Raw genomic sequence first — 72,089 nt, forward strand, 5'->3', positions numbered from 1 at the left:
TGCGGCCATAAAATGAATAAAGAAATTAAATAAATAAATGTATTTGATTTCATGTACTTGTACCTTTTCACATGCTATTAATCTGAACTCTTTGAGATTAAAGTCAAGACTCCAGTCAAAACAAACATAAATTTAAAAAATGTAGAATTTCAGCTGTTCAAAAGGAATAGATCTAGAGACATGTTGTACAACAATGTGAACATTCTGAACAGCCTGAATATACTTGAAATTGGTGAAAATGTTAAATTGCATGTAGTGTGTGTGTGAATTTTTACCACAATTAAACTTTTTTCAATATTTTTTAAAAGGAACTTACTGAATAAATTATTATTGTGATATCCAATAGAGGAGCCAGCTTCTTGGATTCTAGGGATTCACTGACTTTCCACTTTTAGAGTTTCTCTCTTATTCTCTCTCTCTCTCTTGCTCTTTTCTTCTCCCTTTCTTTCCTCCCTCTTTAGCTGTGGATTGTGTTTATCTCTGTACAATGGTCTTATTTTCTTCTTTTGCATGTGGAATTTTTTTTATGTATGGTGTGGAAAGAGAATAGAGGCTGCAGATAACTCAAGTTTAAATCATTCCAGGAGAGCTACCTGGTAGAAGAGGAAAAGTTTTTTTCCCCTAATATCTGCATTAAAACACAGTGGAAGGATCATAATTGGTGTTTTAGCTCCATGCCAAGTTTCTCATGTGCCAGGTTTGAACACATGCATACCTTGGCAGGGGCCAGGATTATTTAGTTGACAGCCTTTAGAAAACTACATGATTTTGAGGAGGAACATTTCCTAAATAAGGGAGGTGGGAGATAAGTGATTCAAGAAGGCAAAAATTGTCCCACTTTTTTCTTACTGAAACAGAAATTAATATCCTTTGATGAAGTATTCTTCCTCCCCATCCTCGTAGGTGGAATATTAGTTTTTCATATTGATTTATCAGTCCTACATATATGTTAAAGTTATTCCTTTATTATAATATTTGTGTTCAAAATATATCTCCCAATTTTTACTTTCTTTTTGATTTATCATATTCTGCAACATTAAAGTTGTACTTTTGTGATATTGTCTACATAGAGCTTTTAAATTTTAACTTCATAGTTATATTCTTAAGTTCTTTCCCATTCCCATATCTAATGAATAGTCATATGTATTTCTAAAATACATTATCCACCTATGAATTATTTTGTAGCATTGTTAAAATGGGAATATTACACAAAACAATTTGTGTATTTAATGTGATCCCTATCAAATTACCCATGACATTTTTCACAGAACTAGAACAAATAATCCTAAAATTTATATGGAATCATAAAAGACCCAGAATTGTCAAAGCTATCCTGGGGGGAGGGGAGAACAAAGCAGGAGGCATAACTCTGCCAGACTTCAAATGATAGTATAAAGCTACAGTAACCGAAACAGTGTGGTACTGGTGCAAAAACAGACATACTGATCAGTCAAATAGAATGGAGAGTAGAGAAGTAAACCACACACCAACAGTCAATTTGTCTTTGACAAAGGAGGGAAGGATACAAAGTAGGTAAAAGAGAATCTCTTTAGCAGTCATTATGAGAAAACTGGACAGCTTCATGTAAGTCAATAAAATTAGAACACAGCCTCACACCATGTACAAAAATAAACACAAAATAGCTTAAAGATTTAAACATAAGACGTGACACCATAAAATTCCTAGAAGAGACATTGGCAAAACATTCTCTAACACAAATTGTACAAATGTTCTATTAGGTCAGTCTCTCAATGCAATAGAATTAAAAACAAAAAATTTTAAAAAATGAAACCTAATCAATTTACAAACTTTTACATAGCAAAGGAAACCATAAACAAAAGGAAAAGATAGCCTACAGGATGGGAGAAAATGTTTACAAATGAGGTAACTGAGGGATTAATCTCCAAAATATACAAACAACTCATACAATTCAACAACAAAAACAACAAATCAAAAATTGGCAGAAGACTTAGACTTTCCTCCAAAGAAGCCATATGGATGGGGAGTAGACCCATGAAAAAAATACTCAACATCAGAAATTGTCAAAGAAATCCAAATCAAAACTACAATGAGGTACCACCTCACAACAGTCAGAATGGCCATGATCAAAAATTCCACAAATAATGAATACTAGAGAGGGTATGGATAAATTAGAAGCCTCCTATTTGTTTTGAGAATGTAAATGGTAAAACCACTATGAAAAACAGTATGGAGTTTCCTCAGAAAACTAAAAATGAAATTACCACATTATCCAACAATCCCACTCCTGGGCATATATCTGAAAAAAACTATAATTCAAAAAGATACGTGCAGGAGTTCCCATCGTGGCTCAGTTGAAATGAATCTGACTAGTATCCTTGAAGACCCAGGTTTGATCCCTGGTCTCCTTCAGCAGATTAAGGATCCACATTGCTCTAAGCTCTGGTGTAGGTTGCAGATGTGGCTCAGATCATACATTACTGTGGTTGTGGTGTAGGCTGGCAGCTGTAGCTCTGATTTGACCCCTAGCCTGGGAACTTCCATATGCCATGGGTGCAGCCCTAAAAAGACAAAAATAAAAATAAAATAAAAAACAAAAAAGATACCTGCAATGTTATGTTCATTGTGGCACTATTCACAATAGCTAAGACATGGAAATAACCTGTGTCCATCAACAGATGAGTGGATTAAGATATAAAAAGAAAAAGTAAGGCCAAAAAAAAAAGAAAACTATAAGTCAATATCATTGATGAATATAGACAAAAAAATTCTCAACAGAATTTTAGCCAATCAAATCTAAGAACATGGAAATCCTGTGAAATCAGATTGTTATGATCATTACACAACTACAAATGTGATAAAAAAAATTCCAAGAACATATAAAAAAGATCATACACCATGACCAAGTGGGAATCACAGTAACATGGGATCTGAGCTGCATCTGTGATGTACACCACAGCTATGGCCAGATCCTTAACCCACTGAGCAAGGCCAGGTATTGAACCTGCAATCTCATGGTTCCTAATTGGATTTGTTTCTGTTGCACCATGATGGGAACTCCCAAATTATTACATTTAGAAATGGAAAAACAATGTCCTTCTATATGGCACAGAGAACTATATCCAATCTCCTGGGGTAGACCATGATAGATAAGAATATTAAAAAGAATAAGATATATTTTAAAAAAATATATGTATATTTATAACTGAGTCACTTTTTAGCAGAAATTGGCATAACATTGTAAATCAACTATACTTAAATTTTAAATTTTTAATTACTTTGCTGCAAATAGTACAAGATCTAAATTTTTTAAATTTTCTTGTAAATTACTTTAGCAACATTTAGTGAATAATCATTTCCCTTATGATTTGTACCAATTTTATACTACATTATATAATATAGCCTTTGTCTCTTCTGAAATCTAGACCCATATGTAATATATCTTCTGTCATCTCCTCGAATGCCTCAGATTTCCTTTAAATAGATTCAGTGATGCTCACTGAAAACAGTGCACTCCTCCCCTATCATCCATCCAGTCACAAAAATAAGATACCCAAGAGTGATTCACTCCCTCTCTCTCTCTCTCTCTCTGTCATCTTCCACTTCCCCTCCCCTGAATTTTTCATTCATTCAGTAAATATTGACTGTCTACTAAGTACCAAGCATAATTATAGACTTTTGGAGTATGTCAATATTTAAAATATTTTAATATCCAGACAAAATTTTCCTTGAAAAATACACATGCACCCATATGTTCTTGCATCACTGTTAACAATAGCCAAGATGTGAAAACTACCTAAATGCCCATCAACAGATGAATGGATTAAGAAGATGTGGTACATATGGAATACTACTCAGCCATCAAAAAGAACAAAATAATGCCATTTGTAGCCATGGATGGGACTAGAAATTCTCACACTGAGCAAAGTCAGAAAGAAAGAGTCAAATACTATATGATGTCACTTTTATCTGGAACCTAATGTATGGCACAAATGAACCTTTCCACAGAAAAGAAAATCATGGACATGGAGAACAGACTTTTAGTTGCCAAGGAAGAAGGGGAGGGAGTGGAAAGGATTGGGAGTCTGGGGTTAATAAATGGAAACTATTGTATTTGGAGTGGATAAGCAATGAAACCCTGCTGTATAGCTCTGAGAACTATATCTAGTCACTTATGATGGGGCATGATAATGTGAGAAAAAGAATGTGTCAACCTTGCTGTACAATAGAAAATTGACAGAACACTGTAAACCAGCTATGATGGAAAAAAATCATCTAAAAATATTTTTAAGAATATTTTAAAAAATATTTTGTACTATTGTGAATCTTACATTTTAGTGGAGCTATTTAGATAATAAATAATGGGTAAAATAAATAGTGCCAGGGTCCAGCCCCAGCAGCCAGGAGAAGACGAACAGGAGGAGGGGCTACAAACAGGCGCAGAAAGAATTGGAGCCAATTCCCTCAGCAAGTGCTGCAGATGACCTGTTTATTGAAAGGAGAGCATCAGCTTTTATACATTTTACTCTTATGCATGATTATACAAACAACAATATATGTTAATTTATTATTCCAAACTATTCTTTTAGTTTTAGATTTTAAATAAAGATTACATACAAACTGTACTTTTATTCTTAAAAAATAAGTAAATAGCAAGCAGAATAATAGGTATCTAATTTTCACTTTAACAATGATTTGGCATAAGATGATAGATATTCTTGCCTAAGCTACCTATTGTGCTCCTCTAGCAGGCATGAACAGCCATTGATGGGGAGTGGGGTATTCACACGTGGCTTGCTTTCGAGGTCAAGCTGACCTCAGACCATTAGCAGGTTGTGCAAAGATAAACTGTCTTAAATAAACCTTATCTATTATAAAAATCTTTATTAATTATAAAATCTATATATCAAAAAAATCTTGCCAATTATAATAATAATTTCCACCTGCTGGGTTCCAACAGGTAGCATTTATTGTAGAAAAAAAAATATCTTGCCTTATAATATTCACAATTGTTAGGCCAATGGGCAATACCCAAACCACCCCCTAATCTGTCTCCATGGGGACAGACCAAAGTCCAACAAAGATCTCCAGGCTTAGGTGGCAATTCTGCATAATATTTACTATTACTCCTCTGAAGGGAAACTTCCCATTCTTAGGAAAGTTCTTTATGCATGGTTCAATTGTTTTCAACCTATTTAACAAGGGTTTAGGTTTATAAGTAGATAATGGCCCATACTTGGGTGGAAGCTCAGGAATTTGAGAAGGTTCCCATATTATGAGCCAAGAATGACTCGCAACACACATAAGCGTCAGACAGAAAAGAAGCACAAGAATAGAAGAGGAAATCATATTTCAGGAATTTTTACTAAACAGGATCAGCTGGGGGATTCTTCGAAACTGCTTTGCAGCTTCAGTTTCTTCAGCCTCTGCTGTAGCTTTGCTTACAGTTAGGCCTCACACAGGATTATTCTTCTTAGCTACTTTGTGGCTCCCAGCAAAATAGCAGTTTTCCAGGTGGATTGATATTCCAGAATGGGCAGAGTGGGTGGGATTTCTAATTAGGGTAGGTAGGGTAGGTATCATTGGGATGGTGTTGCTAAGCAAAGGTGTAGTATAGCTTCCTGATTTGTAATGTAGCTATGAGAAGATAAGGTCCTCCCAGACAGAGGCTACAGCCAGCACAAAGGCCTGGTGTGTTCAAGAAACATCCAGAAGACCAGTGTGACTTTGTCAGGATAAAAAAGTGGGAGACTGGTAGAGGAAAATACAGTGAAGTAAAAGGAAGCCAAATCATGTGGGATTCTATAAACAATTGTAAATCGGTCTTTTACTTTGAAGAATGGGGGGGCATTGGACAGTTCAGCAAAGAGAGGTTACATGATATAATTTTTCTTTAAACTGATTTTTATCTCTGGTTGTCCCTCTAAGAATAGTCTGGGGAAGGGTGATAAAGTGATCTCTGCAATGATAAGTTAGTAGTCTATTGCAGAAATCAAGGGAAGAGAGAGATGGTGCCTTGGGTAGCAATGTACATGGTTTAAGATGTCAGTGGTAAGATTTTGAAGGGTTAACTAATAGAATTCTCCAACAGAGGGGATGCTGAATGTGAGAGAAGTGAGTCCAAGTTTTTTCACTTAAGCAAGTGGAAGAGGAATTTCTCATCACTTAAGGTGGAGGAACAGGTAACAGCAGGACACATTTAAAACACAGCACATCTAGAAGCTCATAGAATGCACAAGTGTAAAATATAAACAACTGTTCTCTTACCATGTCTCACAGTGTGTGAGTCTGTATTCTGCCTTTCAGCTTTATCTCTCCCTGCTGCAGGTCACCATGAGGGTTGTGGGGTACCCATGGGAACCATGTTTCATCATTCCTACCCATTTTTAGGTGGACTATCTCTGGGCAGTAGCTATTGAGTCAGCCCCTAGCTCTTCTTCAGCAGTAATTGCTCTATATGTAGGTATAGACTCAGTGTGCCTATGGGAAGAGATGAGGTCACGGTATTCCAATGCTGCCACCTTGCCCTTCCCTCAGTCAGAGAATGCCTTTAGTTGTACTTGTCCTTTGGAATGAGAGATGGCCTATGATATAGATCTTGTTCATTTTTGGACAAGGCTAATTTTTTATTGGTTTAAGACCCAAGAAAGAACGAGGGTATAAATTTCTTGAGGTGGAGTCTAGGGAAAGAGACATGGATGGATTTTTCAAAGAGGGCACAGAGAATGCCCATGTAAAAGACTATTAGAGATTGTTCACTATGAAGGGACAAGATGACTTACTTCTGTGATGGAAATCAGCCTCTTCCCAGCTATCCTCATATTGCTTCATTAGTATCATGTACTAAGTCGTTCTTAATCGGTACTAAACAGTGACCATAGCAGCATAAGTAGAGTCTCGGCATAGACTTCACCACACAAGTCTATGCTCACTATGGGTGACCAGGCTATCATCATGGCTAAATGCAAAAACTGCCGATGCAAAAGTAAAGCCTCAGGACATTCTGCAGTTTCACACCTCACCATGCTCTTAGTAGACTCACTGTCCACTTTTTTGGAAGAATTAGAGAGTTGTCTTCATAGTAATGTAAATCTATGCTGAGTACTAATTTTCATTTCCCAATCATGTGGCTTCTGCTGACACTACTACATATGGACTTATAGAGTACCGTTTCTGCTTTATCAGCTCCTATGGTCTCCAATGAAATATCAGCTCTTGATACATTTTTACAGAAGATGAAGTATGACCACCAGACTCACACCCAAAGAATTTACTTTATTTACTCATGCTCCATAACCAAGAAACAACTCACCAGTGTGGTGATGGGATGGCCTGGTGAATACTCAGCTTTTATATCAATTGGAAAGTGAATACTTTGCATGTTTACAATGTTGTTTATCTAATTCACTACATGACTTGAACCAGTAGCTAATATATATTGCCTCCTGTCCTATAGCCAGCATGTATGAACCCAACATGTAAACAGTCACTCTAAAAATAGGACCAAATCTTACTATGGAAATTTATGCTTCCTATTCCTGTATACCTTGGTTTAATGGGTTCAGAGGTCCTAGTGCCCTATGGAAGAATATTCCATAGAGAACACAGCTAAGACTGGCCTCTGACAACTTGTAGCTCCTCGTATAAGTGAAATTGTACATGGAAAAGAGCTTTCCTTTGACAATTGCTGGAACTAGGTTAACAGTAAAAATGGAAATCCATAAACCATATATTGAAATATTTGACAGTTTTAAATCACAGTAACAAAATCTTGAGTACAGTGTATTCTATCCTTCTATGTTAATAAACATGTTTGCTCTTTGTCTCTAGTGTCTAATTATGAGTCTTTAGGACTTTGTTCTGGTCAAACCAAATAGGTCCCTAGGGGGTAAAGTCCCTTGATACATGAACTCCTTCTAAACTCCAGTCTTTGCAGTATCACTTGGTCACTGTCCTCCAGAGCTGTTAATTAGCATTATTTCCACAATGGCAAGATTTTATGGCACTTTGTGTTAGGGAACTCAAGAAAATCTAAGACTCTATGAGGAGGATTTTTCCATTGTCCAGGTAAAATAGGAGAATGGGGATCAATTTAGTAATAAATAGAGTACCTCTAGGGTCAGACATGAACTGCTATGGACATGAGTCATATCTTCAAATACATTAGTGTTATCCTTAAGCAGGGTAGCTAGCATCTGAGGTAACAAGTAGACTAGTAGTGGAGAATAAATGTGAAAGGGGTATTGAACATGTTGGAGAAGGTAAAGTCACTTTGACTTTTAACTGGAATCACAGTGTTAAGGTAATGCAAAATATATTAGGAAAAGACAAATGGTTTTATAAGGTTTGGGGTTTAATGTTCTGTTGCCAGGATGATGGTACAAACGATTCTCACCCTCTGTGTTTTGATTAAAAAGGTAAGAAAAGTAGGTGACACAAGAAAGTAAGAAAGTAAGAACTCTTGTAATCTCCATTAGTTTTTCAAAGAGATGGAGTATAAATCAGTTTTCTTCTCTGACAAGGAAAGTGAATTTATTAGGTACTTTCAAAATTTTCAAGATGAAAAAAGTCTGAATGGAAGATACCTGAATAGAAAAGATATGCAAAAGCCCACAGCTGATTAAATTGTTTCCAAAGTAAATGTCATCTCAAAATAGTATGTGGAAAGTATACAGTAAAGTGAAAACTACCAGATCAGTTGGTCCTTCTGCTTTCTTAAGTGCTTTACAACTTTAGAATTTTATTTGTTAATTTTGTCTCTAAACTCTAAGTAGCATACAGATACTTTAGAGAAAGTTGATAATTGTGATTTTTTTTTGCAAGGTGGGATGTAGATGAGAAGGTTAGCCTAAGAGAAAACATGAAAGGAATTGAGTTTTTGAGTGCTGAAAAACAGAAAGCTAAGGGGTGATATAGTTTGTTGAGTTTGTGTACATAAAACCTTAACTGAAAAAAACGTTGAAAATTATTTCTGTTGCATGTGGTTATAACAAGTTAAAGAAGTGGTCTTAAATTAGGAGAAGCAGTTGTGAAGAAGAATTTATGACAATTTTTAAAATAAAATGCAGGACATTTTATCTGAGGGAAGTTATAGCCTCTCAATATTTTTAGATTGAGAGGGAAATTTATATGAATTATGGTTTAGATTTTTAAGGCCAAGAGATGTCTATAGGACTCTTTTCAGCCTGATAATTCTATTATTTGGAACCCCAGCTACCAATATTTTTCTCATCTATGAATATAAAATATCTGGGAATCTGTTTCTGGAAAATTGATTGATTCTATGTGGGTCAAGAGAAAGGTTTAGTCAAAATAAAAAGTGAAGAGCTAGTTCTTTTATTTTACATCATAAATAATTTGTTAACATAAATGGTTATCATTAATGCATTTGAGAAAAATAATCTAACAACTTTCTCTATAAGAGGATACGGTTTCAGAATATCATCTCTCAGTAGGTTGATTATAGGTATTTGGTGACTTCCGGGTGAACTGGGGGTCATATACTGGTGGGTCCATCTAGAATCTACAAATTTACACGTCAAAATCTGATTTTTTCTATATTCTGATATTCATATATTTCCTCTTCCTTTTAGTATATCTGTGGAAAATTTATCTTTGACTTCTTCTAACCTTTTTTTTCCCCCCAGTACTCATTCCAATGTAACTAAAGAACTGTCGATATTGTTCTGCTAGGTTCCATATTTATATTTCCTTCCCCTGTAAACTCATTTTCTTCAAAATTTTCCATGTATTAGTGGAAGGTATTGGAGATCCAAAGAGAAAATTAATTTACAACTTGTAGTTGTTAACATGACATGTTTAACTGGTAAAAGTTTATGAAGAAAGGCTTCCAAGAGACTAAGGACTTAAAAGATAGCTCAGACATAGTACTAAAACTTGTTCATGATTATAGAGTTTCTGAAGTGTAGGAAGTAATGACAATCTTATTCCATAAACTGTCTCTCAGTTTAAATAGGCCTTTTCTTTCTTCTTTGCCCTTATATACATATGGTCCTTAATTCTTCTTCATTTTTAGTTTTCATTTTGGCATAGTTTCTTTTTCCTTAATTCTTCTCCATTTTTATAATCTAGTCTCTATTTTTTTTTGGATCTTCAGAACTCTTCTCAGCTTTTTATGCATCCCACCAGTTATAAATCAGGCATATTTTAATGTCTTAAGCATCCAATTATATCCTCTTCTAAATGTCTTGTTATATTATAAATACACAATATGCTATATATGTTGAAATATGAATTGCAATCAGATTTTCCCATGTTGAAGGCTACCTTCATTGTGTTAAGATCAGAGTTTTTGTATCACTGATATCTTTAACCAACTTTCACAGAGGCAATATTTTTAGTGTCTCCCTCCCTCCCTCTTTATTGTATGTGTGTGTTAGCAGTTGATGTTACAAAAAAAGGATAAACACAATTCTTCTTGTCAATGCATTTGCTTGTAAACTAACCATAAATTTATGTGATCAGTGATGCTTTGGAGCATGAATAAAGTGCTATGAATAGGAAAATAAACAAAGAAAATATGAATCTGCTTAGACTGTGAAGAGGTGGTAGGAAAGGCAGTCTAACCATTATTGCATGTGTTTACTTTGAGGTGTGGGTTGTACTTCTCTTCCAAAGAAAAGAGAAGGGCAGCTGGTGGAGATTGTGGAATGGTGGAAGGGGAATTAGGAAAGAAGAACAGGCATGCAGTGTGTGTCATTGTCAGATAATAATCAAGGGATGTCAGGTCATAGAGTACAAGAAAGGAAGTAGGAAAAATGAAAGAGGAAAGGGGATTTAAAAGAACCAGATACCAAAGGGCTTTGATTGCTCTTTTAGTACTTTGAAGGTTATCTGGAAGCAAGAAAAGGACCCATTAACACTATGACTGGGTCTGTTTTGAAAACTGCTGTATTTTGTTAGAACAGCAAAAAGTCTTGAAAGAGAGGATCATAATAGATTTTGTGGTAGATCTAGTAAAAACTGATGAAAATAAGGGCAGTGAGAAGAGAAAGGGATAGATACATGACAGATGCACTAAATCAAAAAAGAAATTGGGGAATTCTTGTCATGGCTCAGAGGTTGACAAAACCTGACTAGTATCTATGAGGATGCGGGTTTGATCCCTGGCCTCGCTAAGTGGGTTAAGGATACAGCGTTGCCACGAACTGTGATGTAGGTCACAGACACGGCTCAGATCCCATGTTGCTGTGTCTGTGGCAGAGGCCGGCAACTGTAGCTCTGATTGGACCCCGATCTTGGGAACCTCCATATGCTGTGGGTGCTATCCTAAAAAGACAAAAGCCGAAAAAAAAAAAGAAAGAAAGAAAAAGAAATTGGGACATATTTCACTAATTTAAAAGGTATTCAAGTGCGCTCCCATAGTGGCTTAGCAGGTTAAGACCCTAACTCATATCCATGAGGATGTGGGTTTGATCCCTGGCCTTGCTTAGTGGGTTAAGGCTCTTCATTGCTGTGGCTGTGGTGCAGGCCAACAGCTGTAGCTAGGATTCAACCCCCAGCCTAGAAACTTCTCTATGCCACAGGTGCAGCTCTAAAAAGAAAAATAAAAAAGTATTCCACATTAAGTGATTGGCAGTGTTCAGTATTTAAAAATGTACATTGGTTCATTTTTATCAGATTTTTTGGTAATTAAATCATTGCAAATAAGATTAAATTAACTCATCCTATAAGATTCCTTTTACCCTCCCCAGAGAAAATCACTATACTAAAGTTGTTGGACAGCCTTCTTCTTTAAATGTTTATAGTTGTTTATTTGCATACTTGTTTGTTTAATAGTTTTTGTTTTTAATTCAAAAATTATATCACTTAACATGAATTATTTTGTAATTTGATACTTTAAATCATTATATTTTAATTTTTTTCATAATGATAGATGTAAATCTGGTTTATTCAGTTTCCTTTACAAATAATTCATTATGCTTTGTTAATTTACAATAATTTACTAACATATGACCTCACTGAAGAGATTTATGTTATTTCCATTATCAAGGGCATCAAAGAGGAAGACTTAATTGTATTTGATGATAAATATTATCTCACATTCTCAGTTCTATAAGATATCAATTTTCTCTATTTTATAAATGGGAAAAGGGCTCAGAGATGAAATATATGTTGCCCAAATCACCAAATGATTAGGTAGAAGAATATGAAATATGCTTTTTCAGATACTGAAGCCTATACTCATTTTTTTTAATTGCATGCAGCTTCTTTAAAAAATAATAAAAATAACTGTTATGAGATACTATAAGAGCTAAAATAGAGACAAATTCAAAGAAGGATGAAATCATACACAGGGTCTGTCTTTAATATGAAGTCCCAGTTGAAGCCTAGGGTTCCTGTATCCACCTTGAGATTGGTGATCTACCTCAATACACTTTGACTAGAATGAGCTTTTCACTGAAGACCTGTTATGTCCTCTAGCACTCTTCTAGGCACTGTGCTGTTTATAAATAAATATGATGGGTGGAGTTGTCTCATGGTCCATGTGGGGTGTTAAAGTGAAACACTAGAAACAGGAAATTACTCAGCTTGGAGGAATCAAGAGTGATTTCATGAAGAAAGTAGAACTTAAAATCAGGAAACTTTATGGACACTTCTAAGTAATTAGTTCATGCTGATCCCCTTCTGGTGTCTGAGGTCCCTCTGGAGAGAGCTTGCGTACAACAAGGTAAACTGGCATTTTGTATCATGAGTTCATCCAAAAAGCCTTCTGTTCCAAATAACAGTACTTGTCCAAATAAGCAGAGTAAGAGCAAACGTTTTAGCAGACTACTAAGTTGCCCAGGACACTGAGGTACCTTAATTAGTGATAGAAATTTGTCAAGGGTGACTAATCATGGCACCCAGGGCAGCAGTAACCAGTATAACAATAAATGGTAATCAGCAGCTATAATAGGGGCTTATCTTTCCCCAACAATTTCTACTGTCACTCTGCCTTGTGTGTGTGTGTGTGTGTGTGTGTGTGTGTTTTCAGGTTGTGTCCTCAGGAAGTCATGAATAAAGGAAAAAATAAAGCAGGAAATCAGAGTTTGAATATATGTTCTAAGATGAGCTCTAACACTAAGTCCATTTATGGTTTTGGTCAGGTTTTTTAGTTTATTTGAGTATTGATTTCCTGATCTATAATGACTAATGATTTTCCTAAATAAGGGACATTAAATTTACCAGCAGATCCCAAAGTGGAACTCATTGATTTCACTTTCTTTGACTAGACTGAAGACTTCTTTTAGTCTTATTCCTACTTTGGGTTTCCCTCCAGACATAAATTTCACTTTGCTGAAATTTCCCCACCCTCTTGAACTTTCCTTCTTTTCTCACCAGGTGAGTGTCTAACACAAGCAAATACATTTGATCCTTGAAAAACTTAGGGATGTGGACAGCAACTCCCTGGGCAGTGGAAAATACATGTATGACTTTTGTTCTCCCAGAATTTAATTTCTATTAGCCTATTGTTCCCTGGAAGGCTTATAGATAACAACTAGTGTATTTACACATATTTTGTACATTAAAGGTATTATATACTATATTCATACAATAACGTAAGTGGGAGAAAAGAAAATGTTACTAAGAAATCATAAGGAAGAAAAAACACCTTTACAGTATTGTAAGTTTACACTATCTATTTACAAGATAAATCACCTGCCAATGCCTATACCTATATGTCTAATAGGATAAAATGCACTGCAGATGTTACACATATTACTAACACTATACATAAAACATGAAATGAAGAATGGAAGAACTTGATGTTTAGTTATAACAAATTATGTACTGATAATGAAGAAGCAGCAATATGGTTGCCTTATGGTAGCCTAGGTTAATCAATACAGTTGCTTCATAGTAGCCTTGCATATACACAAGCAATGAATTATTATAAAAAAATTTTATGCATATAGCATTAAAACCATAGTCATAACTTAGTATTGGAAACATTGCTACTTTTTTTATGTATGACCATATTTATCTGTGACCATAGGCTGATAATACAGTTTATTCAGTTGTGAGAGAGATAAAGATATACTGTATGATAAAGTAATTTTTGAAAACAAAATTATAAAAGAGTAAGAAAACTAATACCATATTAATTTTATATTAAATATTATGCACCTTATGCCTATAGGATACCCACTTCAGTACAAGTCTTAGTGTTCTACGCACACATTTTTGTATATGTTGAAAATAATACATTAAAAAAATCCACTGTAAATGGATTCACAAAGTTCAAACCCATGCTGTTCAAGGGTCACCTATACATTTTATTTACCCTTTTAGCAAATAATTATTTGCAATTATAAAATGTAATACATTGGATTGAAGAAGACAGATGTGGTCTATGGTTTTCTAGGGCTTGCAACCTAGTTGGGAAGAAGAAATTAAACAAATAATAAATTGCATTTGTGATAAGTATTGCTAAGAATACAGTGTTCTTTAAGAACAAATCAATTAAAATTATAGAAGATAGTTTAATTTTCCATCACTATGAAAATGTGAATTATATATGTATCATAATTGTTTATAGAAAAATATTTTCCGATATAAAACTATGATGCTCCTCATTGATCAGTAGTGTTTGATTTTCTTTTTTTATGTATTTTTTATTACTCAATGAATTTATTACATTTATAGTTGTACAATGATCATCACAATCCAATTTTTATAGGATTACCTTCTCCCCAGCTTAGCCAATGGCTGCATCCTATTCAACTTCAGTTTATTTTTAATTTTTTTTTGCTTTTTATGGCTGCACCCATGGCACATGGAGGTTCCCAGGCTAAGGGTCAAATCGGAGATACAGCTACCAGCCTATACCACAGCCACAGCAACGCCAGATCCAAGCTGCATCTGAGACCTACACCACAGCTCATGGCGATGCCACATCCTTAACCCACTGAGCCAGGCTAGGGATGCAATCAGCATCCTCATGGGTACTAGTTGTGTTCCTTTCCACTGAGCCACAAGGAGAACTCCTCATTTTCACTTTAAATAATACTTCCTTAGGGAGGCCTTCTCTGACACCCAGACTGGTTTATGTTTTCCTATCTTGCATCCTGTAGCACTTGAAATTAATTTGATGTTTCTATTTATGGTCAGACTTTAAGTGCCAAAGGACAAATTACTGTGTCTGCATCACTGTATCCTCAGGGCAGACATAAAATTTTGTGTAGCATTTGCCATATCATAGATATTTAACAAATGTTTATTTAATGGAAAAAAAAAACCCACAATGGTGTTCTGTAATACTGGAAAACAGTATCATAACCCTATTTTTTTTTCTTTTTTGACTGCAACCATGGCATATGGAAGTTCCTGGTCCAGGGATCAAATCTGAGCCATAGCTTTGACCTACTTCATAGTTGTGGTAACACCAGATCTTCAACCCACAGTACAGGGCAGGGGATTGAACCAGTGTTGCCAGAGACAAGGCAGGATCCTTAACCAGCTGCAACACAGCAGAAACTCTTGACAACCCTATTTCCAACCATTTCCCCTTCCTAGACTTTCCATTCCCTTTTTTTAAAAAATAATTTTTATTACTCAGTGAAATTATTATATTTATACTTATACAATGATCATCACAATCCAATTGTATAGGATTTCCATCCCACAACCCAGGCACATCCCCCCAACCCGCGAACTGTCTCCTTTGGAAACCTGAAGATTTTCAAAGTCTGTGAGTCAGTATCTGTTCTGCAAAGAAGTTCATTCTATCCTTTTTTCAGATTCCACATGTCAGTGAAAGCATTTGATGTTGGTGTCTCATTGTATGGCTGACTTCACTTAGCATAATTTCTAGGTCAATCCATGTTGCTAAAAATGCTGGTATTTCATTCCTTTTAATGGCTGAGTAATATTCCATTGTGTATATGTACCACCTCTTCTTGATCCACTCCTCTGTCGATGGACATTTAGGTTGTTTCTGTGTCTTGGATATTGCAAATAGTGCTGAAATGAACATTGGAGTACATGTGTCTTTTCGAGTCATGGTTTTCTCTGGATAAATGCCCAGGAGTGGGATTGTTGGATCAAATGGTAGTTCTATGTTTAGTTTTCTGAGGAATCTCCATCCTGTTTTCCATAGTAGTTGAACCAATTTACATTCCCACCAACAGTGTACTAGTGTTCCTTTTTCTCCACACCCGTTCCAGCACTTATTGTTTGTAGATTTTTGGATGATGGCCATTCTGGCTGGTGTAAGGTGGTAAGGACATTTTTCACAGTACAACAAAATATTTTAATGTTTGTCTGGAAGCACAAAAGGCCCAGAATAGCCAAAGACATCCTGAAAATAAAAATGGAGCTGGAGGAATCAGGCTCCCTGACTTTAGACTATACTACAAAGCAACAATCATCAAAACAATATGGTACTGGCACAAAGACAGAAATATAGATCAGTGGAACAGGATAGAAAGCCCAGAATTAAACCCATGCATCTACAGTCAACTCATCTATAACAAAGGAGGAAAGAATATATAATGGAGTGTTTGATTTTCTTATTCATTCACTGTTTCTCATGTTTTGAGTACTCTTAGGCCAGGTTAAATAAGGAGAAGAAAACATAACATTTACAAATATGGCCATTTGATTAAGAGGTATTAGTTATTTTACTAATTAAAATTTCATAGATAAATAAACTGAAGCTCAAAGAGTTAAAGTAACTTGCACAAGATAAAGCTATAAATGGACAAACATTAATATAAATCTTGAAATGTAAATCCAAACCCATATTCCTTTTGATAAACTATGATGTATTTCTAACTAAGAGTTAATAATTACAAGGTAATGGAACAAGTCCTTTTCCTATTAGAGATTTGTACAATATGGTTTCTACTACAATATGCATTTCATTGTTTTAAGATTTTCAGGTCATGTACGAAGTGTTCCTAAAATTACCTGTGTTGAAAGATAAGATTTTCTTCTTTAATTTCTAGTCCTTCAGAAACTATTAGTTTTATAAAATGTGAAATCATAAACTTGGAGTCACTACATATCAAATTGCTAGAGAAGTTTTCAAATACTGAATCACAAACTCTGTTCCTAGTGTGATATAAATTGGCATGCCACCTCTATGTGTGGGCCACTTTTTGTCTGCTTCAGGGAATCCAAATATGAATGAGTCAAAATCCCTGACTTCTGGAAGCTTAGAGTCTAGAGTTCCCATCGTGGTTCAGTGGTTAACGAATCCGACTAGGAACCATGCAGGTTTGATCCCTGGCCTTGCTCAGTGGGTTAAGGATCCGGCATTGCCATGAGCTGTGGTGTGAGTTGCAGATGTGGCTCAGATCCCATGTTGCTGTGGCTGTGGCATAGGCCGGTGGCTACAGCTCCAATTAGACCCCTAGCCTGGGAACCTCCATATGCCACGGGAGTGGCCCTAGAAAAGGCAAAAAGACACACACACACAAAAAAAGAAGCTTAGAGTCTACTTGATGAGTTAGAACTGTCCTCAGTCCATTGCACTACACAAAAACAAACAAAAACAAAAAAATGGTTAAAAATGCTAATAATAGTAAAACAAAACTTTATAGATCTCCTAAACATATAAGTGGTACCAGATAAGGTTTACATTCTTGGAAGAGATTGAAATAGTAATTAGTTCTCTGTGACTGGGGTCAGATTAGGGGATATTTGAACTAAAAATAAAAAACTGAGGGTTGAAATTCTATTACTCTTGTTGACCAGCTTGTATCTCATGAGTTAGAGGGCATTAACCATGGGAGAAAGCAAAGGGTGTTAAATATTAAAGGTAGAGACAATTTGGTGGTAAGAACAGCTCCACATGACAGCCACTCATTTCTCGGTATGAGCCCATTTTAGAGGCCATAAGCATGTTGGGTCAGTTTTAACACTATTGTGTAGTAGGCTTTCATACCTTTAACCACTCTTCTAGTTTATTAATGTAATTACCATCATTTACATTTTTTCCTATTGTCATCCTTCTAGTAAAAATGGTAAGGAAGCCCATGGATGGAGCAAATCAGTCTGTGGTGTCAGAGTTTGTGTTCCTGGGAATCACCAATTCATAGGAGATCCAACTTCTCCTCTTTGTGTTCTCTTCCATGTTTTACATGACAAGCATGATGGGAAACTCCCTCATTATGCTCACTGTGACTTCCGACCCTCACTTACACTCCCCCATGTACTTTTTGTTGGCCAACCTCTCCTTCATTGACACGGGAGTTTCTTCTGTCACTTCTCCCAAGATGATTTATGACCTTTTCAGGAAACATAAAGTCATCCCCTTCAGTGGCTGCATTGCTCAAATCTTCTTCATCCACATCATTGGTGGTATGGAGATGGTGCTACTTATAGCCATGGTCTGACAGATATGTTGCCATATGTCAACCTCTCCATTATCTGACCATCATGAGCCCAAGATTGTGCATCTTCCTTTTAGTGGCTGCCTGGATGATGACTGGCCTTATACACTCCAACTGGCTTTTGTGGTAAACTTACCCTTCTGTGGGCCTAATGTGTTGGACAGCTTTTACTGTGACCTTCCTCAGTTCATCAAACTTGCCTGCATAGACGCAGATCAACTAGAGTTCATGGTCATGGCCAACAATGGATTCATCTCTGTTGGCTCCTTCTTCATTCTGATCATTTCCTATATAGTCATCATTCTCACTGTTAAGAAACAGTCTTCACTGTGTTCATCCAAGGCTCTGTCCACACTGTCAGCTCACATCACTGTGGTCATCTTATTCTTTGGTCCTCTGATATTTTTCTATACATGGCCATCCCCCTCCATACCCCTGGATAAGTTTCTGGCCATCTTTGATGCAGTTCTCACTCCTTTCCTGAATTCTGTTATTTACACATTCAGGAATCAAGAAATGAAGGTGGCAATGAGCAGAGTATGCAGGCAGCTAGTGAGTTATAGGAAGATCTCTTAAGTGATTCCTGTATTGTGAAGACACCTGCTGGTTACTGATGTTCATTACTAATGGTTAAACCTAGAAAAAAAAACTTTTCTTTTTGCACTTAAAAAAGTTATTATGCATGCTGATATCAAGTCTATTTTGTCTTTCATTTAGGAGGGAGAGCCATTAAACACTGAAAAGAAAAAAAAAAAGTAATGGAGCATGTAAAGTGAGCATAAGGCATAAGCAATCATACTTGTTAGCTAAAGAATCCCTGATAACTAAGAATATTACACATGGTAAAGAATAATATTTACTTCTTTCAGTCACGAGCAGAACAAATACACCAGGATGAATTTGTCGTGTCATTCCAACAGAGAAAACCGCATTTTAGTCTTCTGTCAATATAGTATTTGGTGTTAAAGTATTACTAAGTTTTAAATAATAAACACATCAAAGTTCAGCTATGCAAATTTTACCAAAATATTAACATATATCAGTTTTTACTTTCATTCTCATTATTTAAATATTTATTACTTATATTTAGATATGAGTATATATGACCAAGGCAAACAGAAATTACTTCTTTTTTTTGTTTTGTTTTTGGTCCTTTTAGGGCCCCATTTGTGGCATATGCAAGTTCCCAGTCTAGGGGTTGAATCAGAGTTGTAGCTGCCAGCTTACACATAGCCACAGCAACATCGGATCCTTAACCCACTAAGCAAGGCCAGGAATTGAAACCACATCCTCATGGATCCTAGTCAAGTTTATTACCACTGACCACAATGGAAACTCCCAGATTTTACTTCTTGAAACTTCTATAGCTTTTAATCTCCACTAACTGTGTTTTGTCTCTTACTGTTTTCTTTCATATTTTGGAATAAATGGATACTTTTATCTTAGGATAAATTTATTCTTTCTTCCCCTTGGAACAAGACCAGATCCTATTACCTTACATTGTTAATCTTTTTTGGTTGGGGGGGGTGCTATAATACTTTTAATACAGATTCAGTCATTCATTTTATGACATCAACTGCAGTAACTAAATTTGTTTCATACACAGTGCTCTAAAAAAGAAAGAAAGAAAGAAAGAAAGAAAGAAAGAAAGAAAGAAAGAAAGAAAGAAAGAAAGAAAGAAAGAAAGAAAGGAAGAAAGAAAGAAAAGGAAGAAAGACAGACAATAATGAAAAAAAGAGCATGACAGTTTACAGGGCAAAAAGTTTATTTTAATTGGGAGCTATTCCAATAGGGGAGAAGAGATCTCAGTATAGAAGTGGAATGGGTTCTACTTCCAATGCAATTAGAAAAAGTGGGAATTTATAGCCAAAGTGCCACAGATCCTTCTGTGTATCAGGGTTGGGGGTGGTTGGGAGGATGAAATTGCTAAGAGGAGACACTAAAGGTATGGAGAATTCTTGCTGAATGGACCAAACAAGGTTCACGTTAAGGGCAAGCCAGGGTGGTCAGACATCAAGAGTAGGGGGGTAGAAATTTTATTAGATACAAAGGCTGGGGAATTTCCTCTAAACTAATTTAGCAGGATTATTCCTATATCTGGCCTCTGCAAGCCCAGTGAGGATGAAGCTTAGTTGAGGCCTAGTGGAGAAGTGGGCTCAAAGGAGCATGACTAATATTTGGTAAAGGACAGAGTCTTTGTCAACTTGAAGGTGGGCAATTGAGACTTGTCTGTCATATATAATTGGTTATTGACTAACAAAGCTCAGGAACACTCAAAATATAACCCTCTACTGCCACAAACACCCTATTTACACTCACTTCAAGGTAGTAAACATTATTCCTAAGTAGCAATTAAGAAGCACACTTTCTAACATGATCCAAAGTTTATAGACACTCTGTACAGTTACAAGTGAAGCAACACACACGTTCCATGACCAGTGTTTCATTACTCATTCTTACTTAAAACTTCTCCAGTAAATGTCCCCTAAGGATTTTGTTCACACTAAACCAAAGTTTTAAAACAACTAAAAATTTAGAAGTTATATTCTAGTCAGAACAGTCAGAATTATAATTCCAAATGATTAACAAATAACTTTACAGGAATTCCCATTATGGTTCATGGGGTTAAGGGCCCAATATTGTCTCTCCGAGAATGCAGATTTGATCCCTGGATTTGATCAGTGGTTGAGTATTCAACATTGCCCTAAGCTATAGCGTAGGTTGCAGATGTGGCTTGGATATGGTATTCTTGTGGCTATGGCATAGGCCCCAGATGTGGCTCTGATTTGACCCCTGGCCTGGGAACTTCCATATGCTACAGGTGTGACCATTAAAACAAAAGGAAAAAAAATAACTATGTGTTCCATAATTTTTCAACAATTAAAATTATGGTTGATTTACAATGTTCTGTCAGTTTCTACTGTACAGCAAAGTGACCCAGTCATACATATATACGTACATTCTTTATCTTATCTTACCCAGTCATACATGTATATGTACATATTCTCCATCATGTTCCATCACACATGACTGGATACAGTATCCTGTCTACACAACATGATTTCATTGTCTATCCACTCGAAATGCAATAGTTTGCATCTACCAACCACAAACTCCCAGTCCATCCCAACCTTTCCCCTTCCCCTCCACCTCAGCAATCACCAGTCTATTCTCCATACCCATTAGTTTGTTTTTTTCTGTAGATAGGTTCATTTCTGCCATGTATTAGATTCTAGATATATGATATACTGTATTTGTCATTGTAGTTTTGATTTGCATTTCTCTAGTAATTAGTGATGTTGAGCACATTTTCATGTGTTTTCTGGCCATCCGTATGTCCTCTTTGGAGAAATATCTATTTAGGTACTCTACCCCCTTTTCTTTTGGTCTTTTTAGGGCTGCTCCCATGGCATATAAAATGTCCCAGGCTGGTGGTCTAATTGGAACTGCAGCTACTGGCCTACACCACAGCCACAACAATGCCAGATCCTTAACCAACTGAGCAGGGCCAGAGATCAAACGACTGTCCTCATGGATACTAGATGGGTTCATTTCCACTGAGATGCAACTGGAACTCCCTTCTGCCCAATTTTTGATTGGGCTGTTAGTGTCTGTTTGTTTGTTCATATTGAGCTGCATAAGGTCTTGGTATATTTTGGAGATTAATCCCTACTCAGTCACTTGTTTTGCAAATATTTTCTCCCATTCTGTGGGTTTTCTTTTCATTTTGTTTATGGTTTCCTTTGCTGTGCAAAAACTTTCAAGTTTAATTAGCTTCCATTTGTTTATTTTTGTTTTTGTTACCATTACTCTAGGAAACTGATCTGAGAAGACAGTGTGGTGGTTTATTCCAGGGAGTGTTCAGCCTTTGTTTTCCTCTAGGAGTTTTATAGTATCTGGCATTATGTTTGGGTCCTTAATCCATTTTGAGTTTTTTTTTTGTATGGCATTAGAGAATGTTCTAATTTCTTTCTTTTACATGTAGCTCTCCAGTTTTCCCAGAAGCGCTTACTGAAGAGACTGTTTTTCCTCCATTTGTATTCTTGTTTCCTTTTTCATAAATTAACTGACTGTAAGTGCATGTGTTTTTTTCTGGGCTTTCTATCCTGTTCCACTGATCTATATTTCTGCTTTTCTGCAAGTACCCTACTGTTTTGATGACTGTAGATTTGTAGTATAATCTGAAGTCAGGGAGCCTGATTCCTCTAGCTGTTTTTTTCTCTCAAGATTTCTTTGGCTATTTAGGTTTTTTGTGTTTCCATACATATTTTAAAATATTTTGTTTTAGTTCTGTGAAGAATGTCAATGGTAATTTGATAGTGATTGAATTGAATCTGTAGGTTGCCATGAGTAGTATAGTCATTTTTGACAAAATTGATACTAATAATTCAAGAACATGGTATGTCTTTCCATCTGTTTGTGTCATTTTTGATTCCTTTGATTAGCATCTTATAATTTTAAAATACAGGTCTTCTTTCCCTTTAGGCAGCTTTATCCCTAGGTATTTTGTTTTTTGATGTGGTGGTAAATAGGATTGTTTCCTCAAATTCTATTTCTGATCATTCATTGTTAGTGGATAGAAATTTTTGTATTAATTTTGTATTCTACAACTTTGCTGAATTCATTGCTGTGCTCTAGTAGTTTTCTGATAGCCTCTTTAGGATTTTGTGTGTATAGTATCATGTTATTTGCAAACTGCAACCATTTTACTCCTTTTAAAATTTTGATTTTTTTAATATCCTTTTCTTCTCTGATCACCATAGCTAGGACATCCAAAACTGTGTTGAGTAAAAGTAATAAGTGTGGACATCCTTGTCTTGTTCTTGATCTTGTTCCTGAAATGCTTTCTGCTGTTCACTGTTAAAAATGATATTAGCTGTGGGTTTGTCCTACATGGCCTTTACTATGTTGAAGTAAGTTTCCTCTGTTCCCACTTTCTGTAGGTAAGTTTTGTTTTTTTTTGTCTTTCTGCCATTTCTTGGGCTGCTTCTGCGGCATATGGAGGTTCCCAGGCTAGGGGTCAAATTGGAGCTGTAGCCACCGGCCTACGCCAGAGCCACAGCAATGTGGGATCCAATCTGCATCTGCAACCTACACCACAGCTCACGGCAATGCTGGATCCTTAACCCACTGAGCAAGGCCAGGGATCGAACCTGCAACCTCATGGTTCTTAGTTGGGTTCATTAACCACTGAGCCATGACGGGAACTCCTCTGTAGGGTTTTTATCAGAAATGAGTATTGGTCAGACAATAGGAGATAAACATCATATGCTATCACTTACATATGGAGTCATTAAAAAGGACGCAGAACAGAAATAGACTCCCAGAATTTGAAAAACTTATGATTACCAAGGGATAAGATTGAGGGAGAGAAATGGCCTGGGGGTTTGGGATGGAAGTGTGCTAAAATTAGGTAGCAATGATGGTTATACAACTAATAAAGTTCATTTAATTTTAAAAAAATAAAAATACAGATGGCCAACAAGCACTTGAAAAAATGCTCAACATCATTGATTAGTAGACAAAGGCAAATAAAAACTACCATGAAATACCACCTCACACCAGTCAGAATGGCCATCATAAATAAGTCCACAAATAACAAATGCTGGAGAAGGTGTGGAGAAAGGGAACCTTCCGGCACTATTGGTGGGAATGGAAGCTGGTAAAACACTATGGAAATCAGTATGGAGGTACCTTAGAAAATTATACATAGAACTACCATATGACCTAGCAGTCCCACTCTTGTGCATATATTCGGACAAAACAGTCCTTGAAAAAGACACATGAGCCTACATGTTCATTGCAGCTCTATTCACAATGGCCAAGACATGGAAACAACCCAAATGTCCATCAACAGATGATTGGATTAGGAAGATGTGGTGTTGGTGGGATTGTAAATTGGTGCAACCACTGCAGAAAACAGTATGGAGATTCCTCAGAAAACTAAAAATAGAACTACCATTTGATCCAGCAATCCCACTTTTGAGCATTTATCCAGAGAAAACCACAACTTGCAAAGACACATGTACTCCAATGTTCATTGCAGCACTATTTACAATAGCCAAGACATGGAAACAACCTAAATGTCCATCGACAGAGGAGTGGATCAAGAAGAGGTGGTACATATACACAATGGAATATTACTCAGCCATTAAAAGGAATGAAATACGAGCATTTTTAGCAGCATGGATGGACCTAGAAATTATCATGCTAAGTGAATTCAGGCATGCAATGAGACACCAACATCAAATGCTTTCACTGACATGTGGAATCTGAAAAAAGGACAGACTGAACTTCTTTGCAGAACAGATGCTGACTCACAGACATTGAAAAACTTATGGTCTCTGGAGGAGACAGTTTGGGGGGTGGGGGGATGTGCTTGGGCTGTGGGATGGAAATCCTGTGAAATCAGATTATTATGATCATTATAAAAAGGCAGATGTGATAAATTCATTTGAGTAATTAAAAATAAAAATAAATTTCTATGAAACTGTATTAGTCTCTTAGAATTTGGTTAAAAAAAAAGGAAGATGTGGTATATACACACAATGGAATACTACTCAGCCAAAAAAAGAACAAAATAATGCCATTTGCAGCAACATGGTTGGAACTAGAGACTCTCATCCTTAGTGAAGTTAGAAAGAGAAAGACAAATACAATATGATATCACTTATATCTGGAATCTAATATAGGGCACAAAGGAACCTTTCCACAGAAAAGAAAATCACGAACTTGGAGAATAGACTGTGGTTGCCAAGGGGGAGGGGAGGGAGTGGAATGGATTGGCAGCTTGGGTTTAATAGATGCAGACTATTGCCTTTGGAATGGTTTAGCAATGAAATCCTGCTGTGTAGCACTAGGAAATATGTCTAGTCACTTATGATGGAGCATGATAATGTGAGAAAACAGAATGTATACATGTATGTGTACCTGGGTCACCATGCTGTACAGTAGAAAAAAAAATAATGTATTGGAGAAATAAAAGTAAATAAATAAACCCACAGCATATGGAAGTTCCTGGGCCAAGGAATGACTCCCAACTGCAGCTGAAACCTGTGCTGCAACTGCAGCTGCACCACGTCAGGGATTAAACCTGAGCCTCCACAGTGACTGCAGTCAGATTCTTTCTTTGATTGGTTTTTTTGTTGTTGTTGACTTTGTTTTCTTTTTTAATTTTTGATTTTGGTTGACTTACAATGTTATGTCAAGTTCTGCTGTACAGCAGAGTGACCCATTCATACATACATTTTTTTCTCATATTATCCTCCATTGTGTTCCATCACAAGTGATTAGATATATAGTTCTCTTTGCTCTTCAGCAAGATCTCATTGCCCCTCCACTTCAAATGGGACAGTTTTCATCTACTAAATACAGACTCCCAATCCATCCCACTCCCTCACCCTCCACCCCAGCAAACATAAGTCATTCCTACATGTCTGACCTTTTCTGTTTTGTAGTTAGATATTTGTGCCACATTTTAGACTGCACATAAAGTGATACCATATGGTATCTCTCTTCCTGACTTATTTCATTCAGTATGAGAGTCTATAGTTCCACCCATGTAGCTGCAAATGGCATTATTTTTCATTTACTATGGCTGAGTAGTATCCCATTGTATATATCTACCCCATCTTCCTAATACATTCATCATAAATTGGCATTTAGATTGTTTCCATATCTTGGCTATTGTGAATAATACTGTTATGAACATAGAAGTGCATATTTATTTTTTGTTGTTGTTGTTTTTGTTTGTTTGTTTTTATTTTTAAATATTTTTTATTTATTTGATTTTATTTTCCCACACTACAGCAAGGGCATCAAGTTATCCTTACACGTATACATTTTTTCCCCACCCTTTGTTCTGCTGCAATATGAATATCTAGATAAAGTTCTCAATGCTACTCAGCAGGATCTCCTTGTAAATTTATTCTAAGTTGTATCTGATAACCCCAAGCTCCTGATCCCTCCCACTCCCTCCCTCTCCCGTCGGGCAGCCACAAGTCTATTTTCCAAGTCCATGATTTTCTTTTCTAAGGAGATGTTCATTTGTGCTGGATATTAGATTCCAGTTATAAGTGATATCATATGGTATTTGTCTTTGTCTTTCTGGCTCATTTCACTCAGGATGAGAGTCTCTAGTTCCATCCATGTTGCTGCAAATGGCATTATGTCATTCTTTTTTATGGCTGAGTAGTATTCCATTGTGTATACATACCACCTCTTCCGAATTCAATCCTCTGTCGATGGACATTTGGGTTGTTTCCATGTCCTGGCTATTGTGAATAGTGCTGCAACAAACATGCGGGTGCATGTGTCTCTTTTAAGTAGAGTTTCATCTGGATATATGCCCAAGAGTGGGATTGTGGAGTCATATGGAAGTTCTATGTATAGGTTTCTAAGGTATCTCCAAACTGTTCTCCACAGTGGCTGTACCAGTTTACATTCCCACCAACAGTGCAGGAGGGTTCCCTTTTCTCCACACCCCCTCCAGCACTTTTTCTTTGTGGACTTATTAATGATGGCCATTCTGACTGGTGTGAGGTGGTATCTCATGGTAGTTTTGATTTGCATTTCTCTTTTAATCAGCGGTGCTGAGCATTTTTTCATGTGTTTGCTGACCATCTGTATATCTTCCTTGGAGAAATGTCTTTTGCCCATTTTTCCATTGATTGATTGGCTTTTTTGCTGTTGGGTATTTGATTTTGTGCGGTGCAATTTTAAAAGGTATTGTATTTTTGTATTCCTTTTCTAATAGTTCATTGCTGGTATACAGAAATGCAACTGACTTCTGAATATTAATCTTATATCCTGTTACTTTGCTGAATTTATAAAACAGTTCAAGTAGTTTTGGGGTTGAGTCCTTAGGGTTTTCTATGTATAGTGTCATGTCGTCTGCATACAGTGACAGTTTTATTTCTTCACTTCCTATAATGGTGCCTTTTATATCTTTTGTTTGTCTAATTGCTGTGGCTAGGACTTCCAGTACTATGTTGAATAGCACTGGTGAGAGTGGGCATCCCTATCTTGTTCCAGATTTGAGTGAGAAGGCTTTCAGTTTTTCCCCATTGAGTATTACATTTCTGTGCGTTTGTCATAAATGGCTTTGATTATGTTCAGGAATGTAACCTCTATACCCACTTGGTATAAAATAACTTCAAATGATGCAACAGACAAGGGCATGTTTATTTTTTAATGAAAATTTTGTCTGGATATATGCCTAGCAGTGGAATTGTCGGGCCATATATAGTTGTATATTTAGTTTTCTGAGGTATTTCCATACTGTTTTCCTTAATGTTTGTACCAATTTACATCCCCACCAACAGTATGGGAGGGTTCCCTTTTCTCCACATTCTTTCCAGCATTTGTTCCTTGTGGACTTGTTTGATGGCCACTCTAACCGGTGTGATTTTATTTGCATGTCTCTAGTAATTAGTGATGTTAAGCATCTTTTTGTTTGTTTTCTTTCCATCTGTAGGTCTTCAGTGAACTGTCTATTGAGGTCTTCTGCCCATTTTTAATTGTTTTTTTTTTGCTGTTGTTGAGTTATTTGTATATTTTGGAGATTAAACCTTTGGCAGTTGTGTCATATGCAAAAGTTTTCTCCCACTGCATGGGTTGTCTTTTCATTTTTCTGTTTACAGAATCTTTTGAGTTTAATTAGGTCCCATTGGTTTATTTGTGCCTTTATTGTCTTTATTCCAGGAGGTGGATCAAACAAGATGTTGCTGTGATTTATGTCAAAGAGCATTCTACCCACGTTTTCCTCTAGGAGTTTTATAGTGGAAATCTTTAATCCATTTTGAGTTTATTTTTATGTATGGTGTTAAACAGTGTTCTAATTTCATTCTCTTACATGCAATTATCCAGTTTTCTTGGCACCATTTAGTGAAGAGAGGATCTTTCCTCCACTGTATGTTCTTGCCTCTTTACTCATATATGAATTTGCCATATATGTGTGGGTTTACTTCAGGGCTTTCTATTCTGTTCCATTGATTTATATTTCTATTTTTGTCCCAGTACCATACCATCTTGATGACTGTAGCTTTGTAGTAGAGTCTGACGTTAGGGATCCTGATTCCTCCAGTTATTTTTTTGTTCAGTATTTCTTTGGATATTCGAGGTCTTTTGTGTTTCCTTACAAATTTTAAAATATTTTGTTCTGGTTCTGTGTAGGTCATTCATAATTTGAAAGGGATTGCATTGAATCTGTAGATTGCCTTAGGTAGTATTGTATTTTGACTATATTGATTCTTCTAATCCAAGAGCATAGTATATTTTTTCACCAATTCATGTCTTCTTTGATTTCTTTCATCAGTGTCTTATACTTTGCAGGGTACGGGTCTTATGTCTCTTGAGGTAGATTTATTCCTAGGTGTTTTATTATTTTTGATGCAATGATAAATGGGATTGTTTCCATAATTTCTCTTTCTGATCTTTCATTGTTAGTATTTAGAATTTAGCAATAGATTCTAAATACTTAGATTCTAGATAGTTAGTATTTCACAATAGATTTCTGTGTATTATTTTTGTATCCTGTAACTTTCCAAATTAACTGATGAGATCTAATAGTTTTCTGGTAGTGTCTTTAGGATTTTCTAGGTATAGAATCATGTCATCTGCAAACAGTGATAGTTTTACTTCTTCTTTTCCAATTTGGATTCATTTTGTTTATTTTTCTTCTTTGCCATGGCTAGGACTTCCAAGACTATGTTGATTAACATTGATGAAAGAGGACATCCTTTTCTCGTTCCTGATCTTAGTGGAAATGCTCTCAGATTTACACCAGTGAGAATGATGGTAGTTCTGGGTTTGTCATAAATGGATTTTAAAATTGAGGTAGTTCCTCTATCTGCTCAATATCTGGAGAGCTTTTATCAGGAATAGCTATTGAATTTTGTCAAAACCATCTTCTGAATCTATTGAGTTGATCATATGGTTTTTAAGTATGATAATGTGGTGTAGCATATTGATAGATTTGCAGATATTAAAAAAATCCTTTCATCCTGGGATAAATCCTACTTGATGGTGGTAGGATTTATGACCTTTTAAATGTATATCTGTATGCAGTTTGCTAATAGTTTGTTGAGGATTTTTGCATCTAAGTTCATTAGTGATATTGGCCTGTTATTTTCTTTTTTGTGGTATCTTTGTCTAATTTTAGTGTCAGGGTAATAATGGTGGTTTCATAGAATGAGCTTGGGAGTGTTACTTCCTCTGGAGTGTTCTGGAAAAGTTTCAGAAGAAGAGGTGTTAACTCTTCTCTGAATGTTTGGTAGAACTGAGCTGTGAAGCCTTCAGGTCCTAGACTTTTTTTTTTCTTTTGGAAGTTTTTTATCCCATTGTCAATTTTAGCCCTTGTAATTGGTCTATTCATATTTTCTATTTCTTTCTGGCTCAGTCTTGGTAAGTTGTACCTTTGTAAGAATCTGTCCATTTCTGCTAGGTTGTCCATTTTTATTTGCATATAGTTACTCATAGTAGTCTCTCATGATCCTTTGAATTTCTACTGTGTCAGATGTGCCTTCTCCTTTTTCATTTCTAATTTTATTGATTTGAATGTCTTCTTTCTGCCTTGAAGAATCTGACTAAGAGTTTATAAATTTTGTAGATCTTTCCAAAGAACCAACTCTTGGTTCATTGATCTTCTCAATAGATTTATTTGTCTCTGTTATTAATTTCTGCTCTAATCTTTATGATTCCTTTCCTTCTACAAATTTTGGGCTTTGTTCTTCTTTCTCTAGATGTTAAAGTTGTATGGTTAGGTTATTCATTTGCATTGTTTATTCTTTCCTGAGACTAGATCATATTGCTATTAACTTCCCTCTCAGAAATGTTTTTTCCTCTTCCCCATAGGTTTTTTATTGTTGTATCTTCATTGTCAGTTGTCTCTTTATCTTTTAATTTCCTCTTTGATTTCTTCAATGATCAAGTGATTGTTTAGTAGCATATTGTTTAGCTTCCATGTGTTTGTTGTTTTTGCTATTTTTTTTTCTTGTAGTTGATTTCTAGTCTCATATCATTGTGATCAGAGAAAATGCTTGAAATAACCTCAATTATTTTAAATTTATCAAGGCTTGATCTTTAGCCCAAGATGTGATCTAGCCTAGAGAATGTTCATACGCCCTGAGAAGAAAGTATATTCTGCTGCTTTGGGTTAAAAATCCTGTAAGTATCAGATGAGTCTATTTGGTCTAGTGTATCATTTAGGACCTGTTGTTCCTTGTTGCTTTTCTATCTTGTTGATCCGTCCATTGCTGTAAGTGAGGTGTTAAAGGCCCCCACTATAAATGCGTCACTGTCATTTTCCTGTTTTATGGCTCTTAGTAGTTGCCTAATATTTTGTGCAGCCCTTTTGTTGGGTGCATATATATTTAAAATTTTTACTTATTCTTATTTGATCATTTGATCATTATCAAATGTCCTTCTTTGTTTCTTGTGACCTTCTTTATTTTAAAACCAATTTTATCTGACATGATATTGATACTCTGCTTTTGTATAATTTCCATTTGCATGTAATATTTTCTTCCATCCCCTCACATTGTCTGTATGTGTTCTTAGATCTGTAATAGGTCTCCTGTTGATAGCATATATATGGGTCTTGCTTTTGAATCCATTCAGCAAGTCTTTTTATTTTAGTTTGAGAGTTTAATCCATTTACATTCAATGTAGTTGTGAATAAGTATGTACTTATTGTCATTTACTTAAATTTTGGGGGGTGGGATTGCTATTTTGAGTCTTTTTTTTCCTTCCCCTTTTTGTTGTATTTTCTTGATATTTTCAGACCATGTTTAGTGTTGTTTGGCTTGGTTTTTCTTTTTTAAGTGTGTGACCACTATAGTTATTTGACTAGTGGTTCATACCTTTTGATACATCCATCTACATATTTGCAGAATTCCTTTGTCTTGTTGGTCTCCTTACTTTCAAATACATTTTCAACATTCTACATTTATCTTCTCCTCTTCTCATGCTTGCTAGTTTATGTATCATATTCACCAGTGGGTGATTTCCTACTTTAAAATTATCTTTCCTTTACCAGTGAGGTTTTTCATTTTTAATACTCTTGTTTCTGGTTGTGGCTTTTCCTTTTATACTTGGAGAATTTCCTTTAGCAGTGATGTAGAGCTGGTTCAGAGGTGCTGAATTTACTTAGCTTTTGCTGGTCTGTGAAGCTTTTGATCTCTCCATTAAAGCTGAATGAGAGCTTTGTTGGGAAGTGTATTCTGGTTCTAGGTTCCTTCTCTTCATCACCTCAAATATATTTTGCCACTCCCTTCTGGCTTGTAGATTTTCTGCTAAGAGAGCAGCTGTTACCCTTAGGGGAATTCCCTCATACGTGATTTTTTGTTTTTCCCTTATGGCTCTTAATAATTTTTCTTTGAACTTAATTTCTGTCAGTTTGATTAGTATGCATCTGGCTGTTTTTCTTCCAGGATTTATTTTGTGTGGAATTCTCTGTGCTTCTTCCACTTAAGTGAGCATTTCCTTTCCCAAATTTGGGACATTTTGAGTTATAATCTCTTCAAATATTTTCTCTGGTCCTTTCTATCTTCTCCTGCTGGAACCCCTTTGATGCCATTGTTGGTACATTTAATGTTGTCCCAGATGTCTCTTAGACTCTTCTCAGTTTTAGCAATTCTTTTTTCTTTATTCTTTTCTGTGGCTGTGATTTCCACCACTCTTCATCTCACTCTTGCGTTCTTCTGTCTTCATCTCACTCTTGCGTTCTTCTGCCTCAACTAATCTGTTATTGGTTCCTTCTGTATTATCTTTCATTTCAACTATTGCACTATTCATTTTGCTCTTTAAATCCACTAGCTCTTTGCTAAGTAGTTCTTTTAAGTTCTCAATTCATGTCTCCATTCTTTGTCCAAGATCTTGGATCATCTTTACTATAATCACTCTGAATTCTTTTTCAGGTGAATTGCCTATGTCCTCATCACTTAGTGGTTTTTGCATGTTTTTGTCTTGTTCTGTTGTCTGAAACCTGCTTCTTTGTCATCTCACAGTGTCTACCTTTCTGTTTATGGCCCCCTTAACAGTTGGTATGTAGATGTTAAATCACGTACCCAGTCCTAGGGGTCTCAGGGATGGTAGTGATTCATGTGAACCCAGAGTATGTGTTGGGAGTAACAGTATTACACTTTTTTCTCCTGTAGTTGGGTGTCTGCTAGGGATAAGGATAGAGTCAGTGAGGCAGGTGGCAGTATTTTACTGTTCACAGTATTGCTTTTGTAGCTCTCAGGGGTAGCAGTGTCTCTTACATGCCCTCCTGCTAGCGGGTAGCTTTGAGAGCTATTTTTTGTAGCTTACAATGTCAGCAGTTTCTCCTACTGCCTCACTTGTTGCTGGGTAGGCTCTAGGGACTGCACTCTGTAGATATAGAATCAGGTGCCTCTGTTCTGCCAGTGTACTCCCCTTGCTTGGCCTTTCTAGGGATCTGTCTCTAAGACTCAGGGGATGGAGGCTTCTCCCTAATTATTGCTCACAGGCTATCTATGTAGCTGCAGAATGTGTGTTTCTGTAAGTCACTCCTCCTGCTTTGCTGCTGATAGGAGTGCTCTCTGTAGCCCTGCAGAATGGAATGTGCATTAATGGGTCTCCCCTGGCTCTCCTGGTGTGGAAAGAGCACCACTGATGTGAGCCTTCACAGGGCCATTGGCAGGAGTCTTGTATCTTGTACTTTTCTCCAGTTGGGCAGCCCACAGATCAGTCAAGGTACTGGAAGCAGCAGTCCTCTCATGCAGGTCACTGCTTTTGCACAAAGTGGGTTCTGCTGTTAGCAGGTTTTCTGATGCTGCCATGCTAGCATGAGCCTCTGCAGATTCTCTAGATGGAGCCAAGTGCCTCTATTTTCCATGACCTCTCAGTGGCTGTGCTCTGCCTCTTCTGGCAACTCTTCTCATGCCAGTTGGGCTCTACTAGCACAGCAGCACCCACCCACACCAAGTATGAACTGTGAACTTGTTATTCCCCCAGGCAGTTCCGCCTGCTCCAAGAAGTATATAGCCCTAATGGTGGGGCTACTTCCCCTAAGCAGCCATTTCAGCCAAGTGGTTCCTTAAGCTTAGGCAGGCAGTGTCCTGCAGCTTCAGAAAGTGTGCATAGGTAACAAGGCTGTAGTGGTGGATCCCAACCCTTCCTTCCAGCACACCCAAAGAATGGTGTCTGGTTTCCAAGTTGGACTAGGTTGCCTCTGCTTAGATGCTCTCCATTTTGGTTGCCATGTACTCTAGCCTCTCCAGGCTATTTCTGCAAGGCCAACCCCAGTTTTTTCCCCACATAACCAGCCCCAGATCCCTCTTTGTGTCTGATCTCTAAGGCCAAATTTTACTTCCCAACACCTGCTAGAACTGCCTGCAGTTGCCCACAGCCTGTTTGTGGAGGACTGTCTCCTTTTTAGCTGATTCAAACCATTTCTCTAGAGTCCCTCTTCCATTTTTGGCTGATCTCATCTCTGGCCAGGGAACTTCCTGGACTATAGGATCTATTCCTCTTTCCAGCTCCCTCGTGGGAGAGCAGATCTGATCTCATTTCCTTTTGCTTGTTTTTCTCTTGTTCTTCTTTCTTCTTTCTTATGTCCTGTCTGGTTTTGGAAAGTTTTCTTGTTCTATCCTAGTCTTGAGGTCTTTTGTCAGTTTTTCGCAAATTTTCTGTTCAGATATTTCCACATTATTTTCATTATATTTGTGGGAGGAGATGTGTCTTACATCCTGCTACTCCACCGTCTTAGACCTCCTCAGTCGCAATCAGATTCTTAACCCACTGGACCACAGCAGAACCTCCTATGTTTTTTATTTGTGTTTAACATGAAGTTTATTTATAACAATCTAGATATATATGTGATTATTTTCCATTGCTGATCTTTGAAGTTCAAACATATATTAACAACTCTTCATTTTATCCCCCCTTTTTGGATGTTTCATGTTTTCAACATCATATCTTAGAACTTTTTGTTATGAGTTCCTTAACTGCTTATTGCATATACAAATGAATTTTACTCCTTTAGACTTTTAACCTTTCTACTAGATTTCTACATAGTTTATTTACTACCTTTATTGAATATTTGCCACTGCCAGTGGTATTTTTTCTTCTATAATTTTCATATTTCTAGTTGTACCTTTCTTTTTCACTTAAAGATATACCATTAACATTTCTTCTAAAGCTGGTTTGGTGGTGATGAACATTTTTATCTTTTCCTTACCTGTAAAACTTGGATCTCTCCATCATATCTGAATGAAAATCTTGCCAAATAGAGTATTCTATGTTGTAGATTTTTTCCTTTCATTACTTTAAATATATTGTGACACTCTCTTCTGGCATGCCAAGTTTTTCCTAAAAAGTCAGGTGCTGGCCTTATGGGAGTTCCCTCTATGTAACATGTTGCTTTTGCCATTCTTCTTTCAGTATTCACTTTTTCATTACTAATTTTTGCTGTCATAATTACAATATATCCTCTTTGGTTCAATCTTGTTTGGGACTGTGTGCTTCCTAGACCTGGATGTCTGTTTTCTTTTCCAGGATAAAGAAGTTTTCAGCTGTTGTGTCTTCTGTCCCTTTCCTCTCTATTCTTCTTCTACTGGGACCTCTATAACGTGAATGTTAATATATTTGATGTTATTAGAAGTCTCTTAAACGGTCCTCATTTCTCCTTTTTTTCCTTTTTCTGTCAACTGCAGTGATTGCCACTACACTGTCTTCCAGATCACTGATCTAGTCCTCTGTATCATCACTTCTGGTATATGTCTTCATTTCAGTGATTATTTAGTATTCTTCAGGTCCATTTGGTACTTCTTTAAAATGCCTAACTCTTTGTTAATTCTCACTCTGTTCATCCAATCTTCTCCTGAGTCCTTTGCACATCTCGACAATCATAACCTTAAACTGTTTATTGGGTAAATTTCTTAACTCTGTTTCGCTTAGTTTTTATGTCAAAGATGTTTTGCCTGTGTTTTCCTGTAAGAGTTATATCATTTCTGGTCTCACATTTAGGTCTTTAATTCATCTTGAGTTTATTTTTGTGTGTGGTGTTAAGGTTTAATCTAATTTGATTCTTTTACATGTAGCTGAGCAGTTTTCCCAATACCTCTTATTGAAGAGACTGTCTTTTCTCCATTGAATATTCTTGCCTCCTGTGTGGTAGATTAATTGACCATGGATGCATGAGTTTATGTCAGGGATTTCTATCCTGTTCCATTGATCTACATCCTGGTTTTATGCCAGTCCCATACTGTTTTGTTAACTGTAGCTTTGTAGTATAATCTGAAGTCAGGGAGACTGGTTCCTCGAGCTCTGTGTTTCTTCCTCAGGATTGCTTTGGCTATGTGGTATCTTTATGTTTCCATGCAAATTTAAATGTTTTCATTCTAGTTCTGTGAAAATTGACAGTGGTGATTTATACTGATTGCATTAAATCTGTAGATTGCCTTGGGAATATAGCATTTTTGACAATAGAGATTCTTCTAATCCAAGAACATGTTGTATCTTTTCATTGGTTTGTGCCATCTTTGATTTCTTTCATCAGTGTCATAGTTTTCATAGTACAGGTCTTTTTGTATGCTTAGGTAGGTTTATTCCTAGATTTTTAAATATTTTTAATGCAATGGTAAATGGAATTGTTTCCTTAGGTTCTTTTTCAGCTATGTCATTGTTAGTGTATATGAGACAAGAGATTTCTTATATTAATTTTCTATCCTCCAACTTTACCAAATTCATTCATGTGCTCTAGTACTTTTCTGGTGGCATCTTTAGGAGTTTCTTCATATAGTATCATGTCATCTGCAAACAGTGATGTGATAGTTTTACTTCCTCCTTTCCAATTTGGATTCCTATTATATCTTTTTTTTTTCTCTGATTGCCATGGCTAGGACTTCCAAAACAATATCACATAACCATGGCAAGAGTGTACATCCTTGTCTTGTTCCTGATCTTAGTGGAAATGCTTTCAGCTTTTCACCATTGAGTATGATGTTAGTTGTGGTTTGTAATATACGGCCTTTATGTTGATGTAGGTTCCCTCTTCTGCAGATTTTTTATCATACATGGGTGTTGAATATTGTCAAAAAGCATGTTCGGCATCTATTGAGACGATCATGTGGTTTTTACTCTTCACTTTGTTAATGTCGTGTATCACACTGATTGATTTGCAGATATTGAAAAATCCTTGTATCCCTGAGATAAATCCCACCTGATCATAGTGTGTGATCCTTCTCAAGTATTATTGGATTCTGTTTGCCAGTATTTTGTTGAGGATGTTTGCATCTCTGTTCATCAGTGATATAGGCATATGCTTTTCCTTTTTGTGATATTTTTGCCTGGTTTTGGTTTTGGGGTGACTCTGGCCTCCTGGAATGAGTTCAGAAACATTCTTTCCTCTGAGAATTTTGGGAATAATTTCAAAAAGATAGGGATTAACTCTTCTCTAAATGTTTGGTGGAATTCACCTGTGAAGCCATCTGGCCCTGGACTTTTGTTTCTTGGGAGTTTTTAAATTACTGACTCAATTTCAGTACTTCAGGACTAGTAATTGGTCTGTTCATATTTTCTTTCTATCTCTTCCTAGTTCAGTCTTAGGAGATTATATTTTTTTCTAAGAAGTTGTTCATTCCTTCTAGGTTGTCCATTTATTGGCATATATTTGCTCATAGTAGTCTCTTATCCTTTATGTTTCTGTGGTCAGTTCTAATCTGACTGTGCCATTTCCTTGTCCTGGCAGGATCCTGACTGAGAGGAGTATACAAAATTGAAGATAAAATATTAACGATCCTGAAGTACTTTTCAAAAAAATTTATTGTCTGTTCAGATACCTACATACAGATAGAGATAGATACTGCACACCCAAAAAACAATGTACATGCTGTTTTGCTCTCCAGTTTCATTCAACAATGTGTATGATTTTCTTTAACTATATAGAATTTGAACTTGTTTACAATCGCTTCAAAAATTTGACTATATGGACATATCATAATGTCTTAAATTGATCATCAATTGGCATAAGTTTTAGTTCTTTCATTCACTTTTAAGATTTATTCACTGGAATGAAGTTATGCTATAGCTTTGTCTTTGTACATATCCACAATTACTTAATATGTGATTGTATAAAAATGAGATCTTTGGTACAGTATTCTAGTATTTGAACTATACTGAAAATTAAGCACATTGGCTTTTTTGGAGATGTTAAGATTATTATAGTTAATTTTTGAGATATTATTTAGCTATTTTCAGAGATTCCTAAATGGTAATTACCAATGGGGCCTTACTGTACAGCACAGGGAACTGTGTGTGATTAGGTCACTTTGCTGTACAGCAGAAATTGAAGAAACATTGTAAATAAACTCTACTGGATAAAAGATGGTAATCATCTATTTTTATAAAATTTCCAACAAACTAGCACAGAGATATTTTAAAAATATTCCACTTTTGTTTCCCTCTTTCTCTAGTGTCTTATTATGAGTTTTTAGGTCCTTTGGTTGCTCTGGTCAAATCAATTAGTTTCCTAGGGGCAAAGTCCCCTGATCCATGAGCTTCAAACTAAAATGTTTTGCATTATCATTTGATCACTGTTTTCTTGAGCTGTAATTAGCTTCATTTCTTCTTATGGCAGGATTTTACACAGGCATTTTGTTTCAGAGAACATAGGAAAATCTCAGGCTCCCTGATGATGACATTCTCTTTATACAGGTAAGATGGGAAGATCAAAAAAATTTAACAATGCAGAGTGGCTTTACTTTCAGACATAATATTTGTTGTTGTAATTGCTGTGAATATGAGTAATATCCTCAAGTGTATGAGTGTTATCCTAAAACAACATAGACAGACTCCAGGATAAAGAATTGAATAGTACAGAAGAATGATTGTATGAAAGTATATAGACACATTGCAAAAGGTTAACTGACTTTGACTTTTATTTAGCATCACATTGTTCATAGGGTAATAGGAAAGATATAAGCAAAAGTCAAATGGCATTATAATATTTTGGGTCATCATAGGTGGCAATTAATCAGTCTCTTCCTAATGTTGATTAAATGAATGTTTCTTACCCTCTGCCACTTGATAAACACGCAATAAAAATGACTGAAATATGAAAATATTTTAAAAAGGTAATAATGTTTTTTCACCATTAGCTTTGCCAAAAAGATGTGTATTAAATGATTATCTTCTTTAAGAAAGGGAAGCAAATTTATTAGGAACTCAATATTACAAGAAGGAAAAGGATTTCATAAACATCTCACTGGAAATAAGAGACATAGAGACCCAAAAATCCAAATCTGAATAATTTCCAACATCATGACACTTTAAAATATGATGTGGAAATTTTTTTTAATACATGAAACTATTGAATTTGTTTTCCTGTCTCTTACATGGTTGGAAATAGAGTGTTGTTATGTATTAATTTTATCTCTAAGCTGTAAGTAGAATGAGGAAAGATTTAGAGAAAGTTGACAAATGACAGTTGGTGGGGGAGGGGGAGAGAATGGAATGAGCGAGAAAGAGAACCTGTGTCCCTAAGTGGAACTTAAAAAGGTATTGAGTTTGCTGAATCTTGCAAACAGAAAGCAAAGGAGTGACATGTGTTTCATTTATGCACATAAAAGGTTATTTTGAAAGGACACAGAATTATTTTTATTTTCCATAGATATAAAAAAGTTAAAGTAGAGGTGGTCTTTAATCAGCGGAAGCAGTGTTTTACTTGGATGGAAAGAAGGTTTTGTGACAATTGAGAAGGTAAGATGCAGAAAGTTTGAGCTGAGGGGGTTGTTAAACTCACAATATTTTTAAATAGAGGAAGAAACCTACATAAATGATGATTTAGGTTAACACCTTGTTCAAATCTAACAGCTGTATGTAGATCCTTTTCAGTTTGATGACTGTTATTTGGAACTTCAGTTACCAATATTCCCTCCATTTGTAATGGACTAAATTTCTCCATGGAGTATTAATCAATTCTCCATAGACCAAGAAAGAACTAATCATGACAGAAGGCCAAGAGGAAGGCCTTGTCTTGTGCATCATGGATGTCAAATTAGTTTTTAAAATGTGGGTATAATTAATATATTTGAGAAAAGGTATTTCAAAGTATAACCACTAGATAAAATGAGTTTAAAATACCCCAATTCAGGAATTTTAGCCTATGAATACTTGATGACTTTCCAGTGAATAAACATCATATCACTTTGTCTCTAGAAACCTCTCTATAATTTTGATCTGAACTGACTCGAGATATGGATCCTAACTCTGTCTCAAGTGACTTTAAAACTGTGATGATCCAAGGACACAGGTTCGATCCCCGGCCTGCCAGAGGGGGTTAAAGGATCCATCTTTGCCACTGCAGCATAGGTCACAACTGTGGCTTGGGTCTCATCTCTGGCTCAGGAACTCCACATGCCACAGGGTGGCCAATAAGGAAACAAACAAACAAACAAAACTGGGATGACACAAACTTTTCAAGTTTCTACATTCCCTGACATTTGGATAGGTACAAGGTCCATATTTATATTTCATTCTTCTTTAAATTCACTTTTCCTAAAACTCTCAGTTCTTGCCTAGTTGATGGAGATTGGAGAGCCAAAAGGCAAGTAAATTCACAGCTATTTGCACATAGAGGATAAGGGCTTATTCAGAAACTCTCTGAAGAGTTTTAGCACATGAAAGACACTGGGAGATATAATACCACAATGTTTTAATACAAAATTCTACAATTAAAGAATTTCTGGACTTGGTCCAGAAGGTACTGCCAATCACATCTCATAAATTACCTTTTACTTAAAGTAAGACCTATCCTTCGTTTCTTTGTCATCCTATACATGTGTCTTAATTTCGTCATCCTTTTTCGGTTAACCATTTATTTCTTTTTCTCTAAGTCATCTGCACTGTTATATTTCCTTATTTTCTACCTATTATTCTTGGTTGCTTAGAGGTAGGAGCAGTTTCCCTACCAATAATCCTTAAGTATGTAATTATATACTCCTAATTATATGGGTTTTTTCATCCAAATGCATCCTCTTTTACCTTTCAGCAATAATTTCTGAAGTATATGCATAACTCCATTAATACCTCTTAAGATTCTAAGTTTTAGGCTGCTTGGATCCCTACACAGGTACAGTCCTTAGCTTTATGGGAGATGGAGAACAAACTTTACGGGAGTTTAAGGAGGACAAACAAAAATATCAACGACCTACATTTGTAGTGAGCATTACAAAGAAATGCAGTGGTTTTTAGAAAGCAAATCCGTTTAATCTACACAGGGTGGTTTTTATTTTGATCACTAAAAGAATATGAATATTATAATCTATTATTGTACAGAGAGTTAATCACAATATGCTGTTGAAAAATCTTTTATATATGGAATTTTGATATTATCTACTGGCCAATAACATTTTCATTTCTTATTTATTCATTTATGACATGTATTGTGCACTATTACAGACTTGTGAAAGAAGAGAAGCAACATTATCATTTACTGAACATTCACACATAATAGATACACACTGAATAAAAGATTATAAAACCTCAGTTATTTTACAATTATTTTATACATCAAATTTCTCTGAGAAGTTAGTATTACGAATTGTAATTTCATAGATGAACTGGGATTCAAGAATTTAAGTAACTTGCTCCAAATCATCTTGTCAGTGGCTCAATTAGAGTTTAAATCTTGTTTTACAGAATCCAAAGACCATATTCTTTCCACTGTGCCATGTTCCTTCTCTAACTAAAACTAAAATTAGAAGATAATGTGATATGTTCTTACCTAGGGGCCTGAACAAGATGCTACTCAGTATGCATGACGCCCTTCATAGTTTTCAGCGTCGCAGACCGTGTGCTAAGTACTTTAGGGCAGTGCTCCTCAAATTATCTTTGGTAAAGGACCAGGGTTACTTTTCTCAAATCCTTCATGGACTGATGCTTTAGAAAACATGAAATCATACGCTTGGGTTTTGCTGTGATGTGAAGTCTCTGGAGAAATTTCTAAATGCTTCTTCTCAGTTTCAAAACCTAACATGATGCAAACTGGTAACAGACAGTTAATGACCTGCACCTCTGTATGGACCATTTTTCTTGGCTTCAGGGAGTCCTAATATGAATAAGTGACAATCCCTGCCTTCAAAAAGCTTATAGCATCCCAGGTGAGTTAGCACAGTACTCAGTTTACTAAAATACAAGAAATCCTAAAAAATATGTGTTGGTAGTGTAAAGTAAGACCTCAAGTTATTAATAAACCCTGAAGAAAATTGTTTTTAAGAGATAGGGAGTCAGCAGGAAGGGTCCGTTTGCCAGAATAAGGCTTGTAGTCTTGAAAGTTGTAGGAATTGTTGAGAAGCGATGAAGAGTTTGTGTAATTGGAGACAGGGTATATTAATTTCGGGTTGATTTCTGTTACCCCTGTTGATCAGTCTTGTATCTTTTGAAAAACGTCATCATAGCATCTACCCTGGGAAGAAGCAGAGGGTGACTCAGTGCAGAGAAAACTTGGTGGTTATGCTGGCAATATAAATTCTAGTGGTCATAAAGCAAGACTTCATGGATGTGGTCAGCATTTAAATAATATTGAAGATGGATATATTCCCAGAGGTAGGGACTGGGAAGGAGGAAAATGACCCTCCTCTGGATGAAGATTATAGGCTTGCAAGATTTTTCACTAGTGATTATTATTTTGATGTGTCTAAGGTCAAATCATGCTAGATTTGAATCAAAAATCAGAAAGTTTGGGGCTGAATTTACATTACTCTGGTTGACTGTTTTGTGTCTCCTGAGTTACAGGGCACCAACCCTGGGAGGAAACAGAGAGTAATAAAGACAGAGACAAGTTAATGATAAGAACATATCCACATAAGAACTACTCATTTTTGGGTGTGAACAGCTTTTAGAGGCCATAAACACATAAGCTCACTTTTAATTCTAATAGCCTAGTGGAAATAGGTTTTTGTAATTTTGATCTATCTCCTTTAAATTCATTTAAATAATTATCATAATTTATATTTTTCCTATTGTCTTCCATCAGGTAGCAATATTAATAAAGCCCATGGATGGAGTAAATCATTCTGTGGCATCAGAGTTTGTGTTCCTGGGACTCACCAACTCCTGGGAAATACAGCTTCTCCTCTGTGTGTTCACCTCCACATGTACATGCCAATCATGATGGGAAACTCCCTCATTATGCTCACTGTGACTTCCGACCCTCACTTACACTCGCCCATGTACTTTCTGTTAGCCAACTTCTCCTTCCTTGACCTAGGAGCTGCTACTGTCGCTTCTCCCAAGATAGTTTATGACCTTTTCAGGAAACATAAAGTCATCTCCTTCAGTGGTCGCATCACTCAAATCTTCTTCATCCATGTCATTGGTGGTGTGGAGGTAGTGGTGCTCCTCGCCATGGCCTTTGACAGATATGTTGCCATATGTAAACCTCTCCATTATCTGACCATCATGAGCCCAAGAATGTGTATCTCACTTTTAGTGGCTGCCTGGATGACTGGCCTTATTCACTCCACGGTTCAACTGGCTTTTGTGGTAAACTTACCCTTCTGTGGGCCTAATGTGTTGGACAGCTTTTACTGTGACCTTCCCCGTTTCATCAAACTTGCCTGCACAGACACTTACCAACTAGAGTCCATGGTCATGGCCAACAGTGGATTCATCTCTGTTGGCTTCTTCTTCGTTGTGATCATTTCCTATATTGTCATCATTCTCACTGTACAGAAACACTCTTCAGCAGGTTCCTCCAAGGCTCTGTCCACACTGTCAGCTCACATCACTGTGGTAGTCTTGGCCTTTGGTCCTTTTATATTTGTCTATACATGGCCATCCCCCTCCATACCCCTGGATAAGTTTCTGGCCATCTTTGATGCAGTTCTCACTCCTTTCTTGAATCCTGTCATTTATACATTCAGGAATCAAGAAATGAAGGTGGCAATGAAGAGAATATGCAAGCAGCTAGTGAATTACAGAAAGATGTCTTAAGTGATGCCTATATTGTGAAGAACCCTTATTGATTATTGATGTTCATTACTGATTTTCAAACTTGGAAAGAAGATCTTGTTTGTCCCACCTTGACTTCATTTTTCACACTGGTATCAAGTCTGTTTTTCCTTTCACTTAGGATGGAGAGATACCCACTTCTGAAAAAAGAGCAGTTACATATGAAGTATTTGTAATCAAAGATTATAGTATTCTTGAGCCTCATTCCTAAGGAATAATATTTTATGAAGTGATTGTTAGAAATGCATAGTAGGGCATACTTCTTTAGAGCTTCAGAACAGGGAGAACCTGTCTCTCTCTTTATTGGGGGCCTGTCTCACATACAGGAACTCCTATCAGTTCCTGACGGGAGGTTTCCTAAGTGAAGATTGAACTGAGTGTTCCTGTTGTTATGCTGCATTCTGCCCATATTTTACCCCTCCTTTGGGTCTCTGCCAGGGCTGCACAAGGAGGGCAGAATCTTTGAGAGTACATACACAGAATCTTTGAAAACATGTATGTGTGAGGTCACACATCCCCAGGTGAAGCCATGGAAGCTGTTCTTAGAATAAAAAGAACTGGGAAACACCAGGATTTTTCTCTGTGATTCACATGATGCTACTCAAACCCATTACATTTCCATTCCTCTTTTCTTCCTATGTCTTCATCTTCATTTTTCCTAAGCAAATGGTCCCTGGGCTAGGAAGAACTTCCCCTCTCCTTTTTCAGGCTGTCTTCCTTCTCTTACTTCCTGTTCCATTATTCCACTTTCTTTTCCCTCTTCCTTGAATTTGATGCTCTGTCCACTTCTAACTTCCCACACTGTTGCCCCTTTTTAATTGTTCTTTTATAGTTTATAATATTATAAAGTGCCTCCTCAACATTTTCACATCTTGAAGAAAGTATCATTCTTCAGCAGTTCAGCTTTCTAGTGTGAGTGAAGAGAAAATACTAAAAGGCAAGGGCAAGATAACGTAGAGAAGTGGCTTTCATACCTTTGACACTGGTCCACAGTTAAAAATATGATTGACATTGTAGTGCATACAATGCCCCATCCCCATCAAAGACTGGGTCAAAGTTTAACATAGCAATATTTATTCTATGAACTTTTTTCCTTCTTTCTACTAAGAACTGTTTACAACCCACTTTGTGAGTTGCTTACAGAATCTCTGATTACTCAGAAAATTACCCAAAAGATAGTTAAACATGCACTGCTTCTCATTAAAAGCAAAACTAAATATATCAAGATCAACTTATGTCATTCTAACAGATAAAATACCAAAATCTAGTCTTGCTTTAATGTAAGTTTATATCTTAAAACATTGCTAAATTTATTTAAATAAGCCCATCAAACCTTGACTGTCCAAATGTTGTCCAAATATTAATATTGCTTCAATTCAGACTGATTATTTGAAATTTATATGTGTGTGTATACACACATTTACAGTCCAAAGCAAATAGAATTTACTTCCTAAAAACCATCTAAAGCTTTCTATGTCCATTCAGTTTTGTCTTTTATGATACTCTTTTAATTTCTGGAATAACATTTTTCTTAAGATGAATGTACTCTTTTTCCCCTTAGTATATTTGATCATGTTCCTTCTAGTATAGTCTCAGTCACCCACATTCATTATGACTGAACCAACAGAAGTAGCTTCTCTCCCACTCAGGTTCTTAAAGGGGAGTGATTGAGAATTTTCTATCATATGCAGTCATTTTAGTAAATCAGCAAAACTCATGAGCATACATCCCCAACAGATATACTTTCTGTTCATACCATCTTACACACAGTAAATAGTATTCTTAAAGCAGAAAAAAATGAGTAAGTTGGACAAAAGACATGGAATCTCTACAAAGATATAAATACATACAGACACACACACACACACCACACACACCTCACATACACACACACATTCACACACACACCATAAACCAATGTTTGAATATTCGATCGTATTTAAAAATTAGTCAAAGATGGAGTTCCCATCGTGGCACAGCAGAAACAAATCCGACTAGGAACCGGGAGGTTGTGGGTTCGATCCCTGGCCTCAGTCAGTGGGTTAAGGATCTGTCATTGCTCTAGCTGTGGGGTAGGTGGGCAGCAACAGCTCCAATTAGACTCCTAGCCTGGGAACCTCCATATGCTGTGGGTGCACCCCTAAAAAGAAAATTACAAAAAAATTTAGTCAAAGAATATCCACTAAATACTATGTTTAATACTAAACTAAGCTCTTACAATGGCTGAAAATATTAAATATTATGTTTAATGGACACACTAGAGACCTGTCAGAAGTGTAACTCAAATGACTGGACACATAATTTAAAATTTTATCTAACTCAAAGTGCTTATCTTATATTTTATACTGGTAAGGTCAAGAAGAAATCTATCACTGTTTCATTAAAAATATCAATTCAGTCTGAATTATCCAAGAATTTATTTTCACTATGTGAATTCGGATTCTCATATAAAAACACTTCTGAGCTAGTAATTTTTATAAGAATGGCTCATATAAAAACTTAGCAAATCTAGAATAGTAGTCCTACCTTAACTTGATTATACACACTACTGAATCCATTCTGTCTTTAAATTAGGAGGGAGGAGCATTTACTTTTGAAGAAAGAGAGTTGTATATAAAATATTTATGACCAAAGATTGTAATAATCTTGAGCCTCAATTCCTTGGGAATAATATTTATATGAATTAAATTTCAGAAACATCTAAGAGAAAAGCTTTCTTTAAGGCCTTCAGGACCAGGAGATGTTTCTCCTAATCCACCCTAATTCAAGATGAATTCATCTTAGCTTTACTACATCTGCAAACACCTATTTTTGAGTATGGTCACATTCAGAGGTATTGGGGCTTAGGCTTTCAACATGTCTACTTGGTAGACACAAGTCATCCCACAGTAGAAGTGTAGGTATCTCTAAATATGAATGATTATAGGATAGCTACCTATGAATAAATGAAAATGTATTTAAAATAAATAGTATTGAGGGAAGGGAGATGGACGGGTAGTTTGGGGGTAGGGGATACAAACTGCTACATTTGGAATGGATGGGCAATGGGGCCTTACTGTATAGCACAGGGATCTGTGTGTGATTGGTTCAAATTGAAGAAACATTGTAAATCAACTATAATTTAAAAAATAAATAAATAAAATAAACAATAGAAGGAACTTTAGCCGTTTCATAGGCAATTACTATACTTTATAAGTAATGGAACATGAGGAGTTCCTTTTGCGGCTCGGTGGAAATGAGCTTGACTAGTATCCATGAGGATACAAGTTCAATCCCTGGCCTCACTCAGGGGGTTGAGGATTTGACTTTGCATGAGCTGTGGTGTAGGCCAGCAGCTGTAGATTTGATTCAACCCCTAGCCTGGGAACCTCCATATACCATGGATGGGGCCCTAAAAAGAAAAAAAAAAAAAAGTAATGGAGTGTGTAAAATCAGCACAAGTTGCAAGAATTTATCCTTGTTAGCTAAAGAATCTCTGTTAACTAGGACTATTACAGATGGTAAAGAGTAATATTTACTGCTTTTAGCCATGAGCAGAACAAATGCACCAGGATGAATTTTTCATGTCTTCCTAAGAGAAAAAAACAAATATATGAATGACTGGGTCACTTTGCTAAACAGTGGAAATTGACAGAACATTGTAAATCAACTATAATTTTTAAAAAGTAAAAAAAATAAAATTATGGAAAAGGTAGGTTTTTTTTCTTTTCTTTTCTTTTATGGTCGCACCTGTAGCATATGGAAGTTCGCAGGCCAGGGGTCAAATCAGAGCTACATCTGGGGCCTATGCCACAGCCATAGGAACACCAGATCCAAGACACATCTGCAACTTACACTATAGATTTGGGCAATGCTGGATTTTTAGTCACTGATCAGATCCAGGGATGGAACCTGCATTGTCAGAGAGACAATGTTGGGCCCTTAATCCATGGAACAACAGTGGGAATTCCTGTAAAGTTATTTGTTAATCATTTGGAATTATAATTCTGACTGTTCTGACTAGAATATAACTTCTAAATTTTTAGTTGTTTTAAAACTTTGGTTTAGTGTGAACAAAATCCTTAGGGGACATTTACTGGAGAAGTTTTAAGTAAGAATGAGTAATGAAACACTGGTCATGGAATGTGTGTGTTGCTTCACTTGTAACTGTGCAGAGTGTCTATAAACTTTGGATTATTTTAGAAAGTGTGCTTCTTAATTGCTATTTAGGAATAATGTTTACTACCTTGAAGTGAGTGTAAATAGGGTGTTTGTGGCAGTAGAGGGTTATATTTGGGTGTTCCTGAGCTTTGTTAGTCAATAACCAATATATATGACAGACAAGTCTCAATTGCCCACCTTTAAGTTGACAAAGACTCTGTCCTTTACCAAACATTAGTCATGCTCCTTTGAGCCCTCTTCTCCACTAGGCCTCAACTGAGTTGCATTCTCACTGGGCTTGCAGAGGCCAGACATAGCAAGAATCCTGCTAAATTAGTTTAGAGGAAATTCCCCAGCCTTGGTATCTAATAAAAATTTCAACCCTCTATCCTTTGCTTTCCTTTAGGAGTGTTACAGTGTATGGGCTTATGTTTGGGTCATTAATCCATTTGAGTTTATTTTTATGTATGGTATTAAAGAATGCTCTAATTTCTTTCTTTTACATGTAGTGCTCCAGTTTTCCCAAAAGCGCTTATTGAAGAGACTGTCTTTCCTCCATTTGTATTCTTGCCTCCTTTGTCATAGGTTAATTGACCATAGGTGCATGGGTTTATTCTGGTCTGGGCTTTCTATCCTGTTCAGATCTATATTTCTGCTTTACTGCAAGCACCCTACTGTTTTGATGACTGTAGCTTTGTAGTGTAGTCTGAGGTCAGGGAACCTGATTCCTCCAGCCATTTTTCTCTCTCAAGATCACTTTGGCTATTCAGGTTTTGTGTTTGCATACATATTTTAAAATATTTTGTTCTAGTTCTGTGAAGAATGTCAATGGTAATTTGATAGTGATTGCGTTGAATCTGTAGATTGCCTTGGGTAGTATAGTCATTTTTGACAGTATTGATTCTTCCAATTCAAGAACATGGTATATCTTTCCATCTGTTTGTGTCATCTTTAGATTTCTTTGATTAGCATATTACAGTTTTCAAAATACAGGTCTTTTTTCTCTTTAGGTAGCTTTATCCCTAGGTATTTTGTTCTTTGATGTGATGTAAATATGAGGATTGTTTCCTCAGATTCTCTTTCTGATCTTTCATTGTTAGTGTATAGAAATTCAAGAGACATCTGTGTATTAGTTTTGTATTCTACAACTTTGCGGAATTCATTGATGTGCTCTAGTAGTTTTGCCAATAGCCTGTTTATGATTTTTATGTGTAGTATCATATTATCTACAAACATCAACAGTTTTTGCTTCTTCTTTTAAAATCTGGATTTTTTTAATATCATTTTCTCCTCTGATTACCAGGGCTGGGTCTTCCAAAACTATGTTGAATAAAAGTAGTGAGCATGAACATCCTTGTCTTGTTCTTGATCTTGTTCCTGCAATGCTTTCAGCTCTTCACTGTTGAGAATGATGTTAGCTGTGGGTTTATCCTACATGGACCTTTACTATGTTGAGGTAAGTTTCCTGTATTCCCCACTTTCTATAGGGTTTTTATCAGAAATGAGTGGTGGTCAAACAATGAGAGACAAACATCATAGGCTGTCACTTATCTATGGAATCTTTAAAAAGGATACAAATTAACTTATCTGCAGAACAGAAATAGACTCCCAGAATTTGAAAAACTTATGGTTACCAAAGGGGCAGGTTTCAGATGGAAGTGTTCTAAAATTAGGTGGCGATGATGGTTGTACAACTATATAATTAAGTTCATTGAATTTAAAAACATAAAAATAAAGTCACGATGTCCCACCATGAAAAAAAAGAAAGAAAGCAAGAAGGCAAGAAAGAAAGCAAGAAAGCAAGCAAGCAAGCAAGAAAGAAAGAAAGTAAGGAAAGAAAGAAAGAAAGAAAGAGAAAGAAAGAAAGAAATGGGTGTTGGATTTTATCAAAAGCTTTTTCTACATCTATTGAGATAATCATATGCTTTTTATTCTTAAATCAGTCACACTGACTTATTTGCACATATTGAAAAATCCTTGCATTTCTGAGATAAATCCCACATGATCATTGTTATGACCCTTTTAATCTATCATTGGATTCAGTTTGCTAGTATTTTGTGGAGGGTTTTTGCATCTATATTCATCTGTGATATTGGCTTGTAATTTTTCTTTTTTTGTGGTATCTTTGGTTTTCTTATCAGGGTGATAATGACCTCATAGAATGAGTTCAGAAGCATTCATTCCTCTGCAATTTTTTGGAATAGTTTCATAAGGCTAGGTAGTAAACTCTTCTCTAAATGCTTGATAGAATTCTCCTATGAAGTTTCTGGTTCTGAACTTTTGTTTGCTGGGAATATTTAAATTACTGATTCAGTTACACTACCTGTAATTGGTCTCTTTACATATGTGTTTCTTCCTGATTCATCCTTGGGAGATTGTACATTACTAGGAATTCATCTGTTTTTTCTAGTTTGTCCATTTTACTGGTGTATATTTGTTCATAGTAATCTCTTATGATTCTTTGTATTTCTTTGGTGTCAGTTGTAACTTCTCCATGTTCAGTTCTGATCTTAATGATTGGGGACCTCTTTCATTTTTTCCTGATGAGTATGGCTAAAGGTTTTTCAATTTTGTTTATCTTTTCAAAGGACCAATTTTCAATTGGATTGATCTTTTCAATTTTTTTTTTTAGTTTCCATTTCATTTATTTCTGCTCTGATCTTTATGAGAATTTTGTCTATTTACATTTAAAGTAATTATGACTGGGAATATAGTGATTGCCATTTTGTTAATTATTTGGAGGTTTTGTTTGTAGTTTTTTTTTTGCCTGCTTTTTCCTTCTTTTCTTGCTTCCCATGTCATTTGACGACTATCTTTAATGTTGTGTTTGGATATTTTTTTCTTTATGTGTGTATATCTAGTATATACTAGACTGCCACCACATCATATGGAAGTTCCTGGGCCAGGGACTGACCTATGCTGCAACTGCAGCCACACCAGGCCAGGGATTGAACCTGTGCCTCTGCAGTGATCCAATCCACTGTGATCGGATTCTTTGTTTTCTTTTTTCGTATGGTTGTTTTTTATTCTTTTTTTAAAATTTTTATTGTGATTGGCTTCAGTGTTCTGTCATTTTCAGCTGTAGAGCAAAGTGACCCATTCGTATATTTTTTCTCGCATTATCCTCCATCATGTTCCATCATAAGTGATTAGGTATATACTTCTCTATGCTATACAGCAGGATCTCATCTCTCTTGCTCCTCCTCTTGAAATGCAACAGTTTTCATCTACTAACCCAAGACTCCCAATCCATCCCACTCCTGCCTCCTTCTTCCCACCCCCTGGCAAATATGAGTCTGTTATACATGTCTGTGATCTTTTCTGTTTTGTAGACAGATCATTTATGACATATTTTAGACTTAACATATAAGTGATATTATATGGTGCCTTTCTCTTTCTGACTTCACTCAGTATGAAGTCTCTAGTTCCATCACATGTTGCTGCAAATGGCATTATTTTGTCCTTTACTATGGCTGCATAGTATTCCATTTTATATATGTACCATATCTTCCTAATCCATTCATTGTCACTTGGCATTTAGGTTGTTTCCATGTCTGGGCTATTGCGAATAGTGCTGTGATGAACATATGGGTGCACATACCTTTTTCAATAAAAGTTTCTTCCAGATATATGAGCAGGAGTGTCATAACTGGGTCATATGGTTGTTCTATATTTATTTTCTGAGATATTCCATACTGTTTTCCACAGAAGTTGTGCCAATTTACATTCCAACCAACAGTGGAGGAGGGTTCTCTTTTCTCCACATCCTTTCCAGAATTTGTTCTTTGTTGACTTACTAACTATGGCCACTCTAACTGGTGAGAGGTGATACCTCATTGTAGTTTTGAATTGCATTTCTTTAATAATCAGTGATGCTGAGCATTTATTCATGTGCCTGCTGGTAATCTGTATGTCTTTGGTGAAATGTCTATTTAGGTCTTCTGCCCATTTTTCAATTGGATTCAATTGGGTTCTTCCTTTTTTGTTGTTGTTGAGTTGTATGAGTTGTTGTATATTTTGGAGATTAAACCTTTGTCGGCTGAGTCATTTGCAAAAATTTTCTCCCACTGTATGGGTTGTCTTTTCATGTGTTTTTTTTTTTAATGGCTGCCTTTGCTGTGCAGAAGCTTTGTGTTTAATTAGGTCCCATTGCTTTATTTGTGTGTTTATTGTCTTTATTCTAGGAGGTGGATCAAACAAGATGTTGCTGTGATTTATGTCAAAGAGCATTCTGCCTATGGTTTCCTCTGGGAGTTTTATACTGTCTTGTCTGACATTTAGGTCTTTAATACATTTTGAGTTTATTTTGGGGTATGGTGTTAGGCAGTGTTCTAATTTCATTCTCTCACATGCAGTTGCCCAGTTTTCCCAGCACCATTTATTGAAAAGACTGTCTTTCCTCCACTGTATGTTCTTGCCTCCTTTGTCATAGATAAATTGGCCATAGGTGTTTGGGTTTATTTCTGGGCTTGTTATCCTGTTCCATTGATCTATATTTCTGTTTTTGTGCCAGTACCATACCATGTTGATGATTCTAGCTTTGTAGGAAAGTCAGAAGCCAGGGAGCCTGATTCCTCCAGTTCCATTTCTTTCTGTTCAGTATTGCTTTGGCTATTCGAGGTCTTTTGTGTTTCCATACATATTTTAAAGTATTTTGTTCTGGTTCTGTAAAAATATCATTGATAATTTGAAAAGGATTGCTTTGAATATGTAAATTGCCTTAGATAGTATTGTATTTTGACTATATTGATACTTCCAATCCAAGAGCATGGTGTATTTGTTCACCTGTTTGAGTCTTCTTTGACTTCTTTCATCATGTCTTATAGTTTTCAGAGTACAGGTCTTTTGTCCCTTGAGTAGTTTTATTCCTAGGTGTTTTATTCTTTTTGATGCAATGGTAAATGGGATTGTTTCCCTAATTTCTCTTTCTGATCTTTCATTGTTAGTAGTTAGAAATGCAATACATTTCTGTGTATTAATTTTGTATCCTGTGACTTTGCCAAATTAATTGATGAGATCTAATAGTTTTCTCATAGTGTCTTTAGGATTTTCTAGGTATAGAATCATGTCATCTGCAAACAGTGATAGTTTTACTCCTTCTTTTCTAATTTGAATTTGTTTTATTTCTTTTTTCTCTGTCTGATTGCCATGGCTAGGACTTCCGAGACTATGTTGATTAACACTGGTGAAAGAGGACATCCTTGTCTTGTTCCTGATCTTGGTGGAAATGCTTTCTGTTTTGCACCATTGAAAGTGATGGTAGTTCTGAGTTTGTCATAAATGGCTTTTATTATATTGAATTCCCCTCTATGCTTACAGTCTGGAGAGTTTTTATCAGGAATGGGTGTTAAATTTGGTCAAAAGCTTTTTCTGCCTCTATTAAGATGATCATAACAGTTTTTATTTTTCAGTATGTTGACGTGGTATATAACATTGATAGATTTGCAGATACTGAAGAATCCTTGCATCCTGGGACAAATCCTACTTGATGGTGGTGTATGATCCTTTTAATGTATATTTGTATTCAGGTTGATAATATTTTGTTGAGGATTTTTACATCTATGTTCATCAGTGATATCAGCCTGTTAGTTTTCTCTTTTTTGTGGTATCCTTGATTTTGGTATCAGCGTAGTGGTGGCTTCATAGAATGAGCTTGGGAGTGTTCCTTCCTCTGCAATTTTCTGGAAAAGTTTCAGAAGAGGAGTTAACTCTTCTCTGAATGTTTGGTAGAACTCAGCTGTGAAGCCTTCAGGTCTTAGACATTGTTTTTTGGAAGTTTTTTTTAATCCCATTTTCAATTTTAGCTCTTGTAATTGGTCTATTCATATTTTCTATTTTTTCCAAGTTCAGTCTTGGTAAGTTGTACCTTTGTAAGAATCTGTCCATTTCTGCTAGGTTGTCCCATTTTATTTGCATATAGTTACTCATAGTAGTCTTTCGTGATCCTTTATATTTCTGCAGTCAGATGTAACTTCTTTTTCATTTCTAATTTTATTGATTTGAACCCTCTCCCTTTTTTTCTGATGCATCTGGCTGACTTGTGAAGATCTTTTCAAGGAACCAACTTTAGGTTTCACTGATCTTCTCAATGATTTATTTTCTCTATGTTATTAATTTTGCTTGAGTATCTTATGATTTCTTAGCTTCTACTAATTTTGGGCTTTGTCTGTTATTCCTTCTCTAAATGTTAAAAGTATATGGTTAGGTTATTTATTTGCATTTTTTTCTTCTTTCCTGAGATTAGATTATATTGCTATAATCTTCCCTGTTTTGATATGTTCCATAGGTTTTGGATTTTTGTATCTTCATTGTCATTTTTCTCTATGTAACTTTTCATTTCCTCTTTGATTTCTTCAATGATCAAGTGATTATTTAGTAGCATATTGTTTAGCTTACATGAGTTTGTATTTTCTGCTGTTGTTTTCTTATTGATTTCTAGTCTCATATAATTGCGATCAAAGAAAATGCTTGAAATAATTTCAGATTTTTTAAATTTATCCAGGCTTGATCTGTGCCCCAAGTTGTGATCTATCCTAGAGAATGTTCCATGTGCACTTGCAAAGAAAGTATATTCTGCTGCTTTGGAGTGAAAAATCCTATAGGTATCAGTTAAGTCTATTTGGTCTACTGTATCATTTAAGGCCTATGTTTCCTTGTTTATTTTGTCTGGATGATCTGTCCATTGCTGTAAGTGGGGTTTTAAAGTCTCCCACTCTTGTTTTACTGTCAATTTCCCCTCTTATGGCTATTAGTAGTAGCCTTATATATTGTGCTGCTCCTATTCTAGGTGCATAGGTATTTAAATTTTTTATTTCTTCTTCTTGTATTGATCCTTTGATCATTATGTAATGTCTTTCTTTGTCTCTCATGACTTTCTTTATTTTAAAATCTATTTTGTCTGATATGATTAATGCTACTCCTGCTTTTCTATAATTTCCATTTGCATGTAATATTTTCTTCCACCCCCTCACATTAAGTCTGTATGTGTTCTTAGATCTGTAATAGGTCTCCTGTTGACAGCATACATATGGGTCTTGCTTTTGAATCCATTGAGCAAGTCTTTTTCTTTTAGTTGGAGTGTTTAAACCATTTACATTCAATGTAATTGTGGATAAGTATGTACTTATTGTCATTTGCTTAAGTTTGGGGGGTGTGGATTTCCAATTTAGGGCTTTTTTTCCCTTCCTCTTTCTGTTGACTTTTCTTATAATTTGCTGACCATGTTTAGTGTTATGTTTGGCTCAGTTTTTCCTTTTATGTGTGTGACTATTATAGTCATTTGACTAGTGGTTCCCTTATATTTTGATATATCAATCTATATGTGTGCAGAATTGTTTTGTCTTGTTGGTCTCCTTACTTTCAAATGCACTTTCAATGTTCTGCATTTGTCCTCTCCACATGCTTGCCAGTTTAGATATCATATTTTTCAATTGGTGGTTTTCTACTTGTAAATTATCTTTTCTTTACCAGTGAGCTTTTTCATTTGTAATATTCTTGTTTCTAATTGTGGTTTTCCTTTTCTGCTTAGAGAAGTTCCTTTAGTAGTTGATGTAGAGCTGGTGCAGAGGGGCTGAATTCTTGCAGCTTTTGCTGGTCTGTGAAGCTTTTGATCTCTCCATCAAATCTGAATGAGAGCTTTGCTGGGTAGAGTATTTTTGCTTCTAGGTTCCTCTTCTTCATCACCTCAAATATATTTTGCCACTCCCTTCTGGCTTCTAGAGTTTCTGCTCAGAGATTGGCTGTTATTCTTAGGGGAATTCCCTTGTATGTGATTTTTTTGCTTTTCCCTTATTAATCTTAATATTTTTTTGAACTAAATTTTGTCTGTTTGATTAATATGTGTCTTGCTGTTTTTCTTCTGGGGTTTACTTTGTATGGAATTCTCTGTGCTTCTTCCACTTGAGTAAGCATTTTCTTTCCCATATTTGGGAAATTTTCAGTCATAATCTCTTCTGTTTTGAACTTCCTCAAGTTTATATAGATAATTTAAACAACTGGAATTCAAACTCAGAATTTCATGACACTGAAGCTATGTCCCTAACCAGAGTTAAGGCTTAACTTTAGCATACTCTTGCATGCCATTTCAGGTGTTGTTTTTTGAGTTTTGTTGTTTGTTTGTTTAGGGCTGCACCCATGGCATATGGAGGTTCCCAGGCCAGGGGTCAAATTGGAGCTGTGGCTGCTGTTGTATGCCACAGCCACAGCAACAGCATATCTGAGCTGTGGCTGCGACCTACACCACAGCTCATGGCAACGCCAGATCCTTAACCTTCTGAGCTAGGCCAGGAAACGTAACCTGTGTCCTCGTGGATGCTGGTCAGATTCGTTTCCACTGAGGCACAATGGGAAGTCACCATTTCAAGTTTTTAAATACTATAATTTTTGATAATACACTTACTAGAATTAATAGGTACATTCACATTTTAAAAAGAAAATGTTGAGTAATTGGAAAAACTGCACTATAATCACACTAGTACATTCAGTCTTTTTTTGTATTGTAGTTGTTATTTGAGTAGAACAGTCTGGTTCCCTGGAGCAAAATTCTTGCATGACCTGGTTTATATGTAATCTCCCTTGGCATGGGACTGATAGTTATTCCATGTTTATTTGCTCCTTATTCACAAGTTATATTCTACTCTAAAGCCTTCACTAATGTTAATGTTAAAAGTCATTTTTATACATTTCATTAGTTGTATAAAAATGACTTTTAACATTAATCTGAATTTGATAGTTGACATTAGGACCATTGGACAAGAACTGAAAACCCCTGCTTGCCTTGAGCAGTTTTGTATAATAGAAGCTTCAGAATATTTTCATTATTATATCATAGAATTCATATTTTCAGCCATAAATTTGGACATTTTCTTACATTTGTAGTATATATGAAATACTTTGAAATTCAGGGGAAAGGCTAATAAAGTTAAGCTGTTGCCTCTCACTTTCCCCATACTTCTCACACCAGAACACCAAACTCACCTACTCTGGCCTGCTGTCTTGCTGCAGCAGAAGTATTTTGTAAACCTTCTCTAGGAATGACGATTACTTCTCATTCAAGGACTTGAGCTGGTGCTCTGGTCTGCTCTGACTTTAGATAACTGATCTCCACATTTAATTTAGTTAATACCCTGGTCTGGGTATTAGGGATTCACTTAACAAGTTTGTCTTCATGTAGAATACCAGTACTTTTCTGGATTCTCACTCTATAACCCTTTTCATAACTCTGAACATACTGCTCTGTACCATCAGGTACATCTGTGGAGCTCTGAATCCAGTTGCCTCTTCTGCCTTTTGTTTGCGTTTCAATCCTCCATAAATTCTGGGACAGAAACTAAAGATTTCTCAGCAGAGGGGCTAAAGATTTGTGCTTTGTTAAAAAGGAGTCTGCTTTCCTGATCAAATGTCCTTTCTAGATTGCTCTGAGGTGCTCTGCCATGATTTTGGAAAATTAGGTGAACCTGTTCAGCCCCTCAAGAATATGTATTTTATAATGTATTTTTTTAAAGCAATGGTTAACATTTTAGTTTTGCAGTTCACTCTCAGCTTCTAGGAATCTTCAATCCCTTTCCTCTCTAGGACTCTATTCCCACCCCCATCCTAACACAACACTACAAACATTCTGACTCTTACTGAATCCTTACCTCCCATGGTCTTCCTCACTTGCTGAATAAATGGTAACATCTGCATTGGTTCCTTACTTGGGTTTAGCCAGCCTTTCCAGGGCTCCATTTCTTTCTTTTGTTTACCAGTCTGACTTACACTGAAGAGAAAGTGGATATTGAGTTTTTGCCCTTCTCACTGCAGAGAGGAATTACACAGGCCTGCTGAGTAGATCACACAGGGAGCTCAGGAAGAAGCAGGAAGAGGTAATTACAGGCAGGGGTCACTGGAGTCTCTGAACCCGAGTGATTCCTTTATTTTTGGAGTTTATGCAGCTAATGGGATGTGTAGAGGACAAGGGTGTACTTTTTATTTAAAACACATTTATGTTTTCTAATCTCTTTTTACTCTTCCCAGACTCTCAGCAAGAGCTCAGAGATCAGCAACTCTAGCACTAGCAGTTTTATTCCTAGAACGATTTGGAGCCTAAGCAACAATACCAAGACAAAACCTTAAATATAGCTACCTATTTGAGCATAAAAATGCTTAGATTCTCTAAAATTATCATGGTTCATTGTGAGCTGGCTCTTTTTTTAATGGTTTTAATTTGGCAGCAGCCTGGCTCTCTCCACAAAAGCTTCTAGGAAGGATGATTTCAGGAAATTTAATTCTCTATTAAATATAATTGTAATATATACATGTAAGGATAACCTGACCCCCTTGCTGTACAGTGGGAAAATAAAAAAAAAAGAAAATAATCCCATTTACAATTGCATCAAAAAGAATAAAATACCCAGGAATAAATTCAAAAAAAAAAAAAAGAAATGCATACATTGGCCTAAATGAATCTTTTTGACTTTCTATTCTCTTTCCCCTGGCACTGCCCTTTTAACTTGTAAGGTAGTATATATATATATATGTGTGTGTGTGTGTGTGTGTGTGTATTTCTGTCTTTAATTCTTTTATTAATTATTTTATTACTGTCATCTTAACCCCTGGCAAAGTGCCTGGCGTACAATGGAGGCTAAAATTTCTTCCCTCAATATCAATAAATAGAGTCAGGTTTTGAGGTTCTGCTGTTTTCCAGACTCTGTATTAGGAACTTCAAATAGATCATTGCACTTAAATCTCTTTTAAAAAATGAGTTTAATTATTTCTGGCCCATTTTCTAGAATCTCTGACTCATTTTTCCAAGCCAGAGATAGTGCCATTTCATGGCAGATTAGTAAGACTCAGTTAAAGGTAGCTATTTTGTGTGAGCTGTAACAGGCAAATATATTGACTTTATTGTTTTTGCAATGTGTTTTTTGCTTACCACTTCAGAAGCAGTTACAGGCAATGAGTTCAAACAGAAAAATAGATGGCCTGGATGAGGAGGCTTCTGAATCCATAGTCCTGTAAGAAGGAACAAGTTACTAAGGTATATAAACGCCAACCTGGGGATTTCCTAATACAGTTTTCATTAGTATTAGGTAGTGTCCAATACATGCTAGAAAGTTTTGGGAATCCTTAGTGGGTGATTCTAATGAGAATTCTGTCTGTTGGGGGTATAGTGCTTCAGAAAAAAAATGATTTATCATCATTTGGCATGATAGATGAAGTTAGATCCATGAGGGAGTTTGGAATGTTTATTTTTATTTATTCTTTTCTCTTTATGGCCATATCTGTGGCATATGGAACTTCTTGTATCAGAGGTCGAGTCAGAGCTGCAGCTGTTGGCCTGTGCCACAGCCACAGCAACAGTAGATCCAAGCTACAACTATCACCTATGCTTCAACTTGCTGCAATATTGGATCCTTAACCCACTGAGCAAGGCCAGGGATCAAACCAGAAACTCCTGTCTTGTTTTTAGATCCCAAATATAAGTGATCATATAATACTTGTCTTTTCCTGTATAACTTATTTCACTTTGCATAGTACTCTCTAGGTCTATCCATGTTGTTTCAAATGTCAAGTTTTTAACTTCTATAGCTGAGTATTCTATTGTATATATTTACCACAGCTTTACTCATTCATCTACTGATGGACACAGAGGTTGCTTCCATATCTCAGTTATAGTAAATAAATGCTGCAGTGACCATAAGGGTGGCATTTAACTTTTGATTAGTGCTTTTGTTTTCTTTAGATAAATGCAAAACTGGGATTGCTGGATCATGCGTTAGTTCTGTTTCAGTTTAGGAAGCTCCATATTTCTTTCCATAGTGGTTGCACCAGTTTACCTTCCCATCAACAGGGCAGGAGTATTCCCTTTCCTCTGCATCACTGCTGACACATTATTTGTTGATTTTTTGAATAATTGGAATTCTGATAGGTATGAAGTGATATCTCATTGTGGTTTTAATTTGCATTTCTCTGATGATTAGTGATGTTGAGCATATTTCATGTCTATTGGCCATCTTTATGACTTCCTGGGAAAAATGTTTATTCGGGTCCCTTGCCCATTTTTTTAAATTGGATTTTTTTATATTGCATTGCATGATTTCTTTATATAATTTTTATATTAATCCCTTATCAGATATGTCATCTTCAGATATCTTATCCCATTTTAGGTTGCTTTTTAGTTTTGCTGGTCATTTCTTCCTTGCACAAAAGCTTTTTAGTTTGGTATAGTCCCATATGGTTATTTCTGCTTTTGTTACCCTTGCTGAGGAGACATAGCCAAAAAATATCACTCACTATACTTTCTGTGTTTTTTCCCAGGGGTTTTAGGGTTTCAGGCCTTATGTCTTTATTCCATTTTGAGTTTATTTTTGTATATATTATAAGAAAGTGGTCCAGTTTTCCCAATTTTATTTATTGAAGAGCTTGTCTTTCCCATTTTATACGCTTGACTACTTTTGTTGTAAATTAACTGACCATTTTATTTCTGGAATCTCTCTTCTGTTCCATTGATCTATGTGCCTGTTGTTGTACTAGTACCGTATAGTTTTGATTACTGTAACTTAGTAGTATACTTTATTATTAGGGAGTGTTATATCTCCAGTCTTGTTCTTTTTTCTTAAGATCACTGTGTCTATTTGGGATCTTTTGTATTTATATACAAATTCCAGGATTATATGTTCTACTTTTGTAAAAAAAAAATGCTGTTTGTATTCTAATAGGGGTTACATTGAATCTGTAGATCACTTTGGGTATTATGCACATTTTGATAGTACTAATTCTTTCAATCCATGAGCACAATACATCTTTATATTTATTTGTGTCATTTTCAATTCCTTTCCTCAGTGATTTATAGTTTTCAGAAATCAGGTCCTTTACCTCCTGGGTTAGATTTATTTTTTTATTCTTTCTTGATGCAGTTGTAAATTGTATTCTTTATTTTTTTATTTTTTAAAGTTTTATTGAAGTATAGCTGATTTACAGTATTGTGATATTTTCTGCTTCATTTTGTTTTTTAAATATTTTTAGTAGTGTCTTTAGGATTTTCTACATACAATGCTGTGTTATCTGCAAATGGTGACAATTTTACATCTTCCATTCCAATTTGTACACTTTCTAACCTTTTTTTTTTGGTCTGATTTCTGTGGATAGGCCTTCCAATATCACCCTGAATAAAGTAGTAATGGTGGGCATCCTTTTCTTCTTCCTGACCTTAGAGGAAAAGTTTTAGGCTTTTCAAAGTTGCATATGTTAGCTATTGGTTCTTCCTGTGTGGCCTTTATTATGTTAAGGTGTGCTGCCTCTATACTCACTTTGTTTAGAGACATCAAAATGGATGTGGAATTTTGTCACATTTTGTTTTGCATCTATAGAGATAATCATGATCTTTATCTTTGTTCTGTTAATGTAGTGTAATACATTGATTGACCTGCAGATTTTGTACCTTCCTTGCATTCCTGGCATAAATTTGACTTGATCATGATCCTTTTAATTCATTGTTGAATTTGGTTTGCTACTAGTTGTCTCTTGGTATCTATTGGGGATTAATTCCAGGAGATCCATGAATATCAAAACCTGTGGATGTTCAAGACCCTTCTATAAAATGATTATAATTTCTGTGAAATGGTTTAGTGCAATGAACATAGGCAGCTCTTTGTATTCACAGGTTTCACATCCATATATCCATTATTGTTTGAATCTGCCTATGCAAAATTGATACAGAGGCCAGCAGATATAATTGGCCCACAAAATTTTATTATTTGTATCAGGAACATTGGCCTATAATTGTGTATATGTGTGTGAGTGTGTGTGTGTGTGTGTGTGTGTGATGTCTTTTCCTGGTTTTATATTAGGGATATGTTGATGCGGTACAATGGATTTGAAAAGTTCTGTACTCTAATTTTTGGTAATAATTTGAGAAGGATAGATGATAACTCTTTAAATATTTGGTTGAATTCACCTGTGTGGCTGTCTGGTCCAGGACTTGCCTTTTTTGAGGTTTGGTTACTGTTTCAATTTCATTACTAATAATTGGTCTATTTAAATTTTCTATTGCTTTCTGATTCAATCTTAGAAGATTATGTTTCTAGACATTTATCCATTTCTTCTATATTGTCCAATTTGTTGATTCATAATTGTTTACCAAACAAATGGATTTTATATTATAATCATTTTTATTTCTGTGGTGTTTGTGTTTACTTCTCCTTTCTCATTTCTGATTTTATTGATTTGGGCCCTCTCTTTTATTTTATTGGTGAGACTGGCTAAAGATTCATTAATTTTATTTGTCTTGTCAGAGAACCAATCATTAATTTCATTGAGCTTTTCTATTATTTTTAGTCTTTTTTTATTTATTTCCATTCTGATCTTTATTATTTCCTTCTATTAACACTGGACTTTGTTTTTTCTTTGTGTTCTAGTTCCTTTAGTGTAAGGTTAGATTGATTATTTGATATTTTTGTTTGTTTCCTAAGGTAGGCCTGTATCACTATAAACTTTCCTCCTAGAACTGCTACTGCTATATCCCATAGTTTATAATATGTTGTATTTCTATATTTTTTTCAAGATATATTTTGATTTTCTATTTGATTTCATCAAAGATTCATTGGTTTTTAGTAGCATGCTGTTTCACCTCCACATGTTTGTGTTTTTCCTAGTTATTTCTTGTAATTGATTTCTAGTTTCATACTATGGTAATCAGAAAATATGCTTGATATGATTCCAATGTTAAATTTATTGAGACTTGTTTTTTGGCCTATCATGTGATCGGTCCTGAAGAATGTTCCATGAGCACTTGAAAAGATGGTATGTTCTGCTGTATTAGGGTTGCATGTTCTGTATATATCAGTTAAGTTCATCTGGTATAAGATATACAATAAGAATTCATAACTACTATATCCAGACTGGAGTATGGTGGGAGGTTTGATAAAATAGGTGAAGGGAATTGAGAGACACAAACTTTCAGTTTTAAAATACATAAGTCATGAAGATTTAATGTACAACTTGGGAACTATAGTCAATAACTTTGTAACAACATTGCATGGTGACAGATATTTAACAGATTTATTGATTATAGTGATCAAGTCTTAATGTATATAAATGTCAAATCACTATATTGTACATCCAAAACTAATATAATATTGAATACCAATTATATTTCAGTTTTTAAAAAGTACAATTCATCAATTTGGACAAAAATAAATTTTGGCAATATTAATTCAATTCACTAGTGTAAAAGATTAAATGAGTAAAGATAATTATCTCAAATTTTGCATATAAATTTTATGAAATCAACAATCATTTATGATTTTTTAAAGAATTGAAGTCTATTAATATAAGAACCATGTCTTAATTTTTAAAAGTTATCATTGATGATGGTATTTTAGAAACAAATATACATGTAGAAAAAAGGTGATATCTTCTCCTCAGCATTGTACTGATGATTCTATCCAATGTAATATGGAAAAATTAAAAGAAACAACAAGTACTTGGTTTGGAAAATATCAGGAATTAAATAACTATTTTTTTCTAAATAAACTGGTTGGGACATTGAGAGGAATCTATAGGCAAAATTAAAATGAATGATAGGAAATTTCATCAAATTTGTTGAATATATGATGGATATACAGAAATCTACTATTTTTCTATATCAGTAATTATCTACTAAAATATAAAGCAAGAGTGAATCCATTGTAATAGCAAGAAAACATGATGTCTGATAACTCAGTTAAAATATCACTAAATATTATAGAATAAAATGTTAATTAAGGAAATACATATATATATACTAGGTTAATAGATTAGAATAATCAAAATAATAAAGTTATATATTATTTGAAAATTAATGTAGAAATTGTATCCAATTTCATTTGCTATCCAAAGATTATTTTTGTGGAATTAGACCACTTATCCTAAAATCATCTAGAAGAGTTAATTGACAAGAAGAACTTATATTTACTTAAAGTAGAAAATTTTCAAAGTGTAAATTCACTGTGCTAAATAGTGACCATATTTAAGATTTTGTAGTGTTGTATCTGAGGGGCAAAATGACCAATGGATGAAATGACCAATGGATGAAAGAAGCCAGGAAGAGATCCAAGCATACATAGGTTGCTTTATATAGAGTAAAGGTGATATTACGATCAGTAGGAAAAGCTCTTCAGTAAATGACATTTGCATGATAGTTTGTATCCATACAAACATAATTTAGATTCCTATAGGATGACAATACAAAATTTAATTTCTAATTGGATTAAAGGACTAATGTAAATGTTTAAATTTTAAACAAGGTAAAGACAGTAAAGTATTTTGGGCTATCAATTGTAAAAGGTATACTAAATAAGACAAAAATCATAAATCTAAGAGAAAAATTAATAAAAATAAAAATAATTTAATTGTACTTTATCTATAAACACCACAGATTTTTAATATAATCAACATAAGTGAAGGTATTTTGTTTATATAATCTTTTTTAATACATAAAAAGATAACATCCCCAAAGAAACATTGGCAAAAGTATAAACTGGAAAGATAAAAGAAAATGTCCAATAAACATTTCAATTAATGCCCAGTTCACTATTAACAAAAGAAATGAAATAAATATTTTAAGTTAATATTCAATTGTTTAACTTAAAATATTTTCTATCCATTTAAATGGAAAAACACAACAGTTTACATAGTCCTCCATTGACAAAGTCATGGAGAAATTAGGGTCCTTCACAGAGTATAAACATCTACAACTTTGGAAGAAATGTTTTTAATTTCTAGTAAAGTTAGAACACTTATACCTTACAACACAGAACTTACAGTTCTAAATAAATACCCTAGAAAAATTATCTTACGCACAAAGAAGCATATATGTATATTCAATTGAGACATGACATAACAAAAAAAATTAGTTAATTATAAACTCTTATAAAATCTTCTCAAGAGAAGAGGTAAATAAATTTTAGAAGATCCATAACATATAAGGCTCTATAGCCACTAAAATGAAAGAACTAAATTCAACAAATGGTGTGAGAAGTTAAATATGTAAAAGTTAATGTTGGATTCTTACCTTTTACCATATTCAAAAATTAACTCCAGTGAATTAAACACCTAAATATAAGACCTAATAGTGTAAAACTTGTTGAAAAAAACATAGGAGAAAATTTTCAAGATGTTGAATTTGGGAATTATTTATTGGATATGACACCAAAAGCACAGGCAGCAAAAGCAAAAATAAGTCAAAGGGAGCTACAAAAATGTTGGAAACCTTTGTGTAGCAAAAGAAACAGAGTGAAAAGGCAAACTACAGAATGGAAGAAAATGTTTGCAAATCATATATCTGATAAGGAGTTAATATATAGCATATGTAAAGAATCCTTACAACTTAACAATACAAAATCAAATAACCCAATGAAAAATGGGGAAAGGCTTGAAAAGATATTTATTCAAGGAAAATTCACAATAGCCAGCAAGCATGTGAAAAACATATTTAACATCACTAATCATCAGGGAATTGCAAATCAAAACCACAATGAGATATTACCTTATGCCTATTAAGGTGACCTCTTTCAAAAGAAACAAAAACCAGAAAATAACAAGTACTGGTGAGGATGTAGAGATGAAGAGAAATAGGGTCCCTTTACATTGTTAGGTATATAAAATATTTCAGCTGTTTTGGAAAACAAGTGGCGTTTCCTCAAAAATTAAAAATAGAATTACCATCTGATTCAACAATTTGACTTCTGGATATACATACAAAATAACTGAAATTCAGATACTGAAGAGATGCTTGCACATCCATGTTCATTGCAACTCTATTCACAGTAGCCAAGAGGTGGAAGCAACCTAAATGTCCATTGATAAAGGAATGTCCACTGGATAAAGGAAATGAGTCATATACATACAGTGGAATACTATTCAGCCTTAAAAAGAAGGAAATCCTAAAATATGTTACAACATAGTTGAACTTTGAGGACATTATGCTAAGTGAAACCATCCAGTCCCAAAAAGACAAATACTGCATGATTCACCTATATGTGTTATCTAAAGTTGTCAAACCCTTAGAAGCAGAAAGGAGACTGTTGGTTGCCAGACTAAGAGAAGGTGAAAAGGAAATTTGTACAGTGAATATAGAGTTTCAACTTTGCAAGAGGAAAAAGGCTAAAGATCTGTTGCATAACAAGGTACATATAGTTAACACTCTTGTACACTTAAAAATTATTAAGATGTTATTTTTTTTACCATGTTAAAAAAAGGATGGACTAGAGCAGCATGTATTTAAAGAGATGAATCTTTAAAGCATTAAATTGAATGAAACAAATAGATGTTGTAATAATGGCATTTATATAGATACCATTTATATCAGGTAAAACTATGCAAAATATTTTTATGCACAATGTACAAAATGTGAGAAAAAAATTTAAAATATACAAAGGTATGATACAGAGTTGATAATGATTATATTTGATATGATCAAATAATTGTATGTGGAGGTTGCTTAGAAGTCTTTATTATTTCTAATAATCCATTTTAATTTTAGTAAAAGATAATAAGAAATAAATGAGGCAAGATGTTAAAAATTTGACAAAACTACATGTTATATTATTGTCTACCCTAAACTTTGTGATTGAAATAGTTTGTAAGAAAGATACAAGTAGGAGTTCCCATTGTGGCTTAAAGTGTTAAGAACCCAACTAGTATCCCTGAGGATGAGGGTTCAGTCCCTGGTCTCACTCAGTGAGTTAAGGATCCTGCATTTCTGCAAGTTGCAGTTTAGGTAGCCAATTCAGTTCAGATCTAGCATTGCTATGGCTGTGGCACAGGCCAGCAGCTGCAGCTGCAATTGGACTCCTAGCTTGGGTTCTTCCATATGCCTCAGGTGCAGCCCTAACAAGCAAAAAAAAAAAAAAAAAAACAACATAAAAAAAGGAAAGATGTAAGTATGTCCGTTGATCATCCTCAGGGATCCAATTCCTACCCTCCTCAAAGCATATTTTAAAATAAGAATTAGGTTAAACATCATGCAGATATAGCTAGAGATACATTGTTAAAGCACTTTTTAACCTATAGCTGGTATATTACACATATCTTTTAGAGATAGTAAAGAAAAGTATTGGATAGAAGCCTATAAAATTATCACTGAATGTTTTGGGAAAACAGTGGATAAGTTTGATACCAAAGAGTGCATAGAATGTCTATCTATTCTAATGTCCATGAACCATATATAAAACTTTGTCATTTAACACAGTTTATGCAATGTAAGCAGATTGTATACTTTCTCTTTTGTCGTGAAGTGAATGACTGAATGTATAAGGGGTAGTTTATTGCCTGTCCCTGTGGACTGACCCAACAGTAAAGCTTTTACTTGCTTCTTGATAGGTATATGAGAACAACTATGAATATAAACATAAATGATGTAATAAAAGAGCTTATGTGTGTGAAATTTATATGTCAGGTGGAGTTTCTATTTACTTAAGAAATAAAAATGTGCTTTCTTGCCAGCAGATAATAGTAGCGGATCTGTCTGAACATAGAAACTTGCCTGTTTGCCTAGTTTAAAAAGTAATAATTTTTATACATCTTACGATCCACAGAAGTATAAACTTATGTGTGCGTGTGTTTTTCAATTTAGTTAATACTTTTTATGTGAATTTAGTCAACTGGAAAATTTAGCTGAAAGATCTCTAATTCTGAATTTAAAGTAGAAAAATTCATATTTGATTTCTCTTTGTTTATGAGCCAGGTTTTTTTTTCGTATTTATTATTATTGTTATTATTTTGTCTTTTTAGGGCCATGACCATGCCACATGGAGGTTCCCAGGCTAGGGATCTAATCAGAGCTGTAGCCGCCAGTTTACACCACAGCCACAGCAATGCCAGATCTGAGACATGTCTGCAATCTACACCACAGCTCATGGCAACGCCAGAACTTTAACCCATTGAGTGAGGCCAGGGATCGAACCCACAACCTCATGGTTTCTAGTCAGACTCATTTCCACTGCACCACGATGGGAACTCCCCTATTTAACTATTTATTACATTTAAAAAAGCTAACTCCAACTAAATTGAATTTCAATTAAAAACTATTCTTTCAATAAGCCAAATATGTCATAAAGATATAATGATGGAATATTTGGTAATTTTAATATACATTATGAATATTTTAAATATATACAAACAAAAATTAATACCAGCTTATTTTGAGGTGTAATATATATATGATTTTTGCTCTAAAAATCTTCACCATGGTCTTGCCTAGTAATTCTGTCTGGAGCTTACATGTTGAGTCCTCAGCCTACTCATGGCGGCTCTCATTTCCTGATTCCTCAGAGTGTAAATAATGGGGTTCAATAATGGTGTGATAACTGAATAAAACACAGAAAGAAATTTATCCACTGAAAAGCTACTAAATGGCCAAACGTAAATGAAGATGCATGGCCCAAAGAACAGAGTGACGACAGTAATATGAGCAGACAGTGTGGACAGAGCCTTGGAGAGGCCACCAGAGGATCGATGTCGGACGGTCACCAGAATGACAGTGTAGGAAATGAGTAAGAGTATGAAGCAAATGAAAGACAGTAGTCCACTGTCAGCAATCACCAGCAACTCCAGAACATAGGTGTCAGTGCAGGCAAGCTTTAGAACTAGAGGAAGGTCACAAAAAATATTGTCCACTACATTGGGGCCACAGAAGGGCAAGGTGATGGTAAAAACCATCTGGCTCATCGTATGCACAAAGCCAACAGCCCATGACAACAGCACAGAGCCCATGAGCATCCGGTGGTTCATGATGGTTGTGTAATGAAGAGGTCTGCATATTGCAATGTACCGATCAACAGCCATAACTATGAGAAGAGTCATCTCACTGCCCCCTAAAAAGTGAAGGAAGAACATCTGAGCCATACAGCCCCACAGAGAAATTGTTTTATTCTCCTTGAGAAAATCGGCAACCATCTTAGGGGTTGTGATTGTAGAGAGAGACATATCAAGAAGGAGAGATTTCCAAGGAGGAAGTACATTGGTATCGAGTGCAGATGAGAGTCAAAAGTAACAGTGACCACAATGAGAAGATTTCCTGCCATAATTGCTGCATATGCCAACAAAAATATGAAAAAAAAGAAAATTTCAAGTTCCCAAGTGTTGGTGAGTCCTAACAAAACAAACTCAGATACTACCGAGCTATTCTTCATTTTGATCGAGTCTGTATAGGAGTTTTCAGAAAATCTTTAAAATGAAGATAAACTTGAAAAAGTGATAATTTTATCTGTGATAATGTTGAAGATATGTACATATAGAAAATAGTATTTGATTCCTATAGAAAGAGAAGAGATGGATATTTCTGAATAATACATTTTAATTGATTTAATGCAAGCACATTACTTGTATACACATTCACATTACTGCATTTATTTTCAGACAGAAAGGCAAAAATATAGGGAATTTACTGTAAAATTTTATAAATGTGGTTTCCAGTCACAGATTTTATCTTCACTTTCATTTGTTGTTTCTCTCATAAGTTCATGAATTCATGAACCACAAGTTCAATGCATGAGAAATAAAACAGTCAAATAACTATTAGTCATGAGTCAGTTCAAGTGGACTGGAATATAATCAAATAAAGTTCTGGTTTCTAGTATTCAATCCTTTACCCTTTGCACCAACCTAATTTGAAATATTTAGATATGTGCATGTGAGTTGAATTGTATACCCATTTAGGAAATTACTTTAGGGTATTTTATTAGCTATTCTATATTCTCAGGCTTCCTTTCAACCCAAAGGGATATAAGCTTTAATCTAGGTATAGTCTGTTATATGTTCTTCCCCACCCCAAAATTATAATTAAATAAGCTTCCTGTGAAGTTTCTGGACAAGTACATAAATATTTCTCAATGTCCAGGTTTTTTCCTTCCTTTTTCTCTTTTTTTTGTCCCTTCCTTCATCTCTCCCTTCTTTCCTGCCTCTCCCCTTCTCACTTCCTTTCTTCCCTCTTCCCTCCCTCCCTCCTTCCCTCTCTTCCTTTCCTTTTTTCCCTGTTTTTTCAATAGTGTTCTGTATTTCCTACAGGTTCCTAAATAAAACTGACCTCTACATTTTGCCTGTTTCTCAGAATCTATTTTTGCTGGGTTCCTAGCTGAAGTAGTCTTCATTCAGTATATAGATGATATCTGAACAACAACCAGATCTTTTACAAGTAGTGTTTGTGTTTCCTTGGAGCCTAATTGCTTACCTTTTTGTAACGATTGCTTTCCTCTGAATTATTACATCTGTGTGCAGACTGACTTTTGGCAATTTTACCCAGGCTCATATGTCCTTGATATTTGTATTTTATATGTTTTCTCACATTGAACTAACACTGTTGGCTCACTTGTATCTCCTTTTTTATTTTGACTTAGATCTTTTGGTCCCAGGGTTCTTTCTCTTTTTTTTCTTTTGAAGCTATTAATGGTATACATCAACCATACCGACGCAGATATAGAATCACACATATACACTCACTTATACCACATTCTGGTTCTGAGTAATAGGATGGAAAGTGGAAAATCTATACATTATCAATATTTTTAAAAAATCTACAAGCATTTCCTTCTTTCTTTGATTTATAATTGGCAAAATATTCAGAAATTTTTATTTGGCCCAACTTTCAGAATTAAAAAACAAATAAACAAATGAAGCAAGAGTCAAGAATCAAACATTTACTAGGGAAATATACTCTCAACTCTTCAACCTTCCAGATTGATATGAGACTCCAAAGGGTAACATATATGGAATGTGTTTGTGTTTTTCATTCTCTACAAAGTTGCTATGTTAGGTATGTGCATTCACACAATTTTATCTTTATCATTATCTCATTTTCTGGTGGATATATGGACCACAGGAAAATTTTACTATGAAAGATTTGGTAAAGAAGATGTACTATAAATGCAAATATTTTTTCTTTATTAAGTATAAATTATAAAACTACCTAGTTGTCTTCTTTATAAAGAATTACTGTCATCATAATTGGTATCATATTTCATGCACTGAGTCTACATACTAGTCGTGAAATTGTTTTCAAAATCATGCAGTCCTCAGTCTCAAAACACTAGCAGAAGAAAACTTTGAAGAGAACAAGTAATTTTTATAATTTAATATTTAAAATTGGAAAATTAAAAGCAAAAGTAACATTTATTAATTTAGTTTTTTAAAATTCACAAGCATATTTATAAAATATATGCAAATAAATTTAAATGAAGATGTACTCAAATCAGTTATGGTAAGTGAAATCATTCATTATGACGATTTGTACATATGATCGAATATTAAATATCTTTAAAATACCTACTTTTTTACTCAGACACAGATAAAAATAAGTTGGAGTTAGAAAAAGAAAACAGTTCTTCTTAACTTGAGGTGTGGCTAAAACTCACATGAGGAGTTCCCTTGTGGCACAGTGAGTTAAGGATCCCTTTTCACTGCAGTAGCTCAGGTTTCTGCTGAGGTGTGTGTTTGATTCCTGACCCCCAGAACTTCCACATGCCATGGGTGCAGCCAAAAAAAAAATAATACATGTGAAAGATATAAATTTTTAGTGCTGTATGTCTTACAAATAATATTGAATTGAAAAATAATTGAATAAAACTTATTAAGGCAAAGTTTAGGTTTTCACTAGTGGGAACTTCTACTAATACTATGAATGGCTTGTGACTTGGGAACCTAGCTGTTTCTGTGCCATTCAGGTGTCTAAATGAAGAAATATTACTGTATTATTTTCAACTGTAGCCCTTGCTTGAAGAAAGAAAGCTATAGGATGTTTAATACTTTGAGTATGTATTCAGTAATAGTCTTTCCTGTATATTTTCACAAAACCACTTAAATAGTGTATATGGACATATGTAACTGGTGGTTCTATTGATAAGAAAAAAGACTGTGAAATTTCTATTGATCTTGAAGAGTTTTTTTAATGATTTTTGTGACATGAGTTACTTAAGCCATGTATGGATTAGATAAACCACGAGTAATATTCACTTAACATGGAAAATGTTTGGCATGTGAAAAAGCAGATTTGCTGCCAAAATAACCACTATAAATATTTTCCTAATTAAAAAATAAACTCTATTTAGCAGTCACAGACTGCGCTGCTTACTAAAACTAGATACATCTGTCCAGATGATAGCTGACACAAATTATCTTTTTCTGTTGCCCTTATTATCAGAATAATAGGGTTTTCATTCATTTCTCAGGCTCTTGTACAAAGTCTTCTCTTTTATTAAAGTATACAATTTCTGCTTATTATTAGCACTGCTATTTAAACCTACCAGATCTGGCTGAGGAGTGGCCTCTTCAAAGATATGTAGACACAGTAAGATTCTGAATATATATTGTTTTTTTTTTGATATCCATGGATTTGCATAACAGTCATTTGCAGTTCAGAAAAAAAGGATAAGAAACATATACATAAAACTTAGACTGTTGATTAACCCCCAGAGGGAGTTATTAAAATAAACACTCTCGATAGTTATCCCTAGAGTTCAAGGAAGGGACTTATTCTCTCATTATTTAAGTAGACTGTGAGTTCACTAAGTGTATCAGCCATGTGAACTTTCTGTAAGTGCTTTCCAGAAAAAGCACTGACTCCTGTGTTTTGGTTGATAGAGAGTGAGCACATTTGGAGAAAATGGATCTATCATAAAATGATGGACTTGAGAAACGTAT

The 72,089-nt window shown here is 35.3% G+C and overlaps 1 protein-coding gene and 2 pseudogenes across 1 annotated transcript; 2 read left to right on the forward strand and 1 right to left on the reverse strand.

Moving 5' to 3' along the window:
- The first annotated feature begins 17,948 nt into the window (after window positions 1-17,948).
- On the forward strand, window positions 17,949-18,896 carry LOC125135007 (olfactory receptor 4F3/4F16/4F29-like; annotated as a pseudogene).
- Window positions 18,897-42,339: 23,443 nt separating this feature from the next.
- LOC125135991 (olfactory receptor 4F3/4F16/4F29-like) lies at window positions 42,340-43,277 on the forward strand. The gene is given in 2 exon segments (XM_047796578.1): window positions 42,340-42,433; window positions 42,436-43,277. Coding segments are annotated over 2 exon segments (936 nt in total).
- A 24,375-nt stretch (window positions 43,278-67,652) lies between these two features.
- LOC125136728 (olfactory receptor 4L1-like) lies at window positions 67,653-69,904 on the reverse strand (annotated as a pseudogene).
- Window positions 69,905-72,089: the final 2,185 nt, after the last annotated feature.

The sequence above is a fragment of the Phacochoerus africanus genome, chromosome 9 (genome assembly GCF_016906955.1).
Source record: "Phacochoerus africanus isolate WHEZ1 chromosome 9, ROS_Pafr_v1, whole genome shotgun sequence".
NCBI classification, from domain to species: Eukaryota; Metazoa; Chordata; class Mammalia; order Artiodactyla; family Suidae; genus Phacochoerus; species Phacochoerus africanus.